Raw genomic sequence first — 72,089 nt, 5'->3', positions numbered from 1 at the left:
TAGTGTTTCATTGTTGCTACTATAAACTTACTGCCCATCTTGTTATAATCTACCTTTGTAATGCAAAACTACAGGCCATTCTGTTGTTGTAAGTAAAACATTCTTTATATCTTTCTGCATTCATTAAGTCTCAAGAAAGTTGATAAAGCCCAAGGTTTTTAAACTTGACAAAGAAGAATTTTCAGTTTTGCTGAAGGCTGTGCTCAGAGTCACTTCCACCATTTAAATTCTTTTGAGCATCCTAATGTACTGAATTGGCTCATATCTAAACATGTGGTTATTTGACTTAAGTTTGAAAGGGACAGGGAAGTTACAAACTGACAGTAATGACCTGCTGCATTGTGTGTTTTTAAGACATGTATAGCTTGAAATATCTTTTTCTCATGGATCATGTGCAGTAAAGCATGGTCCACTAAGTTTCATATTCACCTAGAGGACAAACTAATAGAAATAAATAGCATAATATCTTGGACATGCCAAACAACCCATATTACATATGTGTGCAGAAGGATACTCTATCAAATATGAATCTACAGTGGATCTGAAACAACTGATTTTCAGATAGTGAAAACGTCCTTAAAAATTCTCTGTATAACAAATTGTTGATTACATTGTGTGTCCATTCTAAATCAATCAAACAATGAAACACTGGCTTCACATAGATTTCCAGTTCATATAGAGCAAAGTATGTGAAAAAATTCAATGTCTTTGGGGATATTTTGCTGAGATTCAATATGAGTGGTCTCACCTTACTTTTTAAAAGCATATCTTTCTCATCAAATACTCCACAAGTTGCTGATTAATCTGTGCAGATTAGTATCTTGCTTATATTTCTTACTACTTAGACAGATATTTTGCTGGTAAAGTACGTCTAGCATCAGTAAAGTCAGTGAGCTTGCTTTGATTTTCACCAGTAAAAGATAAGGTTCCAGGTACTCAGCTGCTGTTCAGAGAGTGAGAGGATTAAGAAAATCCTTAAAACTTTTTGTTCCCAAGTAATTTCAGAAAGTATGTGAAGCCTACAAACAGACCACTAAATACTGACTTCAGATCTGGGCAATCTTCCACAGAGTAAGTTAGTCCCTGAATAAGGAATATGATTGCATATTTTTTCCATGGTGTTGGTCCCATCACATTTAACCAATAACAAATCCTAGGATAATCATTGAAATATTAGTTATCAGTGTAACTTCCTTTGTCTGTTCTTCATTACTGCATAAGAACATGCAAACTCAACCTTCAGTCCCCTGTTGGTATAAACAAGTACAGCTGGTATGAAAGCAAATAATGCAGTAACACAATTCAGCTAATAATTTGGTCCTATTCAGGTACTAAACATTAAGGAAGGGACACCAAGGGCTTCTGTATTCAAAGTATAAAAGAGAGTATAGTGAACCTCTAGGACTACATTCTTTGGGTGGTATTTTTTACACATCTATGTAATTTTATAGCCTTAAAGATAAAATAACAGACATTATTAATTCAAATTCTATTGCTTTTCTAGTTTCAAATTTTATTTGTAGTGTCATTATTAATATCATAGACTGACAGTCCTCTAAGTAGTGTGCAAAGTTTAATTTCTCTGAAGATCCCTGGAGGTAATTAAAATAACAAGTGTTTTGAATTAATTTATCAACAACATTTTAGAATGTATGTTACAATTCTGTGGTTCAAGGATGTATGGGCATGCGTGTGGCATAAAATAACAAAGTACATATATAGTGGTTTTAATTTGTTTTATTAATGAATTTCTCATTCAGGTATCTAAAACTTTGTCTCTCAGAAGTGTAAAAGGTTAATAAATTATGTACATATGCTTGTTTGTTGCACTGAATTACATGAATCCAAAAGATAAAATCAGAATACATTCTTAGACAGTTATCTTACAACATAAGCGTGATTGAAATAATTGCCTGTGTTTGCTCTAAGCAGTTATATTGTAAAATACCTGTGAAAATATTTGTGAAGTAGCTCAGGAAACTTGTCAAATCATACTAAATGTAAATCCAGGATTCTGGAAAAATGCTCACTAAATTAGAGTAGACATCCTATTCAAACTATTTTTGATCCTTTCTATACTACCTTAATTGTAAAGTTGTTGTGGAAAAAAAAGAAATACAAAATTATAAGTAAATCAACCTTAATTCTGTAGCACAACTTGTTACACAGTTTGAAAAAGGTTATATTTTTAAAAGTTTCAACAGTATAGTTAAAATGTACCTTAAAATTAACTAAAAAATTCAAAATATCTATAGTTTTCCTCTCATTGTTTATGTGACTAATTATTTAAATATCAGGATACCTTGCTTCTTTGTAGAATGAAGCAGAATGATTTAACAAATGGAGTTTATGGAGCTCTTACTAGCAGATTATGAATGAAAAAATACACAATGAGTACTCTTACAAATTTCTTTGTACTGTATATCAACTCTTGTTCTGAAATAGAATGAAACAGACTGTAAAAAGATGCAATACTGATCTACAAAATATGTGAAGTTGTTTTAAGGAAACTGAGAAAGCAAATCCACTAAGCAACTGCTGATTTCTGCTCAGTTTACAAATTGGCAAACTTATCCTGTCATGTTTTCATGTTCCCACTGCAGCTACATTTAAATAGCTGAACATTACAGTAAAAACATGCAGCAGCACTTACCTTACTGCCTTGAAGCTGCTTTCCTTAATTCCCAGAGCAGATGCAATAAGAGACTGTATCGACCAATATATGCTCTTAACAGTGTCAGGAGATAAAAGTCTGCCAGATCCTCTGTGTTACAAGAGGGGAAAAGAAAAAAAAAGCCCTAGTCACGCTGTTCTCTGAAGCTGCTATGTCATCATGGTGATCTTGTGGTGTCGCATGTACAAAAATGCAGCTCTCTAATGAAGTGCAGGTGGATACCATATTTCGTACAAGGACAACCCATCTGTTATTCCTGTAGGATGACCAAATGATATTCCACAAACTTGAGAAAACTTATAAGCCATAGGCTTATACAGTAATTTTTGTATTTTAGAGGGAAAACATTTTAGATTGTAAAACAAATTGCAAACAGGCTTTTGTTTTCCAACTTATTTTATACTGCTAGACATGAGCTAACGCATAGCACTCAGACCTCAATGCTGCTGGGCTTCTTCAGCCAAGTGACTCATTCATTTTTCTGCCTTTTTCTTTAACTATCTTATGACCACAGTAAAATATCCTTAATAGAAGCTTTAGTTTAAGGATCAGATCCAAAAGATGCAGCATTGTCTTCCAATCATAACCTTTTCCACTTTACATACTGAATTCAAAGATTCTTCTGCAAATCATTGGAATTGATTTGGTTGGGAGATTTTCGTTGGTGGTTGAATGCATGTTTGTTTAATAAAAACACATCCCAGGAATGGTTTTTCAGCAGTTACTGTAAACTCCCTTCATACATTTGTTCATTTTTGCACTTACAGCTTTCTCCTGCTTTTCAGAATCTGGAACTACTCAGTTTTATGTTGTCTGTTTCTTATTCCATGGATGTAGTTCAAGAATTCCTCTTAAGGTTTGGATGACATGTTATTTTCACGAGTCAGTGTTGAAAAATAATGCATTAAGACAGCAACTATTTATAGTGGGCATAAAAACTTCCATAAGAACATTCCCTTATCTCTAAAAGGTGTACATCTTCCCTTTTAGTGGGACACATCTTTTTTTAAAAAACATTGGATGGGGGCAAATGTCTAACATGCATATCTTTGCACATGTTTGTGCGTGTTTAAAATGCACAAGCCATTTTAAAGTGACTTGCATGTTTAATTGCATTTGATTGTAATTGTTGGGTGTAGAAGTTAGGGGGTTTTTGTCCATTATCAATCCACTATCTTTATGAAAATTTATGGTACAGAATGTGGCTGGGCTGAGAACTCTAGCAGCTTCCTGAAGAAGAGGAACCTGGACGTGTGCGTCCCCCAAAATCTGCCGTTGATACATTTCACTCTCCACACCAGTGAAGGTTTCTGGGAACAGAGAAAGGCCAGTACCTTTCCCTGAGAACAGGAAAGACACCAAACAATTACAGACCTCTGTACTTCTGCAATACCGCAATTAGCAAACAAATTTACTCAAGACAGAGTGCCAAGTACCAGTGCGGCTTACAGGGAGTGAATGTGGTGCTTTTGGTGTTCTGACATAATGCCTGTCTCCCTGGTGTGGGAGAACCATTTACACATTGGGAAATGTGTTGGTGACAGATCATAACTACAGTACTATTTGAATGGTGCAAATAACTGAATGTGAAGAAGTGGTATTACAACAGTGAATTAATCTAAGTAAGTGAAAATCTGTGCATGGTATCAGAACTAGAAATGTAGAATTGGACAAAGCTGCTGTTGTTCTGTGTGTGGACAAACAGAGACCAGATGGAATTTCTCACACACAGAACAATATTTATTTGAACACTACTCCATTAGTTTTAGTTGACCAAGGAAAACCTAAACTGTAGACTTGACTGAAAATTTGGCAACAAGCAGAAGCACTCAGCAAAAGATCAGCTGGAATAAGGAAAATAATTTTAACACAGAAAGACACCTTTCAAGGCAATACTGAAGTTTTCTCTGTGAAAGAAAGTACATCAAGCTGAGCAATGAATGGAGTATAATATTTGTAAAGAGAATTTTTAAAATCACGGGAAAGGTACTAGTTGAGTTTTTTACATTTATGGATTTGTTTTGAAGGAAAAGCTCAATATTATGATAAATTAATACATATTTTGAACTTTCAGTAATAGATGTAATTTTGCATTTGCAGTACAAATAGAATTGTACATTGTCTGCAAGTACAGGATAGTCTAGGCTTAATATGTTTTTGACACAGCTGTATTTATGCACCAGTTTTTTGTTACATTGATTTCTGTACATCCAGTATATATCCTTCTTCTCATTCTATTAACAGAAACACAAAACATGCATATCTTTATAACTTGTATAAAAAATCTTCTTAAGCAAATGTGATGGTATTTCACAATTAACATATGATAAAAGCTTGAGTCACATAAAGTCCAGTTGAGACATATTCATTCACATAGCTCCTGTCGTACTGACAGTTTTAAGTTAGCTATAGAAATTGCACAGTCAAAATGAATAATTGCATGCCTTCCAAGGTTAAGATATAAACCAATAGATTTTCCCTTTTCTTTAAAAAAAATTTTACCATCTCTCCACTCTGTTATTTAATAATTCAGCATAATTTTTATACTTTTCTAATCTTATTGTTCTGATTCATGATGCTCTCTCCTCATAAACCTCTTTTCAGGAGAACAGGTAGGTATGAAAGCCCAGCAAATGGAGGTAGGGCTTCTTCTGCAACAAAGGGGCAGAGCGTGGGTGGGTGATTTCTTTTTTTCTGTCTCTGTTTTCTGTTTTGGGTTGCGATTTTTTTGTGACAGTCTGTGAATATAGTCTAGCTAATTTTCAAGGAATATGCAAAATAATGCGTAAATTCATCTATGACATCCAAGTTGCAAACTGGATGTACACTTCACACCTGATCATGTCAGGACATATTGATATTTCCCCTTTACAAATCCTTTGCTGTAGTTTGTTTTTTTCAAAATTAATTTTCTTCTTATTCCTCATTTATTCATTTTTCTTTGGTGGGACATGTGATCAAGACCTATACTCCTCTGATTTTATTTGGCTTGTGATACATGAACAGAAATATTTCTTTACTCTGATACAAAACTCCTTTTTATAATTCATATTTTTGTGTCTGGAGATGGTCAAGAAGTCTGGTAGGTTGTAGCGAAAGAATCCGAAAGGAAAACTCACTGCAAGTGTATTAATTTGCAGTGGGCAAGATCTAGCCTTCAAATATTGTCAGGTTACAGTGTCACTGTTTTGTTTCTTTGCTCATCAGTGTTATGCTCTCTACCTTTTCTCTGTTGTAAAACTGTCTTCTTTATAACTTCTGTGTACTTCTGCATACTTCTGCATAAATGGAAGTGCCTCCCAATCTATTTGCTTTTAATCCCCTTTTTCCCAAAAAACTGAAGTTACCAAAACCTAATAGATATTTCGTTACCAAAACCTAATAGATATTATCTAATCCAACTGCTTTGTTTTCATCTTAAACCTGTGCACACATCTGGTACTCAGAACCAAGAGATTTGTGTGCCAAACATTAAGAGTAGGATATCTGTATCATAGGGTCATATAGCCCCAGAAAAAGTCCTTGTGGAAGTTCTCACATTGCCACATAAAAAAAAGTAGTGAGGTTTTTCCACTGATCTCTCAAAATTTAAATTAAACGTTCCTCTCAAGATGAAATGAGGGTTAGTTCATTTTAATTGGCTACCTGTAGAAGAAGGTAAAGAATGTGCTGTTCCTTGGACACCACGCAGTAAGACACTTAATTAAGAAGAGGTAGCATATAAACAAAAATATGATGTTGACTCAAATCTCCAGTAACAATTAGTTAAATGTTTTTGTAAAGTTCTACAGCATTTTGAAAATATTACTGAAGGTTGACTCACATCAAATGAGTTCCACTAAAAACAATTCAGTTCCAGATTCTGGAGCCTGTAGGTGCTTATTTTTTCATCTGAAAACTTCCTTTCCTGCTAATTGAAATTTTATTTTTTCAGGCTCTACACTGCACTTTCATGTCAAATGGAAAGTGTCAGACCACATACTATAAGCATTACAAAATTTGTGGCAATCTAAATCCTTCTTTCCTTTCTCCTAAAAAGGAAATACCAGCTCTCAAAATTTACAGAAATGGTAATAGTATTACAACTTACTAGCAGACCGCAACAGATATTTTAGTTGAGCATGAATGCTTGTTTTTCTCCTTCTGAAAAACTGCTCACTGCTTTGCTTCAAACTTGACTGTGTCTATACTCTAGCTCTGTTATACTCCTCTCCATTTCTTTTCAGACTGTTTTTATACTACACGGTACTTAATTTGATTCAAATTGTCAACAGCAAAATTCCTTTGAGTTAATTCAAAGGTTGATCAAAGGTTTTTTATGATAAAGACTATGCGAGAGTCTGTTTTTAAAACAAATTCCTTTATATATACTGTATGTTTTGTCATAGCATTCAAAATTTGCTAATCCATGCATAAAAGAAAATCAGGTGGTCCTGGAGCATGAAACAATTCAAATGATTCCATAAAGAATCCAAGAGAATCACAAGAAGTTGTTGAATTTGTGAGAAAGTTGTGGTTATAGGTAAAAATTATAACATCTCTGGATTTTAAACAGTACAGATAATTTATAGGAAGAGTTGGACTTGGCAAACTTGGCTCTAGTTCACTGCTTGTGGTTTGTATATACTAATGATGTATCAATATAGACCTCCTTTGAAAATCACTGGTTTCTTAACACCTTCCCCTAATCTAAGCATTAGCAATGTTTGTCTGCATTCACATCACACTAGAAGACATTTTACATCATCTATATTCTGCTGTATGACCAGAATGTAGTATTTGGCCTTCTGTTAATTGATGTGACCCTATACTAAAACAGATCCACTTGGTGATAAATTGTCTTTGCCATGGAAATGGGAGAGTTTGGGAGGCACTAAATGTGCAGCTTTTAAAAATACTGCTCAAATCTGGACAAATCTACTCCTACTATGGAAGTCACTGCTATCCACCAAGTTTATAACCTCACAAGCAAATAAAGGCTTCCTATATAATATTTATTATATCATTGACCATCTATTAATATCTATTCTGACACTAGTTGTCACTTAATTCATTACCAACTGAATGCTGTATGAGATTCTTTTTGTTACTCTCCCTGGGACTGGTGGCATGTCAATATGTTTGAGGTGTTGCTTCTACCTACTTGTCCATGAACAGTAACAACACAGTGGTGTTCTGGTATTCTCAGGCTCATGACAATGGGCTGCAAATGAACCAAGGAACTCTTAGGTGGCTTCCTAAGACATTTAAGTACAAATTATTATGACAACCAAATTTAGAAGTATTTATCACTAACAAATATTATTTTCCCCTTTAGAAAGAACATGATAGTCTTCATATGATAAAAGTATATCAGTCTGAAGAAAGCACATCTTCTACTCCTCTCCAGATGCAGAGAAACAGTGTTTATTGATTTTTTTTTTCTTATTTAATTTCCAGCCATTGTCTTGTCTGTTTAGTGTGTTGGAATTTAATTTTCTCATCATGAACTTCATCTTACAACTATCTTCAGCCATGCTATCTCTGAATCTGTCACTGATATCTTCAGTGTAACTGTTTTATTTTTGCCTTATTACTAGTATGGACAGACACACTATTATACATACTAAAAATTTCTTCTTTCTTCATGTCTCATGCTTTTTTTCCACTTTTAATAACATTTTATTTTTCCACTGAAACAAAGTTATGACTCAAATTGACCTTTTTGGGTGTAATATCAAGAGGGAAGAGGTATTTGAGGACAATCTCCTAAATTCTTCTAAAGTATTCTTATTTTTCCTACAATTTTTTCCTCCCAGACAAATTTGCTCATTCATCCTTTTCCTGTTTGGAGACATTGAGTTCCTCTGCAAGACTGGCTGGAAATATGCTTTTGGTCATATTAAATGGCCTGCTTTGGTAACCACAGATTCCAATCCAGTGATTAAATTGTCTTTGTTCTTTATAAAGAGGTCCAGAATGGATTAAACTCATGTTGTAAGCAATACCTTTTGTCTTAGGATTGTGAAGTGTTGAGAAACTCAATGCTTTAGTATAGGCACTGTAGTACACTTTAGTACTTGGCACTACTAACATCTCAAAAAATCAAATTTCCCACTAGAAAAGCTACTTGTTTCTTAAGTTACTCCACCTTATACCTCACTAAGATTGCCTCCACTTCTCTGTGAGATGCAGACCATCTATTATTATAAGTGGTCTCAGGTGCTGTATCTCACATTTTGGTCCTGAGAGACAGCAAACATATGTGTCTACATGTGTTCTAGGAGTTCAAGCACTCCTTAAGGTCAATGGGATGTAGTAAACAATTTATGGAATTGCTTATGATGTCTAGACATCATAACAGTATTCAGTTGCCTAGGTAGACATCTAATAATATCTGAAAGGCTCTAAGTTATCCAGCTCATCTGTATAGATTATGAGAAAGGACTTTAACACTTGTGCCCCTTTCAAATGGTAGCTGACGACAAAGCAAAGAACTCCACAGTGCTTAATAACAAGGCATCTGCATTTAGGCAATTGCCTGTTGTCAAGGGTTTCAGTCAGGTAATACAAGGGCATCTAACTGCTGTCTGACATATCCAGGGCTGTATAGCACATCCAAGTGGGTCTGGCTACTGTGACTCAGGATTCTAAGATATATCCTGTCCTGAAGTAGTAGCAGGAGGCCAGGCACATATAAGCAACCTAGAATGACATTAGACACTTTTCTTTTGGAACCTTAATTGTGCCCTTGGAGCTCCCGTCCAGGAGACAGCCAGTTTCCTAAGTAATATCCTCACTTTGTGTAAACTGTCTGAATAGTATTTTCACCAACAATTTTCTCTGCAAGCTTCTCTTAGCTGAGTATTCATCAGAATGTCTGCAAAGAAATGCCACAGAAATTCATCCAAGCAAAATGAGATGTACAAACCTGGAGACAGTCAAGACTATCCCCCCACAGGTATTTTCCATTTTCCTACCACCTCTAAAAAAATAATAATAAAAAAGGCAAAACTGGGAATTTTTTGAAAGGTCGAATAAAAATTCAGAAGACAGTTCCCCGATTCTTTTAGACCGTTTCATGAGACCTCAAAAAAACTGAACAGGGTTTTTTTTTCTTCAGTCGAGGAAAGCTTTTCAATAGATTTCAAATATAATTGTATAAGTTATACACATGAGAAGGACAGAAACTATTTAAGACATTTTCTGTCACAAACACTCATAAGCTTTTTTTGAATGGATGCAAAAGTGCTCAAGGTCTAATTTGATATCCATCCAAGCCAAGAATAGGCCAGCTGCACCAACATTTCCCTCATCCTGGAATGTCTTAAGGAGAATACACTACTTCCCAATTAAATTTGTTAACTGCCAATAGATTTTAGACCTCTGTCTACTTAACCTCTTTTTATTTTATCTCTTTTTATATTTTTTGGACTTCAGTAAGCACCTAGCAATTGTATTTGGATAATTCTAAATCTGTATATTTATACATAGGTATGTCTGTTTGTTAAATGGTAAACTAGTTTGGACCAAAAACTGGAATGAAAATCTATCCCTTTAGCTTCCCAATAGACTTTTTAATGTTTTCATAATATTTTAAATTACCTTTCTTATATAGATACATTATGCTATGCAACAGAATATCATTTTGAAAGATACTGTACCTTTTTGGAATAGTAATATGAAGCTAACTCAGAGGGAATGTCTTCCCTTCTCTCTTCAAACACTGGGTTGTAATGTCTTTTGGATTGTGGGTATGGAAGGTAAAGCATTGCAATCAAATGCTGTAACTCTTCCAAACTCTCAATTGGATCAGAACTCCATAGTATCAGCTGTTCAAAGATTAAAAAAAAAAAAAAAAAAAAAAAACAAAAAAACCAACAGAAACAAAACAAAAAACCCTCAGAGATAAACTTTACTGTGAAGGGCTGAAGAAAACATTAGAATTGACTGAGAAGAAAACATAAGGAAAACATTCAGATAGCAAGCAGGTTAACCACATTTTCAATATTTGGGTAGATCAATGTAAAATATTAATGTCACAGGACAAAATTATCTTATAAAAGCAAATTGATGACTTACCTCCCCTTTCGGCTTTACCTACACCAGTAAACATCATAATGTCTCTGACACTGTCAGGTTATTCTTTATAGTATTAATTTATTAGAACGGGCTTTTGTGTGATTCTAGCCTGAACTGAACGATTCCTAGCCAGGATTTGAGACTTACCACTCTCAACAGAGAGTTTAAATGAAGCCACCCTGTTTCATTGGGTAAGAAAGCCTTACAACAGAGATGGGGCTAAATCATGTTCCAGAGGTGGAAAATGGCATGATTTCACTTAATAGTACAAATGCAGCTTCAGACCCTGGAGTATAAACTGATCCATCAATAAGCAAGTAGACATTGAGGTTCTAAGGTCTGCTGACATGCCCTGATGCACGATTGTATTATTATCAAAATAAAATTTCACGGTTTTCACCATTATCTCAAAATTTATGTGTTTCCATGTGTATGTGTGCGCATATATCACTCTTGCTTTACACTGAAGTTTTGAAGAAGGTACATGGATTATTTTTAATTTTCAATAGAGAAACAGATATATTCCAGAAATAACATCTGATTCCAAGATTTAGCAGAGTAATAATATTTAAGTGGAAAAACTGGTTTCACATTGGACTGCTGACACAAACTTAGCTACAGCAGTACCGGTGAGCAACACTATAATTTAAGTAATTTTCTTATCCCATAGATAACTTCAATAATATGGGTAGCCAACTGTGGTATAGAAAATCCATTGCTGCTATTCAATTTCACAAAAACAGAATAAGACCTTCTTGTTTCCAGAGCTGAGGATCATACATTTCTAATAATATTACTCATGAAGGGAAGGGTTTTGCACTGTGTTTTAGCAGTTAAATCTCTGCAATTATTATGGAACTTTTAGCACAACAATAATTGAATAACCCTGAGACACATCAGATTTGTTTTGTCTCAGATCAGTGACTTTTCTAGGGAACCCACATGAGGGTTATTCTTTCAGGCAGGTGGGGAATAGATGTGCAGGTGATAGCCCACATTTTCATTCAAACCTCAGTGAAGGGAAGAAGGTGTTTGCTTTCTCAATTAGCACAAAATCCTTTTTCTGAAAGCCACCACTAATGACTTGTCACATATTCATGTAAAATATTTTTGAAATGTGTCTCTTAAGGTCTTGGAAAACAATGTTTGGGGTCCTAATTGACTCAGGTGATAATGAACATTTTACTCCATGCTTACCCATTGGCCAGCAGCTGTATTCAAGATGAACCCCAGTCCAAGTTGTAGGTAAGCTGTGCCTAGCTTTGTACCTGGCATTATATTACTCACATGATGTCTGAGTTTGACCCTAAACCCGCCTCCTCAGTGGAAATCTGTTGCTGGATGGTTGAGCAGACTTGGTTACAGTCACCAAACCAGCTTTGCTCCACTTCAGTAGGTGCTGTGGGATCGTGCATCTTGCTCTGAGGCGTCTTGCTACCCTGCCTTGTGTAACTGCTGGCTCCTAGCTTGCCTTCACTTGCACAGCTGCCCTCTCTTGCTGAACCCCAGCAATAAGCTCAAGGAATTGAGCTTAAACGTAGCTCCTGGACAATGAGTTGTAGATGTCTAGGTGGACAAAGGTTCTGGAAGATGGTCATGGCAGCAAGAGCCTACCAGTGTACTCAGGGCCCTGATACTGCATATGGAATCACAGAATGGTTTGGGTTGGAAGTGAGACTTAAAGATTGTCTAGTTCAAGCTCTCTGCAATAAGCAGGGACACCTTCCATGAGACCAGGTTGCTCAAAGCCTGGTCCTACCTAGTTTTGAACACTTCCAGTGATGAGACATCCACAGCTTCTCTGGGTAACCTGTTCCAGTGTATCACCACCCTTTATTTAAAGAATATCTTCCTTCTATCCAACCTGATTCTACACTCTTTCAGATTAAAACCATTTTGCTTTGAGTAAGAAGACTCTGCCTTTCTTGTAAGCCTTCTTTATATAATGAAAGACTGCAATAATATCTCCCTGTAACCTTCTTTTCTCCAGAACAATTTCAATTCTCTTAGCATGTCTTTGCAGGAGGTGTCCCAGCCCTCTGACCATTCTTATGGCTCTCCTCTAGACTAACAGCTCTTTCTTCTGCTGGGGACCCCAGCACTGTGTGAATAACTGCTGATGGGGGTTTCATGAAAGTGGAGTAGAGGAACAAAATCACTCCCCTTGGCCTGCAGGTCATGCTGCTTTTGATGTAGCCCAGGATACATTTGACTTTCTAGGCTACAAGTGCACATTGTTTTTTCATATCCAATTTTTCATCCACCAGTATCCCAAAGCCCTTTTCTGCAGGACTGATCTCAATCTATTTATAACTGAGTATGTACTGATATTGGGATTACCTCAATCTTCATGAGGTTTACATATGTTCGTATACTACCTCATACACTCTCATACTAGCTCAGAAACTGTCCACGAGCTAACCAAGAGGCTAGAATGCTCTTTTATCTTCTCTTTCTCACTTGAATTGTGAGGGAGGATAGAGAGGGACTGGAGGCATCCTTGGCTTCGTCTGTTGTAGGTCAGAGCTCTTCTCCAGTTCTTATTCCTGCTATTTCTTTCTCAGCTCTGCAGAATAATCTAAAATCATTGTGCACTTGCATTGTTTTTCATAGTATGAGCACACTCCCTCTGTCTAAGATATAGGGAACAAAACAATCCTGTATGTCAGAATTCTAACAAGGAAGTTCAAAGGGAATATTACCACTTCACTGCAATTTAGTCCTTTGACAGGAGTAAAGAGCCTACCTATTTAACTTTTTCCATAACAATCCAATTATCTGTATCTGTTAAAGAGAATTTCGCACAGTCTTCTTTATCTCCTGTAATCTACACATGCATTGCCTCCTCTCTCTATAAAAAAAAATGATTGGCTTGTCTTTAAAGAACTTCATGCTGAAAATGAGTAGTAAAGAATAAAAAAATAAAAAAATACTCCAAAAGGTTAATCTTTTTGTTTCATTTTTTTGTGATGGCATGATGAAATATTAAGTCAACTGAGGTTTAGGATCTTTCAGTCACTCTCTTCTAGCCAACACTTCAAAGACAGTACTTTATTTCAAGACTTCATTGCAATGTATCCACTTTTTCCTTCAAGGTTAGAATAATGTGTAGGGACAAACCTCTGAGGTTTATTCTCAGAAGTGAGTAAGCCTTTTGAAACATTTCAGTTGTCTAGAATTTCTAGCATAGTCAAACAATGTTTAGAATTACTCTGTCTTTCATGTCAAGATTATTTTATGCATTTTGAAATTTCTTTTATTTTTTTCTACTCTCTGGAATTTGGTTTATTCTTTATAAGCTTTTGATTCCTGCAAAGATTCAATACCTTAAAATTATAAGATTAAAGGATTCAGCAGCAGAATAATTCATGATTAGCTTTAATTGTTTCTAAGTTTTTCTGTTGAAAGGGCTTTCTCACATCCATTTAGTAGCAGACATATGGTCCCTGTTTTCCATGCCTTTATATTGGGATTTGAACGCTTTCAAAAATTACTCCATAGAGGAGAACTAGCCTAATTTATCTCAATTAAAGTCTTCATCTGGAAACAATAATGTAACTTGTATAGGCCCAAAGTTTGCAAAAAAAGAAGCCAAATCCTTAAGGTTTTTTTATTCAAATATAATATGTACTTTAATATATTAGTTGAAAATGAATAAGAAGTGTAAGCAGGATTTATCATAAATTATATACTCCAATCCTATTGAGACAATAACATAAAGAGTTGAAAAAATTTTGCTCGATTTTACATTAGATATGAATATAGAACGTTTAGCAGATTATAACCATTTGTACGGAATCACAGAATCGTTTGAGTTGGAAGGGGCCTCTGGAGATCATCTAGGCCAACACCCCTGCCAAAGTAACTTAGAGCAGGTTACACAGGAACACATCCAAGTGAGTTTTGAATGTCTGCAGACAGGGAAAATCCACGATCTCCCTGGACAGCTTGTTCCAGGGCTCAATGTAAAAAAATCCTTCCTCATGATGAGGTGGAACTTCTTGTGTTTTAGTTTATGGCCATTGCTCCTCATCCTGTCTCTGGACACCACTGAAAAGAGTCTAAACCATCTTTTTGACACCCGCCTTTGAGATATTTGTACAGATTCATGAGATCCCCTCTGACTCTTCTCTTCTCCAGACTAAACAGGCCCAACTCCCTCAGTCCCTCCTCATAAGATAGATGCTCCAGACCCCTAATCATTTTTGTGACCCTTCACTGGACCCTCTCTTTGGTTTTATTGTACTGAGAAGCCTAGAATGGGACACAGTGTTCCAGATGTGACCTCTCCAGGCCAAGCAGAGGGGTAGGATCACCTCCCTCAGGTTGCTGGCCACGTTCTTCCTGATGCACCTGAGGATACCATTGGCCCTCCTGGTTGCAAGGGCACACTGCTGCCTCATGGTCAACGTGTCATCCACCAAAACTCCCAGGTTCTTCTCTGCAGAGCTGCTCTCCAGTAGCTCAGACCCCAACCTCTACTGGTACTTGAGGTTATTCCTCCCCAAGTGCAGGACTCTACACTTGCCCTTGTTGATCCTCATTAGATTTCTCTCACCCAACTCTCCAGCCAAGCAAAGTCCCACTGAATGGCAGCACAGCCTTCACGTGATTCAGCCACCCCCTCCAGTTTCGTATCATCAGCAAACTTGCTGATGGTACATTCTAACCCTTCATCCAGGAAGTATACAGAGTAAAGCATATACATTCTACTGTCTGTTCTGCCATGTTAGGAGCAACACAACCTACCAATTAATACTTGTACATCTAAACAAAATATTATGACATTTACCACCAGAAATCATAATTTTCAGTATTCATCTTCTCTCCATCTGGGTGTGAGCCAAAAACAGTACCTGGTACAATTCTTCGGATGAAAATTTTCCAGAGGGATGTGATTTAGACAGTTTTTTGCTTGTTTGTTTAAAAGCAGATTTTTGTATTTAGACAATGGATGGCATATTTTGTTTAATTTCCCTTCAAAACTGAGTGACGACCTGTAGCTTTCAATTCCTCTGACTGAAAATATTGGAATTATTTGTGTGGGTAAATTTTGAAAAAATTTGTTTTTCAAAAGCTTCTTCACTATGTTGCTTACTGCAGACATACATGTGGATATAAAAACACGACATCACTCTTTTTCGTGACACTGCTATAATTTTACTATTAGTTCCCTGCTATCATATAAAAGGATGAGTGAATATATATATTATTAAGACAATACCATTTTTTGGTATTGTCTTAATAAATGGACAAAACCATAGTTTTGTCCATTCTTTCTCTCACAGATTTATGTCCCAGTTCAAGCAGGCAGTAGAAGAGCATTAACATTCTTCTGGTCTGCTGATTTAAGACACCCACATGGAGGTAGTCTCCACAGCTTTCAAGCAGCATAATGTACACACTGAGTAAGGGAGTTGCCTGACAAAGCAGTTTTGAAGAAACCACATCTTTATATCTCAGAAAGAAAAGTGTGGAGTTTAACAGATAAGGTAAATGGTCTTCTGTTGTGCTTGTATCCAGACTGATCCTCAAGCACTTATGGCAGACTAACAGCCCTGAACTTCCAGAGCAGGAAGTAGGGCAGGAGGCCAAAGGCTGGTTTATGTCACTTAAAATGTAGCCATTGAATTACTCTAGCTGTTTGAGTGTTTGTGTTGAGTGTAATTCAAACAGCTAAACAGTTTTTGTTGCTTGTCAGGACATCCACAGATCCTTTGTTCTTTTGCAGATGGAGCTGCTGGAGCATTGTTAAGGTACTGTTTTATGCTAAAATTTATCAACTCTTTTTAGTTGCACTGTTTCAGTTTGAAGATGATGCCCTTAATATTGAACATGTATCTCACAGCCCATGTCTCTCCTTCAGTGCTGTGCAACTTGTCACTAACATGCTCTTTAATTTATTTTTCTTTTTATTGAATGAACTACTTTCAACTAAATTAGGTCACCTCTTTTGAAAAAAAAAAATTTGACAGATGTAGACCAGTCTCCGAAGCAAAACTGATTTCAGAGCAATGTGTGCATTCAAAGAGGATGAGCAAAAATCCATTCTTGTTCAAAGAAAGAGTATTTAACTGTGGATATACAAAAAGGCTATTGATTTCACAGCTATGCACACCTGACTTAATATAAATATAAAACCGAAACAGCAGAGTATGTGAATTTGTGTACCTTCTTTTCATAAAACCTCCTAAACTTCTTTCCTCCTGGTTTTCACTAGAGAACGGTAACTTTGTTATTGTCCCTCAGTGACACTAGATGGCACTTCAGAGTAGTGGTGGGATCAGAAAGTCTGTAATCTCTAGTTATTTTGCATATGACATTAGAGACGCATTAAATTAATGTTCACTTCAAATAAAAATAATTTCTCAGCTTTCTTTCTTTTTTTTACATATGACTGTGGGGTAGAAAATTATATCTGTTTTTAGAAAAATAGCAAACATAAGCAGAAATAGATTAAAACAGAGCAGTTCTATAGCAGCTCAAGAAACCCAGCAACCAAGTTATGGGCCAAAGCTCTGTTTCCAGACCTTGGGCTTAGAGCATTTGAGTTTGTGGAGGCAACTGAAAGAAATCTATGGTCCTGGAAATTAGAGCAACCCATTCATGTCAAGGATTTAAGAGGTGAATCTATCCTGGAAATGAAATTAAATTTAATGTCACTTATACATCGGCAATCAAAAATATGATGATTGTCCATAACCTGGTGCACTATAGGAGAAATCAGCCCAAAATGGTCAAAGCTTTGCCTTCAGTAAGGGACAAGATGCTTTTGGGCTCCACTAGGAAACAAGGGTATTATTCCTTATGTATTTGAGTCCTACAATTGTGACTATTTACCATTTTCATATTTTACAGAGAAATAGAGAATGCAGTGTTGGGCCCAAAGGCTTTCTACTTCAGTTCTCTTATTTCTTTCCTCCCAACTGTTTATAGATTTTGTTTGTTCTTTTTTTCTTTCTTTTATGTTTTTTCCTTTCCTTATTTTTTTTTAAGTGGGAGAGTATCTGTTCTATATTTATATGAATAGCAGTTTTAAAAGTATTTGGCTTCCCGCTTCTTTGAAGTCTCTGCAGATGCTGTGTGTGGATAGGATCCCATCAGTCGAACAATATTAGTGTGGCTGCACAATTTATGGAAAACCAACAACGTGTTTACCTTTTGAATTTTTCAGGATCTTGCTTAGGTCTCTAGTTATAGGATGTGCTTATTCTGTTTCATTGAGCAAGACTGGGAATGAGGAAAGCCCTGCTATCTTTGCACCCCTTGGTTATTAGCAGGGAATATATTTTATGAGAGGGGAAAACTTGTGCTTTAGCAGCAAGCAGGGGTAGAGAACATGTCATGGGTACTATGGACGACTAGACTCAGATATTTTCTTCTGGACCTAAAGTTCCTTCTAATTTGAAAGCAGAGCCTTCGTATGGGAGATTTTAAAACTACAGATGGAGAAATGGAAAGCTTGTGAATATGTTTATATGAAGTTTTAAGTAACATGTAATTGTTTTTATTTATTGTGTGAATCTCTTCTGTAAACTGTATCTGTATCTGCTAATTTGAACCAGGCACATGCAAACCCTGTACTTACAGTACCTTTGTTCTCTCTTGAAATGCCAGTGTGCAGTTTTCTGCATGAAGTCTCTGTCTTCACAACAGCAAATAGCCAACCGAGAACCAAAAGGGAAAAAACTCTAACTGATGACTTTCTGGAGGGTTTTCCTTTCAGTGAGAGAAAGATATTATGTACTGTTTATTATATTTAAAAATAACACTCTGAAAATGTGAAACCCAGAAGAAAAAAACAGAGGCAAGTGGGAGAAATCATTGGTTATTATATGCAGAAGATAGCTAGCAAGAGTGCAAATATACTTTTTGAGTGTAATGGCTTTAGTGAGTCATAATTGTTTCCAATTATTTACTACTGAATAAATGACAGCTATAAAAAGGCAATATTTGTTTTCTACAAAAAAAATAAATATGAGGTTTACACAGGGAAAAAGTTCCTTGAGGTAAAAGATTTTCACACAGCTTGCTTTTACTTTAGCTATCACCATGCTGAAGATGTTCAGTTTTCAAGACTTAATTTAGGTTGACACACTGTGTTATGCCATCAAAACAAAATGAAAGACAAACACTTTGGAGTTTGCCTGTATTACATTATTCTTTAATATAAATGACATAGAAGTTTTACAAATTAAAGAGATTGACCTTGGAGTATTAAGAGACTGCAGAAGATTCTTTCCAGGTGATGTTTTTGTTGAGTATAGGTTTAGCTTTGTAGATTGACAGTAGGAATGTGCAGCCTACCTTTGATGTGCTTGCTACTCATTGATATGGGTTGAAGAATCCCAGTTTAAAGAGGGCTCAAAATCACTCTAAATAGATACTTCTACAAATGGTGTCCCAGTAATGTCCATATTTGCACTTCTTTCACTTCATATATTTCTATACTTATGATTTTGCTTACAATCTAAATTCCACAAATTCGTCAGATGGAGGAGCCTGCATATGTCTACTTAACAATTAAAAACTTTGTTTAAACAACAAAAACAGTAAAGGATGCTGAAAAATGTACAATGTGAACAAGTGAACAGTGAATTATTTTTTTTTTGTTGTAGATACATACATGGATTGATATCAATTACTAAACCCTTATACCATACCATACTCTGCAAGGCAGTAAAGTCATTAAAACTGCTCTTGTGACTAAGGTGAGAGGGATTTGAACTACAGAAATTTAGTCATTGAGCTCCAGGTATAGATTACACATTTTTTACTGCAGACTACTCAATACTTTGTTCAATACAATGATGTTAGGCCAATTTTGAATAGGAGAATGGCAACCTTTAAAGAATTATGTATACAATAAGAATTTTTTTTATTTTTCCGAAAATAATGATATTAGCAACCACTTTATCTGCCTCTGCTAAATAGATACATTCAGAATTATCTTAGAGTTATAGTGGATATTTTTAAACCTCCAGGGCTTGAAATAAATTTAAAGGAGGTAACTCTCACCTTCTCAAGTCTCAAGATGATTTGAGAGTCTTTTTTCCTCTACTATTTTTGTGTGTGTGTGGCTATAAAAATAACCTCACTCACTATTTTTTTTCTATATCATAGCTTAACAAATATTTACTCCAAATCTCATATACAGTGGAATCTGAAAACCTGCAGCACTCAGTGAACTGAAAAATGCCACAGAAAGCATGCTGGAAAAGAAGGTTGAAATAAGTCAGTTTAAAGCACAGTTGACAATTCTCTTTGATGTTATGCTTGCTCTTGTACATCTGTAATGTTTCATTTATTCTACATCAATGAATCATCTCCACTTTAAAGTGAAGTTTCTGGTATTTGGCATTAATTGTTAGCAACGATTTTTTGAACAGGCCTGTAACAAGAGATACTTCAGCTGAAACACAACCGAACCCCATCTTTAGACACCTATTTGTAATTTCCGATCTGTACTGCAGAGCGTTCATGGATACATCGGAAAGCAGAGGGCTGGATTTCCCAGTACTGCACGGGATTGCTGAAAAGACTCACACCAGAATAGCTAGCCTTTTTGGTGTTGTAGCCAAGGGGGCAAAAGTCGTTGATACCAATGGAAGCAATTTTGTTGTTATGAAGATAGACCACCTGAAAAGCATGGAAGTACAGAAGTGAGAAATAGAGTTATTGTACAAATAAGATAAATTATTTAATATCATTTATAAAAATATATTATTTTATATCATTTATTAAATGCTTGCTATGTTTTTTGCAACATTATACAGAATAACAGCACATCTTTTTTCCCAAACACATCCTTGATTCAGCTTACCTTTTGAAATACCTGCAGTACACTCAATACAATAATTTCTACAAAAAGTGCAGAAACTGTGCAAGGCAATCTAATAACATTACCGTCATGTGGTAACGGTAACCAAATAGGGAGTCAAAGATGTGTAATTATTAATAAAGTGCTGTGGCTCAGAAGCATGTGCTGTATATAGAGAATGCATTTGGTGCTAATTAGTTTCTCTCCAGCTGTAATGCTTTCACTCTCATGAGAGCAACAGCACAGGACTCAAAACCAAAGTAGTCACTAACTAATGATTTAAAATAGGTGATGAATATTAGTTTGCTCCTGAGTCATAATTTCTCATTAATTTTGCCAAGCTACACACAAGGGGTGATTTACATTTGGGAGTCTTCATTCTTTGGGAGGCTTTTTTCCTGTAAAATCTTAGTCCAGGTGAAGATTTTAGCTGCTTCCAAGAGGCCATATTTCTAGATATCCAGCCACAGGGACCCTAAAAATACTGCTGAAGTGAAATGCCTATTGTATCTCTTTGCCCTCCTGAAGGCACAGCTTTGTGAGATAACAAAGGAAAGGTTTTTGGGAAAGGTTGCAAAATGTCACTGAGTAGAAATGAAAAAAAAAAATCAGCAGAAGAAATGTTCTTTGAAAGTATTTTTTAAGTAAAGAGGAAATCAAAGCACGCAAAATATCTCATATTTGTTGTGGTCCCTAAGACACACAGAGACAGCAAGTGTACACCTCCAGATCTATATACCTCCATAGCCACTTCCACAAAAATCATAATAAGAGCTTTTCTGTTGTATGAAACCTTTCCACAACAATTCAAGAGTTTATGAAACTTGCATCAAGTTACCTTTTGCACAAATACCGTGTATGTTTCTGTTCAGTACTGAATAAACACACAAATACCATTTGGAATCTTTCAACTATTGCTCTCTGAGACAATATGATAAACTTTACCTGGATATATTTGTGATCACCCAGTCCACCAGGTACCCTGACAAGTTCATTGTTGTTCAAATGGAGCTCTCTCAGATGAGGTACATTGTTAAGAGAGCCATTCTCAACTGAAGAAATACTGTTGAAACTGAGACCCAATCTAGAAAATAAAAACAAACAAAAACAATAAAACAAAACAAACAAACAACCCTCCCCCACAACAAACCAACAATAAAAACATGTTAAACTTGCCCTCATAACCATCTTCCTTGAGTTGATTCCTTCTCTACATTACTGTTGTAGAAGAGATCAGACTAATTTTCAGAATTATGTCTGAGCTAGAGTCACCATGGAGTTTAAAGGAATATATTCAAATAAGCTTGGTATCTGATGTGAGCAATCATAATTATCATTATATCATTCAACTTTTGCTTATGGTACTGCATACTCTCTGAAAGGCCTTTGAAAGACTCGAGTAATTTTACAAGGAAAATGAACAAACAAAAAGGACAAATATTAGCCATCTACTAGAACTCAAGAACTCAAAAGAGAATGAGCAGTACCTACACCAAGCTCTTTCATGGAACATTTAACAGTTTAAAATACTTTAACACAGTCAGAAAAAATGTCCTGTTTCTCAAAGTTTAACTGTGCTTTAGGGTACCTATTAGACTGTTGAGGTTGAGTTGACATGATCCAGGTTATATGATTCTTTCCTAATATCTCTACAGACTTAGATGTGTAAATTAAAGCTGGTTTTGGTAGCTTGTTTCTGTGGCACAATGGGCATGCTGCCCTTAGATCATCCCATATGGTCTCCTGGAGCTCTCCCGTAGCTCCCTCCTTTCTTCATCTGTCTTCTCTGTTACGTCCAATCCTTGTTGCTCCTTGTTCACCAATCTGTATTCTGCCTTACCTCTCAACTTTGCAAAAGAGAACTTCTGATTGTGCTCGGGTTACTTGCTTGAGAACAGAGCAGAGTGGTTTATGACTTGGTGCCTGCTCTGAGCAGCTCCACATATCTACACCATGATCAACAGAATATCTTGTTTCTCCTTACAGAACAGCCACAATAGAAGCAGCCCAAGGTTAGACATTTTTATATTGGCACTTGCTGTGTAAAACTTTATGTCTTCAGATGGACTTTCAACAATTCTGTCCATGTGATGCTGCCTGTAGTGTTATCCAAGTGTGAATGTGAAAGAGCAGAAAAACTGTCATCTGCAGGACAACTCACACACCCCACAGCCCACACCTCCAATAAAGTAAATTACTCTCTACCTGAGTAGTTATCATACTGTTTTGGTTTTGGAAGTTTTCTTTATAATTTCTCTGAAGAATGTTACATTCTATACTAAACCTCTGTTATAAACAATAGGTGCCTCATAGTCCTCTATCCCATAATTATGGTATCTTTATTTTTTTCATTAAAATAAACGAACAGACATTTTTTGAGCAGAGATAAGTCTGTGATCAAATATGAAGATAAAACTAAAATGAAATATCTTATTTTATAAGCTCTAGAAAATTGCTCTAAGCTTTATCATTTGGAATTGTCAGACCCAAAATATGTGTTACTGTATACTTCATTGTATTAAATTGCTGTCCATGCCACTATAAACAGTGGTAAACTTAACTCCTATTGCTAAATAATCTCTATTTGATTTCTAGTTTTCAACTTCATTTTGACAAGCAGAATGGTTAAGAGGAAGATCCATGAATTAGATCCAGTAATTTGACTAATGGTCTGATTAATAGTCTTCTTGATCAAATAAATTGTTTTTATACTAAAGTTTTAAAGTATTATATCATCAAAATAAGTTGTAGTAAAGGCCCATTTTACTCTGTTAGCATATTTTGTGATGTGAACAAATTCACAAATAATTCCATATAACTGCTCTTTGGGAATTCTCCTTACATTTTCCTACAGTTAGAGAAACTAATTCAACAACATATTCACAGATTAGCAGATTAAAATCAATCTTACAGTGACACTTTTTCATTTTTTTTTTTTAATCATGTTTCTGGACCCATTGGAGACTTGCCTTTCTTGAGAAGCAAAGAAACCACTGTTGAAAGCAGTTTTGGTTCACATGTGCTTTTTTCATTAGTTTCCAGGGCAAATAGTATGACCAAGAAAACTGCATAAACCAAAGATGGACATAAAATTAAAGAAATATGATATAATCTAAAAAAAAATCTAATTTTTCCCTTTATCTCTTTTCTTTTTTTCTTTTTTTTGTTTTTGTTTGTTGTTTGTTGTTTGTTGTTGTTGTTTGTTTGTTTGTTTGCTTGCTTTTTGTTTTTTAATAAATCAAATAAACAGTTGTCTTGGACATACCTCACTCATAGTTGAAAACAGATGGAAAGTTTTGTTATAATAAAGTTGTTGGGTTTTTTTTTAAATCAGTACACAAATCCTTAGAAGCTTTTCCTGTATCATTGATGATAATGCTCATGAAGCCCAGACTGATGTTCTCTAATTGTGAGTGTATGACAATTACAATTTCAACTAATATTTTATGTGAACAGATGAAACTAATTCATACTTTGCCAAGTTGGTGAGTCCAGACAGACTTTCAGCATCAATTTTGCTGATTTTGTTGCCATCAAGATGAAGTTCAGTAAGGGATGGGGGAAGGCCTGAAAACAAGAACATCATCAAATTGCTTTTGATTATACTGGATTACTATCATTTAAAAAAAGACTTGCATTTTTAACTTTTACAGTTAAAAAAAGACTTTTAATAGCATGCTCAAGAACAATTCACTGAATGAAACAAAGAACTTTCACAATCAGGGAAAATTAAAACAGCTAGTAACAATTTATTTAGCATGAAATAAGACCAAGCTCCTAAGGTCATTACAGAACAGTTAACTCTTGAAAAATACCTCTTGAAATTCTTCCCAGATATGATTTCTAGCCTTCATGATTGTGTAAATGGGACATGCATAACAGTGCAAGAGAAAGAATTTTCATTTTAGCCAGAGTATCCACACACATAAATGTACTAACATTTAGCACCTAGGTATTTAACAAGTAACAGCAGTAGAAAATGCAATTGTAAGGATGAGGTAAAATAATTTTAAATTTTTTTTTTAGTTAGGGTACATACTAGTTTACAGATTCTGTTTATCAGGGAAAAAAAAGGAAACATTTTACCTATCCAAAGACCCTCAAAGGAACATCCAAAACAGATGTGGGAAGAAAAAAATAACAACCAGTTTAAACTTTCAAAAAGTTTTCAGCCATTCTAAAATAATCAGTTGGCTGAAGTATGAATAAGTTGAATCTAATTTGTTCTGGATTGCACCTTTCTGGTTTGTTTGTTTTATTTTTAATAAATCACAATGAAGTTGTTTATGTCATAGCAATTTGCAATTAAGCACTTTTAAAAATAGCAAAGGTTGCTATTTTGTATAGGGAAAGTATTTTTGGCTTCAAACCCACAGACTTGTGGAGGGCTGATTTTATGCTTTTAGAATTTCAGGTAATTCTACATGAGTTCATATCCGCTTAATATTAATCAGGTTCAACAACCAGGGTTGGAGGTTAAAAACATTCTTCCACTTTATATTTCAGCTATGGGACAAGAAAAGCCAAATAACACAAAATGGCTTACTTTTTACAGTACACCTCTCGTGGAGCTTCTCATAACAGAGAGACAAAATTTTCCAAACTACTAAGTAGAGTCAACTGATCAAAAAACATAGTCAAGTAATAAATACTGTAAGGACTGGCTCAAAAAGCTTCTACAACATTTTTTTCCCCAACTGACTGGAAGTCACTATATTATACCTGTGCAAATCTCTGAAATATTAATTGAATTTCTTACCTTTTGGGATGCTAGTAATGTTGGTGTCCGCAATACGGATGTAGGAGAGCCTCTTCATCCCCTGAAAAGCTCCATTTTCAATGCCTGAACTCTTGATTGGATTGGTGCCTAGTTCTGCCAACAAAACATGGTCATGAGCTGTGATGCAGTGTAGGTACCTATATTCTTCCAGTCAAAACTAATTTGGAGGTACTATTTATTGGAGTGCTTCTTGGCTTTCTACATGAAATCACTGATTGAACTAAAAACAACATCTATGAAAAATACTGAGTTGTTTTTGTTATATTTTCTCATGATCATACCTAAGACAATCACTTGATTCAGTCCGTTAAAGACAGTTTTCCTCAACTTGGAGATCTCATTCTCATGAGCCCGTATCTCCTGAAGAGACTTCGGCATATTTTCTGGGAGTTCCTTCAGGTTGTTCTTAGACAGGTATAGTCTTTCCAGTTTCTTCAGAGGAGCAAAAGCTAATGGGCTTATTTTGCTGATTTTGTTGTTAACAAGGATCAATGCCTGTGGAGGAATAATGAAGGAGATCTCAGATGATCACAAGGGAAATTACTTTAGGAATGAAGCATTTAAAAATTCGTATTATTTTCTAGAGCCTTTTGGTCAATTTAGTAAGCTGAAGAAAATGCAATGCAGTATTAAAGAAAAGAGATTATAATCTTTTGAAAAAGTGAAAGATAAAAAGTCCTACAGAACAAACGCAAGTGTTGTTTCATTGCTGAGACCATATGCAGCTTCTGTTAGCATCCATAATTTATGCCCACGAATAAGTACAACCTTTCCATTTGAAAGCTGTAATGAACAAGACAGTCACAAAAGGTCCAAATATTATCATTTTTGCTTGGGTTTTTTTCTCATTTTGTTTATTCTGAGGGTATTTTTATGCCTTGCCCATCATCACACAACCATTCTAACCAGTTTCTCCTGAATAAGAAATTCTATGACTCAGTGCAGTGAAGGCACAGCCCAGCTTAATAAAAATATACATAGCATCACCTCTTTCCTCTCAGTCTTATGACTGTGCTTAATAGATTTCTATCTGATAACAGCCTCATTTTTTGCAGAGATATATAAGTGGTTTTTTTTTTGTTAAAGTAACTTTGTATGGAAGGGGAAAAATCTGAGGCATCATACTCCAAGTCCTGCAGTTAGGGATCATGGACCCACTTTGCCTTCCATGTAGGTGCCTGATCCAGTTCTCACCACTGTGATATCTAGACTCCAGGTAACTCCAAGCAAATGAGCTCTCTATACAGCTGAGGGACAAAGGCCTCCATGAAAGTTCTGTTACTTGTAATAGGTGACTCCACATGCCTCTGAAATTTTACATTATTGCTGAGTCTCTTATTGATTAATCAACCATGACACAAAAAGGGAGGAGAAAGTCCCATTACTGTCAGAACATAACACACATAATGGAAAGTATTTGATATGATACATACTTGAATGAAACTTATAATTTCATCTGTTTGCTATCTACATTTGCTATCTTACAGTGCTGCATGTTAGTTGCAGTGAATTAGGTAGAATGGACCATGTAAACATAGATATAATATCTGCTTTTATTTATTACTAGAGAATAGATACAGAGCATCTTTGTTCTCTTCCTCCATTATGCTAATTTCAGATACAGAAGAAAAAAGTTGCTGTGTATACTATAGTTAACATTCAGAGCATTTTAATACACTTTCAATATTTTCAGAATTACAATTTAGTCTGTTTCTTGGAGGAAAATGGAGCATTCAACTCATTCCACAGTCAGTTAATTATTAAAACAGTGGCAAGGCTGTCAGCATCTGTGACAGCACCTCTCTCTCATGTAAACTGAAAGAGAAGTGAGAAGATAGTTTTAAATGGTGCCTGATGTGTAGTTTTCCCCTAATGTACTCGTCTTACAGATCATCCTGAGCAAAGCAAGCAGTGTGTTCTGTACATGGTTTCATTGAGTACACGTAAAACGGAACATATCTCATTTTAATTTTATATGTTAACTAGAAATAACACATATGCAAGAGGAGGTAGAAGAGGTCACTCGTAGCTCAGTAGAGTATTTCCCTAACAATAAGCCTCTCCCAAAATAAGTATGTTGGCCAGTGGAAGCCATGGCCCTTACTCTCTTTTATTTGAGACTGAGCTATAAGAACTGACATGAGAACATACAGGGTACTCATCAGGTGTGGTCTCTTGATTCATCACTGCCAGAATTGTGATACAGACGTAGATTCTGCCCACAATGAAATGCAGCTACCTGTGCAGTATTAGGACACGGCAAACATCCCAGTTATTGAAAAGCGGTACAGTTTGAATTATACAGATTAATCTCTTACATTGTTTTTATTGCAATAATTGAATGTTCTACTGCTAATTACATTCTTCTTTATTTTTCTTAATTTCATAATGGATTTCTTTTCTATAGATCTCTAAGTCTACATTTAATGAGTTTGGACTCATCTAATGAGTACTTGAAATTTTTATCCTGCATCTTGCTTGGTACTGCTTCGTAATTTATTTCAGCTAAAAGCTGCATTATCTTTCTTCTTTCTTTTTTCTTTGATTTAACTTTGTTATCTTTTAGATAAAAATCTTTGAGCTGTGATTATCACAACAGATAATCTAGTATGAAATATTTCTTGATGGAAACAGGTGGGTATACATTCAGCTAGGCACTGCAATGTAAATATTCTCTTGAGTAGTTATGTTAAGAGGATGTTATATCTTTTCAGAGCAGAACTGATAGCCTTGACCAAACCCAGAAGTTATCTAGGTACCTAGGATTATTCTGTTCTGCTTTGCCAGTTCTTTCTCTGGAATATGTTAATGGTATCTTGGGGAAACACACAGAACTGTTGTTTTATTCAAACACTCAGAAAGTCTCTCAGAAATGATGGTGTCTATCAAAAGCACATTTAAAAATACTAATTTCTCAGTGGAAACATGTGTATGGTAGTATAAGGTGGGAAGGTATCATAAGTCAAAGTTTTCAACTTTTTTGTACCAGAATATCATTTCCCACTTGGACCCTCCTCTGCAAATCCTTGCTCCCAGTATTTTAAACCTGCATTATTTTTCCACATTGTTGTGCAGCTGCAAAGAAATAAAAATAAACCACACTAGAGTTTACAAGAAAAGTTTTACTATCTCCCAGAGCAACAACAAATGATGAAGACAACACACCAGTATAGCACCTGGTAAGTCATAGCCCTGGATTCCCTTCCCACTTCACAATAACTCTATTATATGCAAGACTTAAAGAACTAAGTTATTAGGCTTGGAGAAATGCTGTTTACTTTCCTCAGAATGTGTCCCGTATGGTTTGCATGCAACAAAAGCTAAACCAAATCAAAATAAAATAAAATTAAAAACTCAGGGGATTTTAGAGGTCAATGAAAACAGGAACTAGGGGAGGAAAAACCTAGGGAAAACATCTGCAGGCAGTGTTCCTGAGCAAAACCAGGTCATGTGGACTAGCTATCCTGAATAAGGACCAGATGGCATGATAGGACATTCTATGCATCCTGTCAAAGAACATAACAAAAATTTTGTACACAGCAAGGAGTAATTGGAGAGGAAAATAAGGGTAAACCTGAAAGTGCTCAAAATGCTGGACCCCTTGGTCACAGACATCAGTTGCAATGCAGCTGGTATGAAATGATTTGGCAGAAATCTGACAGCCTAGAACAGAGAGTCACAAGAAATGACACTTTTATTTGAAAATCTACCTTCTTCCACACTTCTGCTTTTAGTGGAGGAAAAAAATATTTAATTTAAAATAAATGTACTAAAAAAAAAAAGAAGAACATCAACAATTCACAATAAAAAACGCTGAGCATACAAAAGTACAGCTTTCAACATGACCTGGTACGGATGCAAAGATACATAGCCATGGGTAAAAAAAAGAGACAAGAAACAAAGAGAAAATAAAAAAGGTATAAATACATCAAGTATTAATATATCACTTAGCCAGGTTTAGAAGGTTCAGAGTAATTCCCCATGGATAAGAAAAAACTTAACTTCCATCTTCATTTTCCTGAGATAAAGCCTTTTTCCTTTATCATAACATCGGATGTAAACATTGCGCAGTAAACACTAACATTTTTATAATATTGCACCACATTAGCATAACCTGTAGTTAAAGTGGTGTTCAGAGAGGAAAAAGATCCAAGATTTGCTCTGAAGATGACTTTCTTTTTAGTGAAACACCTCTGGTAGTTCTGAAGTCAGGAAAAAAAGAAAAATCACTGTGTGACAGGAATAGATGCTGGCTATGTTGAAGTCAGTGGGAGTCTGGCTGTTTAGCTGCCTCTGACATGATTTCTACCTCAAATATTTATTTCCAAAACAAAAAGGGGGATTCACAATTCAGGAAAATTTTGGAACCCTTATTGGCATGCTTTTGTCAAAACATACCCTGACAGACTGCAGAGGGAGCATGCGGTAGTCATGTAGGAAGTAGCATAGGGTTTTTCTTCTCGAGGTTACTAAAACTTACAATTTTTGACCTGTCTAGGAGTGGAGAGCAGGGGATTTATTTTTTCTTTTTTTGGTGTGTAATTTCATTATATTAGAATCTCAGGAGATTGTTCTGAGGGGTTTTAATCCCCCTTCATCTTAATTTAGAATAGTTTGAAGTGAGAGCCTTGCAGACATCAGAATTAAACTGTACAATTAGCAGCAAACTCTTATCAGCCGTACTATATAGTGAAACACCTGTTTTGCCAGCTGGGGATGGTACTCTTATCTAACCTATCAGTTTTTTAATGATGCATGCATCCTTGAGGGTTTAAACTGAAAACTCAATCCACTTACCCAATGGAATGTCTTTAATTTCCTGGGTTATGTGTTACATTTTTTCCTGGTTTTTATTACAGTTCTGCTAGGAACAGTTATTTCTTAAGAACTTTAAGCCCAGGAGCTAGGCATCTACATAAAAACAATAATAAAATTCATCCCTTTTGTTTGCCTTATGTTTTCAGTTTTTAAGTCATACTCATAACCTGGACATATAGTCAAGGTTTTCTGCCAAATTATTAGGGGCGCATGTACACTTAGGGAAAAAACAAACAACTAAATAACACAAACAAAACCAAACAAAAATAACTCAGAACTTGACATTCTTCTCTAATTGTCCAATCCCAGGATCAAGAGGACAAAACTAAGAAAGACAAGGAAAAAGGGATGACATAGAAGCAATAGGGAAGAGATGAATGAACTGTGAAGAAAGAAGATGACAAGACCCTGAAACAACAACCTGACAGTACAGAAGCCTGTGCAAAGTAGTTTGATCACATACACAGAAACTTGTTGAATAATCTCACAAAGTCAATGAGGCTGCTGCAGATCTAGTTTGCCTGGCCTTTGAGCTCTCACTGGTAACTCTCGTGCAACATGACTTGCACAGATGATCAGGGAGCAGCTGGCTCTACATTTCCCTTTTCCTTTCAACCCCGTCCTTGTCTACTATGACAAGCATTTTTGTAATTAATTAAATTTATCACAATTGACTTGATTACTTTATTGTTGTATTCTATAATTTATTTTTTTTTTTCATAAACTTGGTATGCTGACTCTTCCCAGAATTTTAAGGGCCTAAAAGATCTTCTGTCCTGTTTTTTTCGTAACATGAGAAGACCTTTACCTGCTGCACAGGAAAAATGTTTTTTGTGCATGTGGTATGTTGCATGCTTGTTTCAGTGGAAAATCTCATCGTGTGTTAAGGATAACGCAAAGGAGAGTCTGAGGAAATGAAAACTCTCTAAGGGAGTACTGTATTTCAGAAAGATTAAATTTTTTTCCCCTCAGAATATTTTTTAGAAACCTACAGCTGCACCAACTGGGAGAGAAAAAAAGTAAACTTTAAATATATATCTGTCAGTCCTGCTAAGAATGTCTGCCATCAATAATAGGAGGAGCTGAGTTCAGAGGTAGAACCTGGACAGAGATATCTCTCCTTGTGTTTTTCACAGTATGACAGTAATTAATGATTCTTCATTCTGTGATTTACTGAGTATTGTGTTTACCTAACTTCTCTTTCTGCCTGGGAAAAGGGAACTGAACCTGTAATGACTCATCAGAAGACTGGATTATTCCATTTTTTTTTTTTTATCTGTTAGGAGCTTTTCTATATCCCTGGAAGATGTCCTTAGACTTTTCTTCAGTTAAATAGTTTATTTATTTATTTATTTATTTATTTATTTATCTATTTAAAGAAAAGTTTAAAGTTTGAAAAGTTTAAAGTTTTTTTTGAAGAAAAATATGTCATGAAACTTTTCTAATACAATACATTATTTTTCCACTTGCTATTACTACAAAGAATGTTTCATTTTCTTTGCCCATATGTTTAGTGCTGATAATCCTTTAGTGTGGATATGGCTGCAACCTTAAGTTCCAAGCTTAAGTCTTTGGTCTTTTCCTTCAGTTTAAATAAAACTGGTTTTAGCACTGTTGTATGTACCACCATGGCTTTGCATAGTTCTGCAAGCTTCAATTAAGTAATACTCTATTTGATTTCAGGCCAATAACACATTGATCTTCTTGCACTATACTAACACCGTGTCATTGAAAAATTCCTGTTGGAAAAGCATGCAGTCACTATTCTGTTGTTTGTGCTCTTCTTATAGTGATCTATTACGCAGTAGTTTCTTTTACCTCCTTTTCCAAGTGCCAGGCATTATGCTGGTTTGCTTTGGTTTTGCCACACAGCAGGCAACTCCATGTGTTGTTTGTGTAGACTCCTCCTCTACTCTGCATGAGGGCTTACTCATGTAGTATTTTGGATTCTTTATTGTGTCCATGGGGTCAAAGTACTGAACTTTATCCAGAAATGTCAGCCTGCCTGGAAAATTCCGACAGTTTCATAGAAATAGAAGACTTTTTTCCTGGCTTTTTCCAATAGCGTCTGTTTGATTTTTTGCCACAGGTCTAAGTTATAAGCAAGTTTTTTACATAACATAAGTCAGCTCTCTGAAACCACAAAACTCAGTCCTCCACCCTTAAAAAAGACTCAAGTCCCCTGGTTAAAAAAAATAAAATCTTGTCTGTCAATTTTAAACTGAGTAAAGTCTCACTGAGTTTTTTTAGTAAAACATTAATAATTTAGTCACTTTTTCCTGGATAATTTAAAACTATAAAAATATGAAGCATAACTCTTGACTCGGGTGTTTCCTGGCAGGAATCTATTATTTGCAGGTAAATAGTCCCTTAGTTGTATCCTTTTCTAATTGCTTGTCTTATTTCCACAGCTGCAAATTTTAGCTGCTCTTTTATCTACTTCGGAAAATTTCCAATACAAAGAATATTTTTGTAGGTTCTAATTTCTCTTTCATCTCATTGCTGTGTACCCTACAGAGCAGAAGTAGCTACATTTGTGCTGAAAGAGAATCCTTGGGCAAGTTATAGGCGAATCCTTTCTTCTCTTGTTAATTATTCTGGGGTTTAGTACTAGTTGAATCTTAGGTTCAACCCAACTTGCTCATGAAAATCCCTTCTAAAACTATTACAGTTGTGGTTTGTGATATCTATAGGTATTAGGAAGGTATTTAAAAGGATTATTCAAAAGGAATAAACTGTGTATATTATCCATTTTGGAGTTTAAGGAATTGTTCACTTAAGTGATCCCTTTATGAAAAAGGTTAACTTCACTTTCTGGGTTTAGATTTTGGAACAATAATACCGACAGTTTTTGCAAATCTTCCTGTTTTAGTAGAATACAAGAAGGTTTAATAATATCTAAGAAATATTTGAATTTTTGAACATCACACATCACATCAAGTGTGACATTAACTCAAGCTATGTTTATCAGAAAATACGATTAAAAAGAATATATATTATAGATAGATAGATAGGTAGATAGATAGATAATCACACACACACTTATCTCCTTAAAACAAAAGTTGCAATGGAGCTCTGCTAACAATGTTTTTGAGTTTTATTTCCTAAAAGCAACATTTCCCTTTCACTATCACTCTGAAGAATATTTAAGTTAAAGTTGAGGAATGGGAATTGTTCCCAGCTATTGCACAGGAATATTCCTCCTGAGAGCAAAGATGGTGCCTAGTTACATAAATGTACCACATGACTAAATTATTTTGGGGAGGAGATCATAGAGTCACAGAATCATAGAATCATAGAAAGGTTTCGGTTGAAGGGAGATCTTAAGAAAATCATTATTTGTTCTTGAGTAAATTCAGGAAAATTGCAGTTTTGAAGGTTATTTGTCAAAAATTTTGTTAAAGTTGTCACTTTTCTGTATGATTTCCAGTCATCCCTAAGCATGTACTGGGTACCTTTAGGAGTAAGCCAAACAAATAATGAAGAGTTACCTATTTAATTCATTATTAAATTGTATCTGTTGCAATAAAAGGAAAGAAAGAAAGAAAAAAAAAGCAAAGAAAAAAAGAAAAGAAAGAAAAGAAAGAAAAGAAAGAAAAGAAAGAAAGAAAGAAGGAAAGAAAGAAAGAAAGAAAGAAAAAGAAAGAAAGAAAGAATGAAAGAAAGAAAAAGAAAATCCCTTAGAGTTAGCTTCAATGAGATAAAATAGTTCACAATGGTTTAACTCATGGCAGGATGTGTAACAGACTTGAGCTTAATGCCAAGTAGGCAGGAGTCAAAATCACTAGGAGCATTGATTTTCACCTGTAATACCATGCTCTGACTAATTCAATGCAGTGTCTCAGGAAGGATTGCTAAAAGATTTATTTCACTGATAAGACTTTTGTCGTTTTTAGCACCTTGTAGATAATCTTCACTGAAAACATAGGACTTCTTTCCAAGGTGGAAGAAAACGAAAAAAAATGGAAAGGAATTAAGGTGTCAAATCTGCTCAGTAGCTAAGGAGAGAAATTGAAAATAATCTGGGAAAAAGTCATCTCATTCTCAAACCTAGCCTAATAAAATGTGATGTAGAAGTGTTTTGTTGACTTTAGGGGTTATCTATGTAACTAGATCAAGTATAGACACCCATGCTAAAATTAGATGACATGAATGCCATCATGATTGAGTCGTGCAGATCCCTTCTCTATGGACAGACTGGCACTGTGCCTATTCCTAGAAATTTTTTAAAAATTATCTTCTTGATGTTGAATTGAAACAAAAATTTAAGAGGAACACTGGAAGAAATTAAGAAGGTAAATGTTTGTAGGATTTTTTTTCCCAAGTATGAGTGGCTGACTGCAGATTCTGGTTGGAAACATTGCTTATTTGGTTGATGGTATTGGCACCAGTAATGGATAAAAAGTGGGAATTAGCTTCCTGTTTGTGAAAGAATAGCATAGCATAGCATGGCATAGAATAGAATAGACTAGACTAGAATAGAATAGAATAAAAAGAGGCTGTGAAGAGCCAGGAAAGCAAAGCCAAATAATTTATTGTTTATAATAATAAATGATCAAATAAAGTAATGCACAGAATAAACAGTTGTTGAAATTCTGGAAAAATAATATTTTCAGACATATTCCTGAGTTAGGGTATTACTTTCAGAGACAGAGAAGTAATAGCCATTTTCTGATCTGTAAAGAAAAATATTTCAACAAAACTGAAGCAAGAGTATGAGGTATAAATTGTAAGATGTTGATAAAAACTACAGACAGGGAGGAGGACCTCAGACAGAGTAAAAGAAATTTAGAAAGAGAGGAAGGTAGTTGTCTGATGGAAACTTGGAAAAGAGGTGAACCAGAAAAAATTAAGCAGTCACAGAACCCATGAAGGAAAATATTTCAGCAAAGGGCAAATCAGACAACAGTGATGGAAGAGACTGGCAGGTAAAGGAGGATGAGGATGGAGCTTTGCTATGAGAATGCTGTTGCAAATAAACTATTTTATTGCAGTGATTTGGAAAAATTCTTGAGCTAAAATTAGTACAGAAAATCTGTTGACAAACACAGCACATACAAATCTCTGTGAGCTCAAAGGTGGGAGGGGAAGGAATAGAGTAATAAGTGAGGGAGGTGGCAGGGTTGAGATTGAAATAACCAAGTCACTGTCCCAAAGAGACTGAAAACACAAATAAATAGGTGAGAGAAATTATGATGGAGATCAGGAGACTGAATGGACACAAGATAGGTATGATGAGCTGAAGAAAGATGAAAAACTTCTGTTGTATGAAAAGAGAATTTGCAGGAGAGGAATGGGAAAGCAACTAAAAAGGCTGGGCTGGTGGAGGAAGATCACAGAGTATTTCATCAGTTGTCCTTAAAAATCACAGTACCAGGCCAAAACCATATTTTCTCCCCATTTTTGTTGACAAATACCAGTTCATTTATAGACTTACATGAAGATTCTTCAGGTTCTTGAAATCTCCTTCTCTAATTTCAGTGATTTTGTTGTTCTGTAAGTCCAGCAGAGTTGTGTCTGGAGGAAGGTCTTTTGGCACTTTTTCCAGACCTAACAACAGTGAAAAGAACAGACAACTGACTTTGAAAGAAACTTTAAATAAGGGACAGTATTTGTAGCATTTTCCTTTCAGTAAACACCATTTCTAGAACTCATTTCCTGGAGAAGTTTATGAAGACTTATCTGAAAGTGTTTCTGTCTCCAGCCAGTCAAAGAGAGTTTTATTTTGCTAAGTTAACCAAAATTTATTTATTCACATTTCCATTATGCCTTTTCTGAGAATATATCTGAATTTTAGCTTGAAGAAAAAGATTTAGTTTGGGAAAATTATTTTTAACTCATTTAATTCCACTGAATTATGTAAATAAAAACTGCTTTTGGAAACAGATATGGTATTTAACAATTTCATTGTGCATTTTTGTGGACAAAGAATGTTTCCTGCTATTTAAGAGGTACTAGGCTTTTTGAAAGAGGTACAATAGTTAATTGTAATCATTTCCAGAAAAAATACTATTTGTTTGACAGTGAGTAAATTGTAGTACAGTCCACCTTAAAAAAAAAAACAATCTACCTCCTCCCTTTTCTTTGAACTGAAACTATGTCCAAGTTTTCTGGAGAACAAATCGTTTGGTTTCACTACAACTGCCAAAAGAACATCAGACAGTTTGAATTAAAGACTCTCTTTGGGACTATTTTCTGAATAGCTGATATGTAAGTCTGATGAAGTCATGGAAATGAAATTATTTAGTGTTAAATAACACTTGCTTTACCCAGCTTTCCTTTCATACTGTGACTTGGAATAAAGTAAATTTTTTATATTCATTCTGATTTACCACAAAATTAAAATGTTCTTTCCTAACTAGCCTTTTCTTTATATAACAGAATGTGAAATGATAAATGAATACTTGGTAGGAAAAATTTATAGACACTAATAAAGTCTCTATATGGGCATCTGGCCTTCTCTGGGTAAAACAGTCTTTCTACAAGTAAAGGTTTTAACTAGTGTTCTTGAAGCTGTATTTGAACTCTTCTGGGAAAGATCTCTCTGCAAGTATTGCCAGTATCTACCCAGTATGATGGTGGACTGCATGATATTCTTCTCAGATGAAAGATCTATGCCTATATATATTATCTTTTTAAACCAGTATATTTTAATCTCAAACATGGAATTGCAAACACAGGGAGATATGCTTCCCACAGACAAAATATATTTTGCCCACAATGACTGTGCAGACTCCATCCATGGGCATACTCTAAAGTTGTCTAGACACAGCCCTAAGTAACCCCCCTAAGCAGGGGGTGAACTAGATGATCTCAAGAGTTGACATCTAAACTCAGAGATTCTGACATTTTGTGATACTTCACATTCACCAAAAATGTGTTTTGACACATAGAATGTAGGTTTCTCTGTCAAAGTCCTGTGTTAAGCAAAACAACTTCTCTTTCAATCCTTTTTTAGAATATATCTGTATGTATGGTTGGCTCTTATTTGGAAGGATTAAGGCAAACCATGAAAAGAAGGAAATGTTTGGTACTGTATTCAATTTTTTCAATTTACATAAGGAGCACTTTTCTGTGTAGTTACTACTATAAAACTCTACCATAAACTGTAGAGAGGTACAATGATGTGTACTGAAGCTTTTTACTACAATTAATGATGTGCTAAGAATTCATTATAGATTTGGCCATATTCTGAAAAATATCTGCATGCAGATGAGGCCTCCAATTTGTCTTTTGGCACCTTGTTGGAATCTTCCAAAGTGCTGAACATGTCAGAGATCCCACTGTGTTTGCTAATGCTGTTTTTTGTTTAGCAAATTATGGAAAAAATGATGCTTTTTTAGTTGTCTATATATGGATGCAGGAGACTTAAACTTTTGAAAAGTGTTTCTTTCTTTTAATCTTACTTTTGAGTTGATAATATTAATCTGTACAGAACATATTCCATTGCCCATTATGAACCACTACAAAAGTTTGGTGTCTGAATTTAAAAAAACATCATCCCAAACACCCTTCAAATTTATTTTCCCACCCATAAGTTCTCTAACATTAGATAAAAACATTAAAATATTTGGATGAGATTTTTATTAAAATTCAGTGCAATATAAATTAACCTATCTGAGCTTTAATCACACCAGAATTCAAGAGTTTTTAAAAGCAAAATCATTCAGCCTTGGATGAATTAGTAAAAGCTTCATAAACTGACAAGAGCCAAAACTCACATCTCATCCTGTTTACTTTACTGATATTTAGTGCATAAATATTTGATCCGGATTAACATTCTTCATATTACTAAAATAACCTTTCCTCATTCAGGCATGGACTTCATTTTCACTGCAGCAGTTGCAAAACCCTCATTACCTTCAGAATTTTAGTACTAGAGTTCCAAATATATAAAAATGTGATACTGTGTAATTTGTATGTTGGTTGTCTTTGGACAGTTTCTGTCTTCAGTGAACAGGAATGATGTCAGCAACTAAAAATTCTTACCAAAAAAGCACTACTTTTTCAAGACCATAATGCTGTTATAAGTTCTTACAGTCTAGCAACTCTTATAGCATTTTTCACATATAAACACAAAAGTCTAAGGGTTTAATTATTTGTATTCAAAGTAATGTTAGTATATTCTGGCTGTCAGCACATTTATATCAGTAGACTGATATCTCTAAGTGTTTATGGTAGACAGTGGGGCACAAGAGCTCTACAGCTGTACTTTATGTAATGCTCTTGGAACATATTTTGTAAGAACACTTGGAGAACATTTGGATTGCCACTGAAGGGATAATTTGCCAGAGACTAAACTTCAAACTAAACTTTACTTTTCAGCTTCACATGTCAGCTCCTAAAAACTTGTGTTATCCACGAATACTAGAATCAATAATTTCTGAAAGCAACAAAGTTGGACTTTAAATGTTTCAGATTATAAAGATAAGACAAATTTAATAATCAGGTATCCATTAGAGAAAATTATTTATAACATTTTCCTATCTTGTACTAGAAACTAGACAGATATACAATACAATAATTGCCTCTGCCTGTAGAGTATATTTGCCACCACTTGAAGTGTTAAAGTTATTTTATTACCTACCTCATGTCTAACTCTGTTATGAATTTCCTAAATCTGTTTTTTAAAATATTTTCAAAATCAGCTATAGACATTATATTTGATTTTTCTTTTCATGACTTATGCGAGTTTTGAAGAGCAAAGCCTAGAGGAGTATCTGATGCACATCAGCTGCTGGAGAGACCTTGCGTTATCAGTAAGCAATTTAGTACATCCTCCAGCTTCAGCTACATCAATAGGAGTTCTCCAACAGAAGAAGAGCTTATAAATGGGTGAATCTGGACACAGCCTTGCAAAATCAGCATCTAAATAATTCAGAACTAAACCGCATTTGAGGTGTGGACTGGACCAAAGCTACATTAGCTTGTGCTTCACCTTGCAGGGCCAATTCTTTATATGATGTACCTCTGGACAGAGAATGTATTGGAGGAGCATTGATGTAGTACAAACTAGCCCCTGTGCTGAAGAGTCCCTCCTTAGAGAACAATCCCTCAAACTTTTCTGGTCAGGACAGATCAACAGACAGTCAAGTCAGATGAATGAGGGAACCTGATCTGACATGACAGTGTGACAGAATTTAAATCGAATGGAGAAAATTGTAATCCTACTAGAAGCTCAAAAGACTTCTGTCTCTTGGCTTAGAATTATTATTTCCCAAAAGGATTTTTTAAATCTTCTGTCTGGGAGACAGAAATTTGGAGGGAACTGTGGGCTGTTGTTACTACTCATTTCCAAGAAATTCAAGTGATGCCTGTGCACTTCTGAAGCCATGTTGTACAGTACGACCACATGTCCACCTACAAATGCCTTCCAGTGAAATTTATGTAATACCAGCTAAATGGGGAACTGGTGTTGGAAAATGTCAGTTGAGCCACATCTCAAATTTTTAAGAACAGTATACACTGATATTCCAGCTCTTGGCTATGTTCTTTTCATACATTATAGCTTGTTTCTTAAAAAGCCATATGAAAATCTCTCATAGCAATCTGAGTTTTTATGTTAATAATCAGTGTTACATAGTTTGGTATTCAGTTACCTTGAAATATTTCAGGCCTCTGGCTCCTAAGATTAACTTATAACTGATTAAAAATTTAGATTCTATTGCCTTTCCCACTTACATTAAATTGAAAATACATATGTCTTTTTTATTTTGGTGGAATAAAACTAAGTCAGTTAGAATTTAAGTTGGTAAATAAATTTTTAAAAAATCTATTCACAAATAAGTAGAAAAGGTATAGCTCCACCCTTCCAACATCCTTGTTTACATTGAGTTTAAGAGCTTAAATATTCTGGAAATAGAAAAGACTTCATTAACCAGTTTATGTATCTTAGTCAAAATACAATTTTAATTTGCACTAAAATATTTCTTTGGGACAAATCATGACTTCCTTATAGAAGCTGAACAGCCATCAGTTTCTGTAGCACAGGTCAAAACTGTATTATCTTACATGGATTTTTAGAAATAGCAATTTCCTACTGTTTTACTTCATCAACCTGTAGCAAACAACTATTCCCACCAGTGTACATATATATGTCTAAAAATGCATGCACATTAAAACACATAAAGAACAGAATATGCCATAGAACTACAAAATGGAAGGAACAAGGTGTGTAAGTAAGCTTGGATATTTCCTTCTGTTAGTCAGGATAAGCTGAACTTTTATTATCCCTGGCAGAAATGTTCCTAACTTTTCTTACACTTAGTCACTACACCACAGATTTTTGAAATAACAAACACAATCAAAATATATTCAATAAACTCCAGTATAGGTGGATAATTTCTTTTATGCAGGTAAGGCTCATACAGAGTCACTTTTGTTGAGGAGAGGTTACAAGGCTCAGAAATCCCTCCTTAGTGGAAGATGGAGAAGGTAACTTTGCAGAAATCAGCCTTGTCTCTGTGGGATCGCATCCTTTTGGAGTGTAGCTTTTTCTTATAATTTCTTAAGCAAATTGCAGTGTCTGGTTCTTTAGTTGTGATTGCTTCACCTCCTGGAGAGGACAGAAGACTGATGGGTCTGGAGATTTTATGAGACCAGAAATTAGGCAGAGAAGAGCCAAGACTGGTATAATTCATCCGTTATCTGGTCCCTGAGAGAGAATCAATCAGTGTCTAGCCATCTCCTGTGTAGCACTGCACCAGCCCAACTAGCACACGCTGCTGTTTAACTGGACAAACAGGTATAGGAGATGTAGAAAGGACCTGGAACAGTGTGAGGACTAAGGGAGGTTATGGGGTTTGCTATACACAACAGGTTTTATTACTTCAGCAGCTGAGGGAGTAACCTGCTTAGCTACAGGAGCTGCGATCAAATGGCTGTGGAATTGTTTAACCCATAAAGGAGAAGGATGTATTTTGAACTCTCCTCTCTATGAAGAGGTTTCAGTCCACTGCTCCAGTTGCTCAGCAGTGAGAGCCACAAGCTAGTCTGCATCTGGCATGGAGCCACATTTCTGCTGAAGCCATACGACTATGCAGAAAAGGAATGCAAGATTTATAGGGCCATGAGGGAGACTAAGCAAATGGAAGTCTGAGCCTGTGTTCCAGAGATGAGGACAGTTTCCTGAGAATTTCATCCTTGTCACAATGAGACCACCACAACAAAATAACAAATATGTGAACAGTGCCAATTATGCAACAGGGTTTGTGGCTTGATTTTTGTGTGTGTTTGAGGTATTTTGGGAGATTTTTCCTCCGTCTATCCATTTACAAGCAGCAGAGATGGGGCTTATTCCTCTGAATAACCTTTCACTTCCCCATCTGGAGAGGAGGGGCCAAAAGGTAGAGAGAAATTTGAATGCTGTAGCTCAGATATATGTGTTACTACATAGCAACGCTTATGATTATTTTGACAGAGGCCATAAAATGGGGCTCTTCTAAAGACTCCCTCAGTTTCCACAAGCAGCTGTTGCCAGCTGAGGAATTTGGACTGAACTACATGTATTTCCCATCTGTGATCATCAGCGGCTACACTCCCAGTGGAGGCAGCCTCTCCAGCAGCTGCCTGAGCTGCCTTGTGCATGCTCCAAGCCCAGCTCTCCTGCATCCCACTGACAGGCAGCAATCCTCCCAGGGGTGAATGACCTTAGCAATGCCTGAGTGGACTCTGGGGCAAATGAGGCGAATGGCAAGTTTACAGGGTCAAGAATCTTAGTCACAGAAAAATAACAAGATCCAAGGACTGCTTTCTGGAAGGATGGCAAGGAACTGCTTTGAATGCTTTGACTTAGAAAAGTTTGCTGACACTTTCCCAGGCTATGTGTTACACCATTTACTGGAAATTTGTTCTCAATTGTGTGGAATTTGCAAATAGGAATAATTTCATTATTTGCATCCTACCATCCATAAAATAAGAAATCATTGTCTTTTTCTACAGAGGAGTATCCATAGCCTCCTTCTCTGTCTCACTTTCAAATTAAAAGTTTGTTCTCCACCTTCTCCTGTGTTGCTATGAAATCAGTAGTAATATTTTTTCTAGGAGATGTAAAAATCCATTACTGAATGCATAAGACTTCTAAAATACATCTTAAAGGTGATTTACTATCACTTTTTTCCTGTTCAGAAGTCTTTAAGACTCATATTCCATTAAGATCCATTTTGTACTTATTTTTATTACAGACTAATATTTTTGTATATGTCTGACCCTTTCCATGGGAAAGAACAAGAAAACAAACTTCATTCCCTGCTGAGGTAGCCTCTCACAATGGTAGACCTACTGACCTCTTACTATGCCGGGTTTTTTTTTCCCAAACATTACAACATTGCTTCCCAGAATAGACTGAGGAACACAAAAAAATAGAAACATATTCACACATTACAATCAAATGCATTATTCTGCATTATGATAGTACTAATAATTAGAAATGGTCTAGTAAATGTTTTAAAATGAATGTATTGCTTTAATTGCTCTTTTCCGTTTCAACCCACTCTGTGTAGTGAACACATATTTCAAAGTATAACAGATATTACATACCACAGATGTTATGAATTATTTTTCAGTCCTAGTTACATTTTTGGTACAGATAGATTTAGCATCCTGGCTCCAAAAGTAACACTAAGAGTAATGATACATTCTTAAAGCTAAAATTCAAGCAACTTCTACTTCTGTGTTCTTTCTAACTGACTTTTAATTTCAATTATCTCAGAGGGATATGCCTCCTCAAGAATCACTGGAGTATTTTAGAAAGACAGAAAAATAATCTGAAATAATATTGAGACTTCAGGGATTAAGACATTAGGTAAAATTAAAATAAAATATCATGAGTTCTCTGAACTCCTAGAATAATCAGCTTTACATTTCCTATTGTCATGGTTACAGACATAAAACATCCCATCAGACAGCAGCAACTGACCTGTGTGATTCATGCAATCTGCCAACACCATGTGCATAATGGTTTTACTCAAAGTAACTCATTTACAACATAGATGTACTTACTATCTGCGACTACTGATGCATTAGGTGAAACATTTATTTTTTACAAGTGTTTTACAGTTGTCATAAGAAAGTTTCAGTGACTCAGAATAGTGAGCATTATCTAAAAAATTATATTTTGAATGACCCTTTGCAGTAATATAATTTCATGTTTACCTGTTTTGCAGTTTAAATAAGCAACAGGCAGTAGATGACAATTTGAGGATAGCTTCCTCAGTCTTTACTTTGGGACTTACCAGAATTACTATAAAGTGTCATTTGGGGGAGATCTTCTCTGGTTTCAAGTAAACTTTCCCCTTCCTGTTCTGACCACATGGTCATTACACAGCCCTAGTTTTATTATAACCTGAGGGCAGAGATATGTTCATGGTTATTTCAGGTACTTCTAAACATAACATGGCCATTTTTCATAAAAGTTGTAGGATTGTTGTCAACTTACTCTCATGCAAGCAAACAAAAGAGCTGCTGTGATCGTGTTGGGACATAGTGAATAACATTTAAATAAATTTGGGAAGGCAATTTCCTGACTGAACCACGAAGTCTGCAAACTTGCTAGTTCCCTCTTTCTACCACGTGATGTTGTATGTATCCTTTTAGTTCTTAGAAATTCTTCCTTTGTATCTCCTTTTATTTTCTTAACCATTTAGTGATAGATCTTCACCAGGTCAACTACAGCTGTATCAGTCATCCCCAGCCCACAGAACATAAACTTTCTGCCACAGAGTGAAAGAATAAAAAAGAGAATGTACATTTTGCCCCTCAACCCTAAAAAACAGTAAGATTTTAATTCAATTCTTTGCCTTTGCTCCTATATCTCTGATGTAGAGATACTCAGCAATGAGTTTGATTATTGCACCGCTGCAAGCATTCTTCTATGTCACCCTCAAATAAGAATTCATCGAGAACCTTTTTATTTTCTGAGGCCCACTCTGGAGCAGTAGAAGGGAAAACATGTACTCCAGCATAGAAACTGAAATTTTCCTAGGCTTTCACATTTTAGGTAGTAGAGGAGGTGCAAGCAGAAACTGGTTCTGGGATGCACTATTGCACATTTCAATTGTGTTAATGTTGTATTACAGGACCAGACTGTTGCCCCATTTACACTTGCAAATGTTTTAAAAGCTGTAGCATTTCTATAAATAATCTGTCCCTTTGGGGTTTTTGCCATTAAATCCCTAAGGCTGCCATGAAATCAGGCGGGCAGAAATGTTTCTTGTTTTCACTGCTTTTTAAAGGTATATTTATTGCATTCCTTTTCTCATTTAAATTAAAACTGCAACCATCCTTTCTTCAACAGATTTTTGTAGCAACTAAAACCACTTCAAATAGATCCCAGAAAACAAGCACAAAGATAGTATGGGATGCTCTCCTGGGTGCCCTCTCACTTGAGCATGCATGCAGAGAGCACAAAATTTTGTAAATACTGTTTTTCACCATTTTTATTCCCATTGACTACATAAGAGGTTTGCAGTAGAGTTGCCCATATAGCAAATGTAACCGCACAAAAATCAGGTTCATTTGCACAGAACTGTTTGAGTCTCATAATTGATGCCATAAGTTGAAAACTATGACCCAAACTCCCCCTCCCTCAAAAAAAAAAAACCATGCAGGCATGCTCCTTGTCTTAAGGTCCCTGTGTGCCTGTGTTCACTGTTTCTCCCTCTTTCCTTGTAGAGAAGCCAATAAGCAAGTTCTGTTCTTCTGTTCAGACTGGAGAAGAGGAAACTAAGGAGACCTCATCACAGTCTGCAACATCCTCGTGAGGGGAAGAGAAGGGGCAAGCATTGATCTCTTCTCTGTGGTGACCAGTGACAGAACTCAAGGGAATGTCCTGAAGTTGTGTCAGGGAAGGTTTAGGTTGGATATTAGAAAAAGATTCTTCATCCAGAGTGTGGTTGGGCACTGGAACAGGCTCCCCAGGGAAGTGGTCACAGTATGAAGCCTGATGGTGTTCAAGTGTTTGACAGCATTCATAAGCTCATGGTGTTATTCTTGGGGTTGTCATGTGCAGGTCCAGGAGTTGGACTTTGATGATCCTGATGGGTCCCTTTCAACTCAGAATGTTCTATGGTTCTGTGATGCTCCACCTATCCTCTTTTCTTTTATAGTATAAACACAGTCTATACTATAAATATAGTATAGACAATAATGCTCTGTGTGAATATTTTAAATAAAATACAGCTGAAGAGACCTAGCCTTCTGCAATTGCCAATATTTTTTTGTCAGGCGTGTAAAGCAGGAAGAATAAGTTTTAAAAAATGGCAATGTATTTTGAAGAATATATTCTTTGATTTGAACCTTAGGAAATTATAAAAGTATATTCAGAAAAATATTTTTTTTTTTGTAATCTGATTTTGGACCAGTTCCTTTTAATCCTACGACAGATCCAGAACATGTGTAAAGCAAGATATAGACCAGTGAGTCCAAAGTCGATAAGGAGGGGACCCACTCAAATCTGGGTTTGAGACGAACGTTTTGAAAATATTCTTAAAACCAGAATATTTTCAAAATACCATGGTAACTGGACCTTGTGAACAGAGTTTTCCTGAGGAGCTGGAGGCTGATACCAGAAGTTTCTTGCTGTTATCATTGTTGGCTTCACATAGGACCTAAATTCCTAGATTTCCTCCCTGTTGGTAATGAGTTCTCTGTGAAGTTTGCAAAGGAGCTTTTGGGCTTTTTAGCTCTTCCTAAGACTTGGCTGGGAAGATTCCACAGTTGAATAGCACAGGTTTTTGTTGTGAAAACACAGATATTTTTCAATAGTTGTATGTCTTACCAAGTAATATACCCCTCAAAGGTGTTAAGACCATAATACATATACTAGTCCACCGTATAAGTCACACCTACTAGTCCATAACACTAGTTGGCGTGAGGAGTGATTATTTAGCATGTTTTAAGCATTGTAGTCACCTGCTATGACTTATAACTGACACATATTTTACTAGCTATCTATTAGCTATTTATTTGTACACTTGGAGATTTTAGAAGTGAATGTTTGTCACAGAGCAAGACAGAAAACCATCACTTCTTGTATCATTTGGACTTAGCAGCCCTTATTTCCATTCCTGCCACTAGGCTTACTTGAATGGTATTTCCTAGTCTGAAGCAAGCAAACAAATCTAAAAAAAATACAAGAAAAAAAGAAGAAAATACACAGAGCATGTCACTGATACCTTGGAGTAAGCAGTCAATAAGGAAGGGATATATTTAGAGTAGATTAATTTTCATCTAGAATCCTATTTATCATCTGGACCTGGAACATCAGTAATTCAGGTGGGAATGCAAAAAGGCCTGTCTTTTACTGTTACACTGGCTAAGGGAAATGGCTTTTTGTTAATATAAAGTAGATTACATACTGGTCTATTTTTTTTCTTGGTAATTTTTCAAGAGTGTTTTCCAATTATTGGGTTCTTGATTTAATAATTTTTCAGAATGTACTGGATACAGGGCTTTAATCATGCTTTTTTAACTTCCAGGGCATCACCAAAATTGTATTGAAGCAGAATATATAAAAAAAATTTTAATAAGCCATGGAAAATTTATCACAAAACAATGCTGGCAACATGAGTTTATTTTTCCATGCCTCAATTTTATCACACATAACTTTGTTAATCTGAAAGTAAGTTGCATAGCCTTGAGTGGTCTTTGCTCTGTTTTGGCAGTTTGATTCTCCAAGAGTGATGTATCCTTTCTGTCACTGACATCCGCCTTAGACAGGGTGAACTACTGCATGGGCAGCTGCCTAACTCACTCCACAGCTGTGAAAGGAACTCAGATGACTCTTTGACTCCTAACATCACCTGAGATAGCTCCTATATTGAAGATAATACCTGTAATATTTCATATAGATCCTCCAGCCTGACCGCCAATATGTTAAGAGCATTGAAATTCACTCAGTCAGCATGTGGAAAGCCCAATGAATTGTGCTTGATGATGGCCTAAGTTATGGTCAGCTAAAGAATGTTGTCCAAAAAGGCATTTAGTCTTCAGTTTTAAGGCCAGAGTATCACGATGTAGAGGCTATTCTCAGTGTAAGTGACAGTATAGGTTCACAGATTTCCTGGTTCCATTTTTAATGATAATAATTTTGTTAAATGAACTAGTTTAATGAAGCCAGGGAATCATGAGATTCTCAGCTTCTAATAAACATAAAAGGAGTAAGTCTCTAATCCTTATTGTTAGAAGAAAAAAAAATGCATAAAATATGAAAGAACTTGTCCTAAAGGCTCATCAATTGCAATGTAAATTAACTAATTTTTTTTTCTTTGGAAATTACATTTGTTAATGTCTGACCATTTAAGAATCCATTCTTTCTCTTATTGCATGTTTAGAAACACAGAAGATTTTGAGCCAAACATTTAGTTTTAAAGATTCTGTTTTTGAAAGGCTGGTTAGCTTTCAAAGAGTGGCAGGGATTCTAAAGGTATGTACAGAATGAAAAGTAAGTCTATCTGTTTTGTTGAACTCATAAAATGAGTGAGACTGATCACCACAGAATCACTGAATATTCTGAGCTGGAAGGGACCCACGAGGATGAAGTCCCACTCTTTAGTGAATGGCCCATGCGAGGATTGAACCCATCACCTTGGCACTATTAGCACTCCACTCTAACCAACTGAGCTAGCCTCAGGGCTAACCAATGAGGTATGTAATCCTTTTCTTTAAAGAGATTTTATGTTGAGTAGTTCAAATCCAGGTATATCACAAAGGAGGTAATTTACTTTAAAATGAGAGGTGAGGCTCTTACATGGAGTCATGATCTGTAAATGCATGTTCAGATATTTCTGGAAGATTATATACATTGAGATAAATAATCTTTAGTCAACAAATAAATTGTCATGTTACCATGGTTCAGTTATGAAGAACCATCAGTTAATATATTGAGACACTGTGTATTAAGATAAACTGCCTCATGTTATCAGATCCCTGGGATAATGCTTTACATATCTGTGAGCTTTTCACTTACTGATCTCAAAGTGCTGTTCAAACACACACTCCAACACCCATGCTGAGGTCTGTTCTTTACAGCTGCAAAAACCCCACATTTCTGAGCTATGAGTAAAATTGCAATTTTAGTTGTATTACTGCTTGGACTTTGATTATTGACATCTATCTCTTGCACACCTTCCAGAGACCACAATTCCTCCATGGATGCTCACCGCAAGAGGGATGGAGGGACAGCCTTACATCCTGTGAAGTCTCCAAGGAAGGCAATCTCGATGCCTGTACAGAGACACTGCTTGCTTAGTAAGAGGCTGCCAGACTTATCTGAAGGTGAAATAAAGCTCTGGCCACCACCCACCCCTGAATGTGCTCATGATGCATTCTGCATCTGCTGCAGGGCTGAGTAATCACATATGTGTCCTGCTGCCTACCAGGGCACTCTGGGATGAACTTTAATTGAGACTCCCTTTGGGAGGATGAGACTTTAAATGAAACTATTAATCCTTGCTAGAGTTTTTATGAGGCATATTTGCCTGGCCAACTGCACATCTTCCCTCTACTTATTATTTTTAAAGAGGAAGAGTGGGCTCTGACCAGCTATATCAGCTACTCCCTACCTGTAGTGTGCACTAATAAGGAGTATGTTTGTGATTTCTATGGAAAGTCTGGCTACAGAATAGTAATGCCTCAGACTGAGTTGTGATTAAAAAGTCAGCCTATTGCTGCCCTTTAGCAACAGGGGTTAGATTCAGAAAAGGCAGCACTTTTATAAAGATACCACAATGGCCTTCCTTGGTGAGATACTTGAGCCTGTTAACAAAGATAATACACCTCATGAAAGGTGGTTCTGCTCTTGATCCATCAGTAACCACAGTTCAGAAAGAATTCTTCTTCAGGATATGAGAAGGCAGAGTTCTCGTTCCTGCCAACTCAGCTCTTGGCTTGGAGACAAAATAAATTAATTTGTAGGTGTGTGCTTAGGAGGATGTGACTGAAGCTTAAAAGTATAGAATGCAAAAATTTAGCTGACAAGAGTGTAATTGGACCACTGGGCATTTTTTTTCACTGTTTTTATTGAACTTGGATTTTATTTTTTTGTTATTCCCACCCAGTGCTCATGAGAAAAAGCACGAACTTGATCTCTGGACTCTGGATCCAATAGTTCTCCTGTGGTTTACTGACATAACCTTGTGTCAGATAGTTGTTTTTTCCTTATGAAGCAAGAGTTTACAAACAGTAAATGCCCCTTTGAGCACAAAAAGAAAGAGGCTGAGGAAGAGGAGCCCTCTCCAAATGTTGCCCACACTAGGGTCCTCCAGAGGCATCTCTCTGACATGCCCTCTGCACCCATGGGCTCATGGCTGCAAAGAGCCCTCCCATGCCAGAGAGAGAATAGAAGAAAGCATCTTGATTCAAATTTCAACTTTTCTTTGTGGGACTTTATTTAGTAAGGTCTTAATATGTCCCTGGGAGGAGTCTTATTGCGGCCTGCAGTTTCTCTTCAATTAGTGCTCATGGGACTAGACGATTTGATAATTTAGTGGAAGGGAGGTAGCTAATTTAGTTGGGTCGGAAGTGCCCAGAGCTGAAGGGAGAGTCAGGCCAAGAGCAGTGGTTAATAGAGGGGTGGAACTGTCACTGCTGCTTTCATGGCTCCTGCATGTAAATTGCCCTCCTGATGGCTGCACCTCAAGCACCACCTCACAGCTCGGGAGCATGCTAGGTCATGTCCACAGCTTACAGCAAAAGTTTGATCTCTCAGGGCCAGCAACTGGCTTTCCTCAAGTCAGTAGGTAAATATGATTTTGTCTGGGTCTGAGTCACACAGAAGTGGATTCAAGGCCAGAAGAGAGAAGAGCGGAAGGCAGGTTTGCCTGTGAACTGGCAGCACACACAGCTGTCCTGTCCCTGTTGCAGGGTGGCCATCAGACCTGTGTTCTCATGAGCCTCTCACTTGGGCCACGACCCAGCAGGGGCTGTGGTAGCCATGTGCTACAAGGATGGGTGAAACCTAATGCCAAGGTTGACATTGAATGATTATTACTTCCTTGAGTTCTGCCAGGAAAACATTATTTATTTATTTTTCAGGGCTGCATATTTTGAGCCCAGGGAGATCTCTTTTCCTTTGTGTCCAAAGGCTGGACGTTATCAGCCCAGTTGCTTCAAAAGCACAATTTTTTCATTGGACATTATACAGCATGTGGGTTTAAACCAAGCTCAAAATGTAACTCTTTCTTTTCACTCCACTTGAAATTATCTGGGAAACACAGACCTGGGGCCCTAACTGTGGTATTTCTGAGTCTCTTGGTCAATATGGGACTCTATTAACCCAAAGTATCTGTATGCAGTGAACTGTAGTGCAACCCTTTGTAAATCACATGTGTGTGAAGGAGAACTGAACAACCATGGGAGCAAGTACAGCAGCAAAGGGTCTCTGTGTGAATATTTCTACTTTTTTACCAAGTGAAAGCTCCTTACATTCTGCAGAATTGAAACAGACTAGGAACAAGTTCCCAAAATAACTCAAATTCCATCAGCATTACCAAGTGTAACAATAATAAAACCTAAGACTTTCATGACGTGTGGGGTAATCTCCTCCCCATTACCCACTCCATGTTTGCTACTCTCTGGCATATAAATGGTAAAAAAAGAAAATATCTTTCAACAGGGACAGTACTGTGAAAACTTTATGAATGCATGGCTAGGTTAGCCTGCACTCATTTGTGCAACTTGGCTTGCGTTGTTCACTGGGTCTTTGCCAAACATATCTGTTGCGTAATTATGTGGCTTGCTTTAATAAAGTCACAGAAGTTTCTAGGGGTGTAACCAAAGTTTCCCCCTCCTTCCTGTAATTATACAACACCCACCACAATGAGATACAGCTCCTAATTGGAAGATTTGTGCCATGATTTACAGTAATCATCAAAGCCAATGCTACAACATAGGAAAATAGAAACACCCAACTATACATTTAAAGAACTGAGGGAAGACTTAAAAAAAAACCCAAACAGCCTCTTTAAAATCATGAGAAGTTATTTGTCTGTCCATTGAATAAATTCTCTAATTTCCTTGTGAGTAAAACCAACTTTAATTGATTTTCTGCACTGCGCACTGACTCAGTCTGAATAATACTGGTTTAAAACAAATTCAGCCTCACTGAAGTCAGTTTCATTACTTGAGACTTCTGCATGGAAAAGTCAAATACAGTGATGGCAGACAAGGCTTCACATCCTGCTTCTCTGACTGTGTAGACAAGCCCTTGTACATGAGGCAGTAAGGGGAGTTTGTGAAAAAGGTTCTCATGGTTTCGGCTTGTATAGTGTCTAATAAAGATATTTAATAAAGAACTCCAAAATGTGTTCATTGTTTTGGAGTGCTTCCAAGCTCTTTCCTCCAAAGAGCTGGTTGCAGGATGTATGATTCAGTTAGTTATTCCACGCTCATGTATTCCAATGGAAATAGGATGATTTCTATACTGAGGTACTAGACAGAATGATTAAGGGTACTGGAGCTTGGACCATGCAATTTAGAACCTTTTAAAATGTTTCCATCCCCACATCTGACCTCACTGAATTTATTTCAGATGTATTTGAAGAAACAATTTTGAAAAGTTATTTTCTCTGCAAAAGAAATCTGTGGTCTTTCAAAGAACAAATGAAATTTATATATAAAAAATTCATATTAAAAAAATCAACATGATCACAACAAATGTCTATCTTCTCAGGGGTTTATGGCCTACTTTGTATGGTAAATTCTAGTTAACTGTAGCTGTAACATATTTCTTTGAAAACAAAACCAGTTACAGGGTGGCAGTGCATAGCAGACTCACCATCTCAGCAGCAAACTCAGTGACTAGAAAGTAAGTGTATAACCTGTGAAGATACTCCTTGGCTTACCTAGGTCAGAGCATTGCACCACACGAAGATGGCACTGGCAACGGAAGGGGCACACTGGTCCAAATCCAGACATGACGGGATCATCCGTTGGAGGCATGTCAGCTGACCCTTCATCTTCCAGCATAAAGTCAAAGAGGCCCTGCTGGTGGAATGGCTTGGCCAAGCATGCTGGCAGTAGTAGGACGAAGAGGAGAGCCAGCCTCTTCATGGCTTAGTTCATCGACTCCCAGCAGAACCTAGGATTCAAAGCAGCAGATTAACAACAAAAGTAGCAGTTTCCCATAGCTGCAGAGTTCCTGCTGAAGGAGGTCCAGTGCATCCACCAATTGCATAACTGTTCCTTTCAATAAAAGAAACCTGAATTGTGAAAATAGGACAGTTATGTGATAGGACTCTGGTAACTTCTTGTCAATAGCTTTTTTTGGTTTTTTTTACAGAGCATTTTGAAGGCAACTGTAAACACATCTGTTTGCATATTTAGAGCAATATTTATTAAGAACAGGCAGCACTGTCAACTTTGTTATGCAAAACAGTCAAAGCAATAAGCCATATTTTCCATGTGCCTGTTTTCAGCCAACGTAACAGTCTATTTGATTTCATTAGCATTTATTTCATAGCAATGGGTTTGTCCCCTGGGGACAATCCTGAGGTTCCCAAACTCACTGTAATTCAGTATTTCATGTCTTGAGAAATATTTTTTTTAAGTGCCAGTTTGGTGTGTGTTTTAAATTATAGCCTAGTAAAACTGACTGAGAAAGTGTAGGATCTAGTGATGGGGTGGAGGGAGAGGGGAAGATCTTTAGCTGTTTAAATGCACTATAGTTCTTTCCCAGTTTAAACAGCATAATAAATGTAATACAATGTTGGATTATATCAAATATCCTTGGCTTTCTTTCCAAATTTTTTTACATGCACCCTGAAAATCCTCTGCTTTGCACTGCATAAGCATTCAAATTGTTGTTTGTAGTGTTGTGTGCAGGCTTTCTAATGGGACTTCAGGATTTAATTCTGCAGACTTTCATGCTCCAGAGCAACACTACACAAGAAAAACTGCTTATACATCTTCTCAGGACCTAGGCCTAAATGCATTACAACATACTGTACATTGTGCTACCTGTGTTGTTTTGCACTAAGGTGAAATTACAAAATTGTTTGCAGGTTTTGTATCAAGGCTGTATAGATCAGCTAATTTTCTGAAAATTATTTTCTTTTTACTGTGTATTTTATATAAAGCAGCTTATATTTTACAAACCTTCATTGATCTAAAAGAACCCATAAAAAAGTAAAATTAAGAAATTTGCTTTCCAGTTGCCAAGTGACAGAAAGGCTAACTTGTCATTTATAGAGGAGCCTTTTCTTAAAATGAATGGCATAGTCCTGAATACAGATGTTGCTCTGTGTAATGAAGAATGTCCACTTTCTTCTTGGGGTCCATGTCTTTTGAAATGCCCTGTCTGGGTGCTAGCTGAGACTACTTCTTTTTCTAGCAGAAATAACCTGACAGTTATAGGCGTAGTATAGCATTTTACATTGGTGGAAAGATAAAAAACTGTGGGAGAGGCAGAAGAGGAGGACTGTCTCCCTCCCTACATTGCCATATGGAACCTATCAGGTAGATGACTAACAAGAATAGGTAATGTTAGGCAAGCGTGGTTTACTGAAGCCTGTCTCTAAAATACTACAACCAGCTCCTCTAACAGGAGTGGTTAGTGTAAAAACAATTTAAAAAAAGCTAAATAAATAAATAAAACCCCACAGGACTGGAATTAGATACAATTTATATTCTGTAGTCCTGCAGAAGCCTTTAGGTCTGTTTCTTGAGAGGATGATAAGGTTACATTATGAGAGAGGCTAGTGGTTTAAGATCATAGCCCACATTTCTGTGATCTACCTGACTGGAAGACAGGTATCCCAAAGACTCCCAAGTAACATCACATGGAGTAAACCACTATTAATGTTGTCTCTTTAAGAGACATAGTTGTTTCATCAGTTGGACACGAAAGTATTTCTATTCCTAGAACAGACTTACTGCAGGCACTGAGGGGTTTCACAGACCCCAACATCAACTAGAGAGTCAGAGTTTTTAGCATGTCCTGTCATCCAAGCTCAGTGCTGTGTAAACTCGTGACATGTAGCTGACATGGAGCAGGCTGTGTTCCTGTGTGGACCATCCCCCTGTGCTTCCTACTGTCCTGGGCCCCCACTGACACTGGGTCTGTGGTCTGTGTCCCTTCCCCAACACCACCTCCACAGTGCAGGCAGAGTACATGTGGAAAAGTCAGGCTTTCGCAGCAAAATGCTGTTAACGCATAGTGGTGAGATGTTCCCAGGATTTAATCTAAAACAAGATTTTTTTAAATAATAATTATTATCTACAAATTATTGTAAATTAACAATGCAATTTATTAGTAGTCTTAAAGGAGAAGACAAATTTGCTAAATTATCACCATTCATTGCAATAAGCTGCCTTGTGAAAATAATCAATAAAACTTTACCCCAGTAGAAATTATTTTTCAGAATGTACATTAACATCAATAAACTTTTGGAATGCTGCATGCTAATCCTGGAATGCCAGTGGCAGTCAGTACTTTTTAAAGACCTTCCTCAGCATTTTTTTTAATGTATTAATATGATTCTAAATTATTTTTAAATATTTAAAACTTCTTGTATTCCTTCTCAGGGTCACTGATAAGTACCATCCATCCTAAGAATGCACTATCAGGATCTTATCCTGGAACTAAACTGCTACCACTCAAAAAAGCCCCCAAAAAATGCAAAGGCACTTTGAAAGTCTTCACACTTTGATTCTTATTCACATTAATATTGATGACTTCATATATCTCAGTTAAACCCTGTAGTAGGCCTTTTCCTTTTGTCCCTGTTTTTTAAAAACTGCAATAAAATCAGAAAGAATTGGCTATAAAGTAAAACTTTAGGACAACAAAGGATACCGAGTATATAATCTGAGGACACAGAAGAGAAAATAGCAAACACAAGCTACATATTAATCAGGATATAGAAATATAAATGGGTCTGCATGTCTTCAGTCAAATATGTATTCATCCTGCAAGACACATGTATCTGTGCCTATTGTTTGCATGTGTAAGTGAACACAAACAAAGAAAAAGATATATACAAAACTGTACTTTCAAGAAATGTTTACATTTCACTTACAAAAAAAAAAATAAAGAGGGCAAAAATCTAAATTCTTAAAGTTCTGTGACACAATATTTATGTCTGCAGGACATAACTGTTTAAATTTGCTTTAGTTATCTGTTTACAATGAGGAAGACTTTTCCACAAACAGAGGAAGCTATACCATAGGCTTGGCCACATTTCAGTTTAAAATACCCCTGGAAGTGTGCTTCATGAGTTCACGTCACCACTGTATTGGTGGTCTTCATGTCAGTTTACCTTAATATTAAGGTTTAAATTAGTTCCCCTATTGTCAGAAGTCTCTCAAAATTCCACAAAAGACAAGTTAAACAATATGTGCATTTTCAAAAAAATCCCCTCAATTTTGTGTTTTACCCATTTTGTGCAATCAAGTCTAGAGGTGGAAACATAGGAGTTGGAACTCTTAAAGAGATTAAAATTCTGTTAACAGGAGTTTCAACTCCAGGAATTTTTTTCCTACTATTTCATTCATAAGAACCTTCTTTAAATGTGTTTCCCTTGTTTGTACCCTGTAACATAGCACTTTCTAACATTTTAAAGGCATACAATGAGCCTGTTTAACTAACTACTACATATTTTCTTTCTCTGAAATTGAAATTATATTCCTCAGTGTCTGGAATATATATGAAGAAACCGAAATGAAAAAGAAATCACAGAGTGCAGTTTAAAACAGAAATGTAAGCACACACGCATTTTTTACACTCTCTACATCACCGATTCTAAACACTGGATTGCAGAGAGAGAATATACTACTGCAAAAGTTTACAGTAAAGAAAAAGAAAGGGCTATAGCAGCGCCTATACAAATCAAAACAAGAGACAGAATAGTCAAATAAACAGTATGAAATCTACACAGTCCTTGAGAATGCATTCTTGTGTTTTCAAGAAACAAAAGTACTGGATAGAAAACTTAACATTGCTAAACATTTAGTAGGATTTTTAGCTTGCTTATCTTAAAATTCAAGTAGTTCTTGCCGTAAACTTGCCTGAAGTTTTATTAGTGCAGCATAGTTCAGGAGAATTACTAAAAACCATACCTTTTAATCCAGGGATTTGCAACAGGAGCTCTCAAAGCTGAGATGTAATTAAACTAAATATTCAACCCAGGAAAAAGCTTTGCAGGTGTGGAAAGGAGGAGGGGGTAAATTCAGCTCAGTGACTGTCACTTGGTGGAAAACCCTCCTGCTTCTATTCCATAGCACAGTTAAAAAATAAGGTTTCTCTCAATGAACACAGTCCAGGCTGACACCCACATTAGATCATATGGTAATGATATGTCTCCTGTATTGTAGCCAGAAACTTTATCAGCTCTTTTGCTTTCTTTTCCTTCTTTTCTTTTTCATTCCCTTTATTTCTCTCTCAACTGTTTACTGTCCCAAATTACTTGTACATTATAAGACAGATTCTTAGCTGTAGTTCATCTTACTTAGTTAAGTCCCTACAATATATATGTAGGAAATTCTTGGTTTTAACTATGGGGTTTTTTATGACTCATTAATGAAAAAAATGTTTGGCTGTTCCTCTTGTTTACAGTATTTTTAAGTCAAAGAAACTATATAAAATTAATCTTAGAGTTAGGCAAAGTGGAGATTAATATCAGGAAAAAAAAGAGTTACTTTTAAGTAAAACTACTTAAACAGACATCAACCCTCCTTTGCTTATGTTATAATCACTGTCAAACCAAGTAGTATATAGTTTAATTCACTATTATCTTGTTTAATAATAGAGTTTGTATGTATTTTTTCAAAATACAACATATTTTTGAGATATATGAAAATCATGTTTTCATTAGTAAAATGATTCTAACATTTGTGGTTAGAACTGCTTTATATAAACTTTGCTTCTTTTTTTTTTTTCTTCTTGACTGCCTTCTCACCAGGACAGCAAAGCAGAGAGGAAATTAGCTTTAACTGTTTGGGTTTGGGTGGGGTTTTTTTGTTAGTTTTTTTTTGTTTGGTTGGGGTTTTTTTTTTGGGGGGGGGGGGGTTGTGGGTTTTTTGAGTGGGTTTTTTTGGTTGTTATTTGGGGGTTTTAAGAAACAGAAGAGATTTTTTTTTTAAAGCATGAAAGGAAAAATATATCTGACTCATTGTTCAGATTTGTATTTTATTTTAGTAATTTCTGGGTTTATGCAAATGTCAGTGGAAGCTAAAATGCAGTTTCTTTATTCCTGCACAATTTTAAAAATCTAGCAAACTGAAAGAAGAGCAAATCCAATAATTACTATTTATTTAGTAACCCAAACACATTGTGAACACGTGTAGCTTCCCTGTGCTGTTGGCTGTCCTATCTAAATACTGAAGGCTTGTGTCTCTGTGTTTTGACTTGTATCCTTTTATTTCTGCCCCTAGGCTAAGACCAGGTGCAAATCTGAAATTAAAGCCCGTAAATGTGAAATGATGTTTAAAAGAACTCAAAATTTTTAGACACAACAGACTCTTGAAATTTTAGCTGTCCTCTTCATTTAAGTTCAAGAGTCCTCGCAAGAGCTTTTTAATTGTTGTCCTTTGGTGGAAAAAAACCACGGTAGAATAATTGACTGTTAGTTTGGGTCTGTGTAGAACAAAGGTGTAATCAGACACCTTACATTACAGTTTCTTTATGTAGCTCACTCTAAAAGTTAAGAATTGTTTATTCAACCCTAGTCCTTAAGCTAATGTCTTTTCCCTGTTCTTCACTGGATTCAAACTGCTAATGGGTTTTGTTGTGACATTTTTCTACATATGATTAGTGGTGTTCCAAGCTTTCATGCCTACAACAAAGCCTTATCTTTGTCCAGAAGTGTCGCCATGAGGCTTGATGAAATCTTGGCTACATCTTAGTAATGTCAGTTATTTGAACCTTGGTCACCAGCTGCATCTGGTGTTTAAAAACATTTCAAAGCAAGATTTTGATGAGGAACAGGTCAGGGTAAACTCGTTGTCAGTTTGCTTCACAAAACCCATTCATATCCTTTCCCAGCAAAATTTAATACATTTGTTCTGATATCTGTTACAGGATTGAAAGGCATTGTAATTTAAATTACTTAGTCATTTCTTTGGAGGCAAAGGAGGATTGGACAGCCATCTGTCCTTCTTTTTGTCTTAGGCTTTAGGGAGAGTTAAACCAAAATGTGAAGATAAAGGTGGAGCACAGGGAGCCTGCCAAGTGGACTGGGGGTCCATTCCAAGAAGCTTAGAGAGGAAAAGATGTTACACCATTTAGGAATTATGAAAACAACTATGCTACCTGCAGATACCCAGAGGTAGAAGGGGTATGTTTTAGGTGTCCAAACCCTCCTGAAATAGCAGGTGGAGTATGTGGAGGACAGAGCAACTAAGTGGGAGAAGACTTAGAAGATTGAATATTGGTGCAGTGTCCTATTAATTGTTTTAAGTTAAGGAATCACAGAATAGTTTAGGTTGGAGAAGACCTTGAACACCATTGAGTCCAAGCTCTGACCGATCACCCCTTTATCAATTAGACCATGGCACTAAGGGCCACGTCCAGTCTTTTCTTGAAAACCTCCAGGAATGGTGACTCCACCAACTCCTCGGGCAATCTGTTCCAACACTTAACAACCCTTTCCATGAAGAAATGTCTCCTGATGTCCAACCTGAACCTCCCCTGATGCAGCTTGAGGCTATGTACTCTCCTGTCACTAGTTGCTTGAGAAAAGAGGCCAGCTCCCACCCTGCTACAACCTCCTTTCAGGTACTTGTAGTGAGTGTTAAGGTCTTCCCTGAGCCTCCTTTTCTCCAGGCTAAACTCCCCCAGCTCCCTCAGTTGCTCTTCACAGGACTTACTCTCTAGACTCTTCACCAGCTTTGCCCTTATCTGGATACACAATATCTGTGTGCCTTTATGGGAATGTGGGATCATTTCTGATACAAGTATTCTTTTAACCTCACTCTTTTCCCCTTGCTATGTCACTCAAAAGATAAACAACCTCAAAAAAAGCCAAACAACCAAAGAACAATATTAAGTCATTATATAATTTTATGGCCCATGACCATACAGATGGCCTAGCATCAATAAGCCATCCTTCCCAGTCTGACCTACTTTGACTACTGCTTAGTCAGTATAAAAAACCATTATTAGAACAGTCTTGGTTTCTATGTGATTTTATTACTCCAGTTTAACAAATTTTTAGGGCTACATGGTGCTCCGAATACTGATTCCCAGAAAGTCACGGGCAACTGCATGTAAATGTTATTTATATAACAATCTTTTTATTAAATTTTGATGGATAGCATCTGCTTCATTTGCTCTTAGATTACTTTGTGGGTCTTTCAAAGGGAAGTGGTGGGAAAGAAGACAGGAAACCTACTTGCTGGTGACTGCTCCACCTGGGTCCAGTGGAGGTCTTTTCAGGAAAGAGATGAACACTGCCCTGTAAGGAGCAAACATACCCTGGGGAAATTGCTCCCAGAGCATGGGGCTGGGCTGGGAGAGAGGCACATCCAACAGGCACCCAGTGCTGCCAGAACAGGTTGCAGACTCCTCAGAACTGACACAATCTGTCCCTGGGGGTGGAAAGAAGGGCTTTTATTTAGGTAGTCTGGGAAAAAAATGGGTAGCATTTATTGCAATGCAGAGAGCTACTGGAATAAAACCAAAGAAGGAGGACAGGATCTGCTCTGCAGGAACATGGTGTCCCAGAGATTCAAGTTCTTTCTCAGTCTAAGTTTTCACTACAGAAAAAGGCACTTTTCTTGGGCTGCCTTTTAATAGATCCCAGCTTTGATGATCAAAAACTTTTTAACATTGTTGTGATTGTTGTGGTAAAGAAGGGCAGGCAAGTCTGCCTCAAAGTCCTTGTTAGCCAACTAGGTAAGTGCCAATCCTGTCAGGAAGGAATGAAACCAGATCCCCTGCTTGGCTGCCTCTCAGGGATCCCCTCCACATCCTCAGAATTTCATGCCTGGGCTTTACCAGCTCCCTAACATGGCATCCTCCACATTCTCTAGATACTATTGCCTGTCTCTTCTTTCTACATTGGGCATAATAATTTCTTCCAATTAACTGTAGTAAACAGTTCTTTACCATAGCAATGGAGTTTCTCTACTAAAAATGTGAGTAAATATTCACCCCAGCTTAGTAAACATTGATTCAGGTAAATATTGACCCAGGCACAGCCTAACAAGGTAGTTAAAGAGACAGAAATGTAATTTCTGGTTATTCTGAGTATGAAAGTTTCCTTCAGTGCTCTGTGACCTCAGAAATTATCATCCTGAACTTCTTCTCATTTCTACAGATCAAAAGGACCAACGTGTCAGATTTTTGAATGTGTGCTACAAGTACCATTTTTTTAAAGCAGCTGTGAAAAGCAGTCCCTGTGTAATAGTTTGAACAAAATACAGACAAACTTCAAAAGAGAGAGCTCTCTCTTTGGAGGAATAGTCTCTTTCATTACTGTCTGTCTTCCCATCTCTGCCTTTCCCACTCTGCAAGAGCATGTACTGTTTACCCCTCATGATCATCTCTCTGCTCTCTCCTGAAGGCGGTCTGTGGCATCTGCAGATCACTCTAGGAAATAAATTCAAATTTTCCCCAGCTGAAGTATCTGACATATTCATATTCTTTATTTCAGTCTCTTTTCTTTGGAAAGCCAATCTGCTCCTGTACCTGACACCTGCTTTCCTTTCCACTGGCATTTCTTTTCTCTCTCGAATCAAATCATATTGTCCAGGTGTATCTAGGAGCTGCAGGAGTTAACCACATATCCATGTAGCCTTACTACTCACTATGACTTCAAATGCTCTGAACTTAACTTCCACCCTTGAGGAGGAAGCCTTTCCTAACTATTCTTCATGTCTTTGTAGTGTAAATGTACGTTTTGAGATCACTGTTACCTCTCTTCCTCAAATATGCAGCAAATAGGTAAAATAGACTTTGTATGAATCATTCCAGCCCCTAGCCCTCCTAGAAAAAAAGAATGAGAGGAAAGTAAAGGCAATTGTGGACCAAAGACCTGAGAATCTCACTTTGACTTTACCTCTTCACCTTTAATTAATGGTGAAGAAAACACAGGCAAAAACTTTTGCTATCACACGCCTTTGTATCAGTACTCGGGTGCTCCATTTGCTGCTCTTCAGTAATAGACAGCATAAAATTTTGCTCCTCCCTGACTTCTGTGCGAGTGTCAGCAGCCTCCTGTCCTCCAGAAATCTCTTATAGGAAGGAAAGCACATGCTGGTAGACACCCCTCAGAAAAGGTTCCAGGAGGCTACAGGTCCCCATGGAAGACACTTTCCCAGGAAAGAGTGTCACTCTGTGAACATGGGCTGTGAAAGAGGGAGTGATGACTGGGGAGGATAGAGGATTAATTTAGGTAAGAGGAGACTAATCTTCTTCAAGTGAGCAGCTGTTTTATCAGATTTTGGCTTTTCTCTGTATTTCACAGTATCTTGAGTTGGAGTTAACTATTTTCAAGGTTCGAATGAAAAATTTAAACCTTAATTCTCATTTCAGTGGCCCCTACATCATGCTCTGGACAAACCTCATCATCCCAGCTGAATTACACAATGCCCTAGAAAAGGATGATGGTAATTCATGCAAATGTTGGAACTGTATTCCTTGCACATCCTCTTTTAATCATGGGTTATGAACCAGCATTCAAAATGAGACACATCCTGTGCAGCTCTGAACAGCCTATTCCCAGATTATGAAAAACATGTGAACAGCCGAGTCATCCTGGATTTCCCATTTAGTCATCACAGAGAATAAGTTTGTTCAGGGGGAGCTGGTGACGGTGTTACAAGGAAAGTCCTGAAAACAGGAGTGAAATAGGGAAAAAGGACATTTACATAAGGTTTTGTGTCTTTTTCTCTGTATCAAAGTGCTCATTTTTGTATGTTGGTAATCTGCTGAGGAAATAAAAATTTCTAACTTCAGCTAAATATACAAAATTATGACTTTGAAGACACAGGTAATGACAGAGTTTTTATAAACTCTCTGTCCTCACTATAGAGGAAAGAAGGGTGAAATGGAAGTTTATAAAAAAGGGCAGTCAAAGCTTTTAAAGTGATTTTCACACTATAACGGCTAAAAAAAAAAAAGTATTGGATTCTTTGGAAACAGTCTCCAAAACATCCATTGGATTTCATTAAGCAATTGAAGAGTCATTCACTTTAACTTGCCATTAACCAAATACGAGTTTTTCTTTCCCTACAATTTAAAGTACTTATATTCTACTTTTATTCTTATAAGTAAGATTTTCAAAAGATTGTTCTGACCAAATAATTTCACTGATCTTCCTCAACAGGAATTTTCCATAGTCAATCTGGATAAAACATAGTGAGGTTTTCTAAACAAAATAGAGTTTAATTCTACATGTAAAATCTTTTAACGTGATGGCAATTCCTTCAGCTACCAAAATACAGTGAAATGTTTATTGACAGTCAGAAAACAATTAAGGCTATTCTCTTTTGACATTATTCATTGTTTTATTTCCTTCTTTGTAATTTGTTTCTCAGTTACTTTCTGAAACATTGTTTTCCAAAAAGCCCAGTTACATTTTAATTTAGAGGATAACATATATTCATTGTATTTCATCTGAATAGAAGTTAAACTACTGTTCGTATTCTTAATATTCTTGGGTGGTACTTATTTATCTCACTTTTGGGTTTTTGGTTGGGGTTTTTTTCAGGTCTGTGTACGTAATAGATGACTTTATGAGCATGCAGGGACACAACTCCAGAAGACACGTCATACCATCTTATTGAAATTGCAGTATCCTGTGATTTATGCAATTTTTGAACTTAGTCACTGATTTTATTTACTCATCTTCATCTATCAGAATATATGAGGAACCCAAACCCATAGAAATCTAAGTCAAGATTCGTAAAAGTGACTAATGGTTTTCCAGAATATCTCAGATAGATTTGATTTTCAAAGAGACTTCCAAAGAGCAATTTTTGAAAATCTGTGTCCACTGGAGAATGGACACAGAAAACAGACAGGAAACTGCACTATCTAAGAGCTTTTGGGAAGATCAGTTTATTGTAGCAGTTGGGAACTACAACTAAATTTAAGGATTGATTTATTCTGGTTTACATGTAAAAGTTAAATAGGATGTTTCAAAATGAATGTATCAGCTTTTTATAGCAAGATAGAAAGCTTGCCTCTAAAGAAGCCATACATGTGCCTGCAAGTAGAAATCTTTTCAGAGACTATTCTTCACTTATAAAACCAAACTCACTCCAAATTGGTTCTTGAGACTTGGAGGGGTTAGAACAGCTGGTTCTTATCATGTTGTTAAGGGCCTTCCTCTGTCTTCCTGCACACTGTGTCTCCAAACAGTTTGAATCAGCTTCACAAGAGGAATTACCTATATTTGAGTCATAATCAGAAAATTCATCTCTCTGAGGAGTTTACACTCTATCTAATCCACTCACAGCCTGCAGTGCCATTTTAGTGTCAATTTAAAATGTGAAACAGTTGATTAAAAAAAACAATAGAATTAGGTTACAAAAAATAAAAAATTATTATTCAAATTATTGGATAGAAGAGAGAAAAACATGTTTTAAAATACATCCAAGAAAATGCTAGAAACTTTTAAACTCTGTAGAACATTTCAGACCTCACAAAATCCTTACTTTTGTGGCTTTATTTTGTTTGGTTCTTTTTGGGTTTGGGGATTCTTTTTTCACATATCCCACTAATTTAACTTATATTTTAGCCTAAAGGACACCTGCTATTTAGTGTGAAATGCCTATCTAATTTGTCAGGTGCACATGCAGGATGAAAGCATATATGGTTCAGAAAGAGTACATTTTGCAACCTCTCTTCTTTTCCCATGTCCCAAAGCATGTTGCATTCCCCTGTTCTAACAGAATAAACCTTTGAGTTATGGACTACAGCAGGCTTGCAGGGGCAAGCTAGGGTTCCTTAGGGTTGGGATTACTTTAATATATTTTTATTTTGTTTTGTGGCTTTGAAGTGCTAAACCTGAAGTCATCTGAAGTTTGCTATAATCACTACCAGGACATGTAAGAGGAGATGGCACTGCTGGACTGAGAGGCTCAATGACCTGACCAGTCTGAAGAGCTCAAATAGTCACCCATAATGACAACAAAACATGTTTTTCTCTGCGTAGATCTCTATTCACCTCTTGTCAGCACTTTTCATAGCTTCATTTCTGCGTATGTTCTCACCCTTGTCCATAAACATTATCGGTCAGCCATTTTATATTCATTTAGTACAAAGTTATGGACCTGCCACCATCTACTGAAATTCTCCCTTTCTTTCCTGCAAGTGTCCCCACGACCTCTCAGTTTTTTTGTTTATTGAGACAGTTTGGTGCTATTCTCCAAAGCAAGTAGCTTCTTTGTATAGTTTCTCTTTCAAATAGTGAATTGATCACTTAGTACAGTATGTTTCAGATTAAAGGAGAACAATATTGGTGATGCTAAAAAAATATGAAATGTAATTGCCAAAAACACTGGAGATGGCAAAATGGGTTTTGTAGTTCTTAAAAGTATTCTTTGAATCTTGAAAGAAGGTTCAGCTTGTGAGATTATTAATTTTTATGGATTTTCTTACATATATATACCTCGGCAAAAAAATATAATTGAGTACCTCAGCCTTCTCCATGTCTTGGGTAACCAGATCTTCCATTTCCTTCTGGAGAGCGCTCACATTTTCCCTAGTCTCCTTTTGTCACTGATGCACCTATAGAAATAATTCTTGTCACCCCTGACATCCCTGAAAAAGAGCAAATCTCCACCTTTTTATCCAATACAAAGGCAACATACTCTGTAAAAACAAGATCTACATCCAGTAGACAATTCTCTCATGTCAGAATCCAACAAAACAGGTCTCAGACAAATGACTTCTCTAAAAACAAAGTTGACTACATATTCTGAAACAAGAAGGAAGAGTTGACACATCACCCTCTGGTAAAACATTGTAAAAAGTGACCATCTTGAATTCTTGGCTTTTCTGTAGACTTCAGAATTGGCTGTATCAACAGATGTGAGTTCAGTCACTGAAAGGCTATGTCTAAATACCTTCTTTAGGTTTGATAGTGCCAAAGCTCTGACAATTTTTCTAAAACTAGAGGTAGTAACATTATATTTCAGTTGCCACTGTCTGGTTTTGTGTACTGATTGTGTGGGTACATCAATAATCACAAGTAGAACCCAGCAAATCAGCTCTGATCAGGTTGGAGCCAAACTACATTGCATGTGTCTTGAAGGCAGAATAAGAGACCAGCAACAAAAATGTACTTATGATGTGAATGTTATTTCTGAACACTATTTTGCATTTAAGAGAGAATGAATGACAGTGGACAGACATATACTTCAAATGTCTGGAGTAGTAGATTTTTCTGAGACTTCACAGAAATTAAGTCATGCACAAAGATTACTGTGTTCTTTGAGGGATTGCAGGCTTGGAGTTCTTCAGTTTGTCTGGTGCAAATACTGTAGATTGAAATGAATATGAGACTATGTCCAACCTACTATAACTGGGTTTACAGAGTCATTTAAATTGGACTGATTTAGTTCTTTCTACCCTTGCAGAGATTAGTTGTAAATATTTCGTGGGAAGTACATATTATTTCAGAGAAATTTTTTGGTTTGTTTAATTTGGTCCAAAAAAAAGATTCCTATCTTTTAGTGTGTCTGAAATAAGAAATTATGGAGTAAAATTGCAATGCCATTGAGCCTGGGTTATCCTCTTCACTTGTACAATGAAAACACGGATGCAAATTTTATAGCAATCCATTTCATGTGAACCAATTACTGAAGGAACATATTAACACTGACACACAATTATGTGATCTATAGGCGTGAAAGAATAGCCGGGTAACTTTAAAATTGCAACTCAAAAGGACTGTAGAGTCATATAGAGACAACACCATTTTTTTCTGGCATTGAAGAAGTTGTTTGCAATCCAGGTATTGAAAGCTGTTCTCGGAGCATGGATATGGAAAAGTACTTATATTCATTATATTTTGTATTAAATGCCACTAACTGTGGGGCAGTACAGTATGCAAAAATATGCATCCCTTGAATATTTGAAAAATTTTTGCTTTAGCACATAGTGCTATAAACAGTGATTGGTATGTGGGAGTCAGCATCTCTTTTGAGAAAATACATCACTCTTATAATTGAATGTGAAGAAATTAAAATTAAAGGAGGAAATAAAAAGACAGAAAAATGGGGAAGGAGAATGCTAGATGGAGAAATATCAAAATATAAGCTATATCTATTGCTTGCCAGACTGAAGACTTAAAGTTTTCCTCCCCTAGAACATGTATTTTTCTGACATCCTTTGCCATTATTCACCAATTAGATTTTAAAAATATGTATTCTTGAACACTCCCACAGGGTAATACTTCTTTCTACTTACTTTCATGCTGAGAAATTTCTTTAGTCACTTCTAGAAAAAGGAACCTGTATTGTTACAAGGTAAATTCTATGTTTCACGTTTCTTAATTTAAAAAGCAGGCTTTCTAAAAATTTCTAAACAATGGGTAGAGTGGGAAGAACACTGAAATAATGTCGTTGAGCACTAGGCTCCTTTCAAGTTTGTGTGTTGCATGGAGGCCTCTGAAAGAAATCTGGGTGCTCACTGACTGCTGCTGGACAGAGTTTTGGCTGGACATTTCAGCTGGGTTGCCTCAGTGTAGTTCTAGGGTTACGCAGAGTATGATAAGAACAGAAGAGTAAAGGCTGCCACAGGCAAGTTGGAAAGCTTGTGTAGCTTATCTGGGATGGGCCCTAGGGAAGTACAAGGCTCATGGACATTCATAATTTAGCAGGCAAATATGTTTACTAGATATGTATTGAATGATTTTTTTCCTCAAGTTTTGTTTCTCAAATATATATTTCCTTTATTTAACAAATTTTTATTTGCACTAAGTTCTTCAAAAAGTGAATTTTTTTCCTCCAAAGTCATTCTGCTTTGCACATAATTTAAAAGAAAACTTTCTTTTTCCCAAAGCTGCAGGAAGTTCTAAACGTTTACTTAAAAGAGGGCAATGAACGCTTCCCAGTATGATGTAAAAGTAAAATAAATATCATTCTCAGTCACATATGGTTCTGACAGATACAAAACAGATTATATGAGAGGCCGTGAGAAAACTGCCTGCATTAATATGCTGAGAAATGAAAATAATTCAAATAGTATTATTATAATGCATTTGCTCAAGGCTATTTTCTTTATTCTCCAGATAAACTTCTTTTGCCTTATGGCAGAGAACTGAAAAATAAGATTTTTTTTTTCTTCCAAATAGTTTGGAAGGAAAATTTTTGCATGATATTCTGAATAAGAAATATTGTAATATATATAGAACTTTGCCACTGTTCTTTATCAATCCACAACAACAAATTACAGTAGGAAAGACTTAGAAATACATTTTACAGAAATAAATGTCAATGATCAGAAATAAACATTTTCCTCTAAACTCAACTTTTTTACCAATTTCTGCTTTTTGCATTTTAAAAATTCTTTTCACAAACGTTTGAATGGGTTCCCTAATGTTTAAGGACGCAGCAAACTCCTTCATCTTAATACACAAAAGGAATTTTTTTCCTTAATTTCAGTGGATGTTGGATAGGACCATAAATAAATAGGTCAATTTTGTGCATCAGTTCAGTTGTGTTTTCTCAGGGAGAGATGTGGGAAAATTCACTACTTCTAAAAAAACACCACATATCTAGATACAAATTTATATTTTGGGAATGGTATTAGAAAATTTAAGCTACTGTGAAATCATGTATGAATAAAACATTACAGGAAGAGTAAGCAGATATTTAATGTACTGAAAAAGTGTTGGCTCACATACACTTTAGTAAAGATTTGTATTTTACTTCTACAGAACACATTTAGAAGGACCACTAATTTCACTAGTATGGATTTTGTCCCGACTGTACTTTTCTCCACCAATGATAAGAAATCATTTTGGAACTCCCAGTTCCAGTATCTAATACTTTATCTTTCCTTGGCCTGGGACTGGTCTGACATTCTTCATGTAGGGAATATTTTGGAAACAACATATACCACTCTGTGTTACTTGCTGCTGAGTTTTATTTTATTATGGTACATGCAGAGTATCACAGTAGGCAGAGTGCGAGGTACTTATGGTGAAATAACATTTGGTGAATTAGCTAGACAGAATGTCCAGTCTTCTTGGCAGCTTTACTCTTTCACTTATTGCTTTTCAATGTACTAGGAGTACTTCTAAATATCAAACAGAATAAATTTTTATGCCAGAAAACATATTTCTGCTACCTAAAAAGTTAAAACAATAGAAAATTCAAGGCTGTAAAACTTTTGGGTTTTGACTAGAAGCGTTTATTATCAGCTATTTATCTTGCAACAAGAATACAAAGCTTATCTGTCATTTCAGGTTTCCAAGAGCTATGGTACAAATTTTAATATTAAAATGATATGTATTTAAGTGGTATTTCAAAGACTGACTTTCCTGTTCCATATGCATTTGGAATATGTCCTTTGTTTGCACTTAGCAGCACTCATGGAAATACAGGCATACTGATAAAGGCAACAACTAGAAGACAACAAAAATCATTGAACTCAAGTAACATTTTTGGTGTATTATTTTTCTTTCAGAAATGGATCATTTCTGCCTTTTAATTGTTCATTCACAGTGATTTTAAAATATATTGAAGTTTGTTGCAATTTCTACTGAGCAAATTGCTGAGAAATTACTGAAGGTAACATTCAGATGTTCATTTGAACAAACTTCCACGTGTGTATAAGTTCAGGAAAAACAAATACAGAAACCAAAAGGAAAATAATTTACAATTTGTTTGAATACTTGAAAATACTTTGTCCTCATACACACTTAAACATAGTGCTAACTCAATCCGGTTTAAGTATTTTTTACTTCTCATAGGTGTGTGAAATTTTCACCTCACATTTGTTCATACAGAGATTTCTATAGACAGGTGCTGAATCTTTTCTCAGGAACAATTTCACATTTTCTAAACACACAGATGTTTGAAATTTTGGATGTGATTCATAGAGACAGTCAACCCTTAGGATTCTACAGATAAATTATTGCTTGCATTACTCTGGGTTAAAATTATTTCTTATAAAATGGTCATAAATATTAGTTAACCCACTAACTCTGAATATCACATAACACACTGGTCTTGATATGTTCATATTTCTTGACACCTCTTGTAGATACATCCAAGAAGTGTGGACATAATATGGAATTGAAGTTATTAGCAGGGAATAACTTTCTTCTCCTAAAAAATAAAACATAAACCACACATTACTAGATATATTTTCTGAACTCTTAATTCAGTACTGGTTTGCACATTACTAAACAAGCCTGTTGGATCAAACCTGTTCAAATCTGATAATTACAGTATTCTTCTGGGGCTTGCTGGTGATTTTTCAGCATCTGAGTACACCATTGAATAGATGGTTTCTCTTTATTTTACTTAAGAGAAGTTGAATCATTCTTCAGATTAGTGTGACCACATCAGTGTAGGTTAAAAAAAGGTGCTCTGAGTGAAGAATTGAATTTACATTCAGGTCTTTAACATATAAATATGCCAGCTGTGTACTGCTGGTACAGATCTTAACTGTCAAGATGCATCTTACTACCGAGGCACTTTATTTTTTACAGAATTTGACCAGTCATAATTTTTTTCCCAAGTTTCTTTCAACTGGTAAAATATGAAAGTTGAAAATATAAGAGCTAGGGCTCTCCCAGAAAAGTCAATTTCCTGGTTGTGCAAGGAGTGGATGAAGGTTCAGATGAGGGCTGTCCCTTGGAGTAATGCTGATGCCCTGTGTCCTGGTACCCCTCAGCAGCACATGGGGGTGCATTCACCTATGGGATGTGCAGGCCTTCCTGGGGTCACCTGAACTGAGGCTGCATCTGCAGAAGGTGGATGAAGTGAAGATGGTGTCCACACTGGCAGGCAGCCACTTGTGGCACAAGGGAGAGCCAGGGCCTGATTCACCATCCTATCCACTCTGGGGTTCCTTCACATCTGCAATAAAGTGCAAGTTACATTCCCAAAGGACTAGACACTAATTCATTATGAACAGGGAATTTGGAAGCTTTTGTATTTATTTTCATTGGGCGGCAACTGTTTTTCTGCAGCTATTTCAGAATTATAGCTTATTTCATAGGCCATCTGAAAAATTAACAGACAAAGAGTGTGGAAAACCAAATATAAGGCTGCAGACTATTCTTGACTTCATGAAATATATTATTTTCCTGATGATAAAGGGCTATCTTAATACCTTTAGCACTGCAAATATGCTACCTTTATAAACATCCTTTGGATATGTGTTGCTGCTAATTCTAGCAAACATGCATAAACATAATTTGCAAAAAGACAAAAAAGGAAAGTGTTTGAGTTACTTAACAGTGTTTAGGTTTACTAAGTAAAGTTATGTTAGCATTCTGTATGCTTCCTTAAAATTAATTAGTGAACAGACAGCTGACAAGCTAAGAGTAAAGCTAAAAAGTTGGGAACAATTAACAGAAAGAAAATGAAAGGCACTTTTATTCCTCTTTGCTACAGAGTCATAAAATATAATTTGTACTATGACAGTTGCTTAAATATTTAGTAGAATAAAGCAATTTATGCATAAGAGAGTATAACTATAAATATAACTGCAGTCAGGAAACTGTACGAGTAGAAAAAAATTAATTTAAATTGAAACCAGAAGTATGGAGATGTTCCATTATCCTCTTTTCCAGTGAGTGGTTGTTTTGAATATGTGGATATCAGCAGGGGACCTTGGCCTCTCCATGGGTGTAGGTGTTTACCCCATCTTGTCACTTTTAGGCCTGATGCTGTAGGACGTGAGCTTTTCATCATTTATGACAAGCACTTTTGATACTGACTAGTGATTCAGAGCTCTGTCACTAAATGCAAAATTATATGATCTTACCTTTTTGAATGCGTACTCAGAAGCTTTCCGGTTTTTTGTATTGTTATGGGAAATGGGAAGATTTAAATTATCAACTATAGGAAAAGAGACACTAGACATGAAATATTTCAAATAAAAAAAAAAGAAGTAGATTGAAACTTACTTCAGCTTCATAGAATCACAGAACCACAGAGTGGTTTGTGTTGGAAGAGACCTTCAACATCATGTAGTTCCAACACTCCTGCCATGGGCAGGGACATCTTTCACTACCTTGGGTTGGTCAAGAGACCCATCCAACCCAGCCTCGAACACTTCCAGGAATAGGGCATCCACAACTCCTCTGGTTAATCTGTTCTATTATCTCACTACCCTTACAGTAAAGAATTTCTTCCTAATATGTAATCTAAACCTACTATCTTTCAGTTTGAAGCCATTCTTCCTTGTCCTGTCACTGCATGCCCTTGTAAATAACATCTCTCCATCTTTCTTGTAGGCTCCCTTCAGGTACTGGCAGGCACCTAAGCCTTATCTTTTCAGGCCCTTCCTTGTAAGAGAGGTACTCCACCCTTTTAATCATCCAGGTGACCTTCTCTGGACTTGCTCCAACAGGTCGGTGTCCTTCCTCTGCTGGGGACCCCAGAGCTGGATGGAGCACTCCAGATGGGGTCTCGCCAGAGCAGAGCAGAGGAGCAAAATCACTTCCCTCACCCTGCTGGTCATGCTGCTTTTAATGCAGCCCAGGACACAATTGGCTTTCTGGACTGCAAGTGCACGTTGCCAGGTCACGTCCGGCCTTTCACCTACCAGCACGCTTAAGTCCTTCTCTGAAGGCTGTTCCTGAACTATTCATCCCTCAGCCTGAATTGAGACTGGGAGTTGCCCTGATCCAGGTGCAGCACCTTGGACTTGGTCTTGTTAAACTACTTGAGATTCCCATGAGCCCACTTCTAGAGCCTGTCCAGGTCCCTCTGGATGGCATCCCATCCCTCAGATGTGTCAACCACACCGCTCAGCTTGGTGTCATCTGCAAACTTGCTTCTGTCTCTTAATGAAGATATTGAATAACATT

General features: G+C 36.3%; 2 protein-coding genes across 2 annotated transcripts in view; both read right to left on the bottom strand.

Moving 5' to 3' along the window:
* Positions 1-2,968, bottom strand: part of LUM (lumican) — a 9,063-nt gene extending 6,095 nt beyond the window's left edge. The window contains exon 1 of the mRNA XM_051770009.1: positions 2,654-2,968. The gene's annotated coding sequence lies outside the window, so the exon portion shown is untranslated. The remainder of the gene's footprint in view (positions 1-2,653) is intronic.
* A 15,909-nt stretch (positions 2,969-18,877) lies between these two features.
* DCN (decorin) lies at positions 18,878-56,399 on the bottom strand. The gene is made up of 8 exons (XM_051770008.1): positions 56,206-56,399; positions 51,993-52,228; positions 35,591-35,703; positions 25,617-25,830; positions 25,315-25,428; positions 24,029-24,122; positions 21,501-21,639; positions 18,878-20,374 (listed from the first exon to the last, which is right to left on the bottom strand). The coding sequence occupies exons 2-8, from the start codon at positions 52,198-52,200 to the stop codon at positions 20,180-20,182; spliced, it is 1,077 nt and encodes a 358-aa protein (XP_051625968.1). The 5' UTR covers positions 52,201-52,228; positions 56,206-56,399; the 3' UTR covers positions 18,878-20,179.
* Between the last annotated feature and the right edge of the window lie 15,690 nt (positions 56,400-72,089).

The sequence above is a fragment of the Manacus candei genome, unplaced genomic scaffold (assembly GCF_025592945.1).
Source record: "Manacus candei isolate 608988 ecotype Guabito, Panama unplaced genomic scaffold, ASM2559294v1 h1tg000114l, whole genome shotgun sequence".
Classification (NCBI taxonomy): domain Eukaryota; kingdom Metazoa; phylum Chordata; class Aves; order Passeriformes; family Pipridae; genus Manacus; species Manacus candei.
This window is presented reverse-complemented; position numbering and strand designations above follow the sequence as displayed.

Coding starts and splice junctions, on each gene's coding strand:
- DCN (XM_051770008.1), bottom strand. CDS start 52,200: ATGAAGAGGCTGGCTCTCCTCTTCGTCCTACTACTGCCAGCATGCTTG. Junction 24,123..25,314: donor CATTACTAGCATCCCAAAAG/GTAAGAAATTCA, acceptor TCTTGTTTTCAG/GCCTTCCCCCATCCCTTACT. Junction 21,640..24,028: donor GGACTCACCAACTTGGCAAA/GTATGAATTAGT, acceptor TTTATTTTCTAG/ATTGGGTCTCAGTTTCAACA.